Source organism: Momordica charantia (assembly GCF_013281855.1).
Source record: "Momordica charantia cultivar OHB3-1 chromosome 11 unlocalized genomic scaffold, Mcharantia_2.0 BLBB01000011.1, whole genome shotgun sequence".
NCBI lineage: Eukaryota > Viridiplantae > Streptophyta > Magnoliopsida > Cucurbitales > Cucurbitaceae > Momordica > Momordica charantia.
Window position 1 is genome coordinate 18202424 of NW_028275159.1, and position 59755 is coordinate 18262178.

At 34.2% G+C, this 59755-nt stretch overlaps 1 protein-coding gene across 2 annotated transcripts; it reads right to left on the bottom strand.

The window, feature by feature from the left end:
• Positions 1-36652: 36652 nt before the first annotated feature.
• Positions 36653-44984, bottom strand: LOC111019644 (phytanoyl-CoA dioxygenase). 2 transcript variants are annotated; one of them, XM_022296043.2, is made up of 9 exons: positions 44791-44984; positions 44532-44653; positions 44389-44449; positions 43768-43836; positions 40446-40564; positions 40185-40332; positions 39947-40091; positions 39535-39621; positions 36653-36938 (listed from the first exon to the last, which is right to left on the bottom strand). In XM_022296043.2, the coding sequence occupies exons 1-9, from the start codon at positions 44843-44845 to the stop codon at positions 36896-36898; spliced, it is 849 nt and encodes a 282-aa protein (XP_022151735.1). In that variant the 5' UTR covers positions 44846-44984; the 3' UTR covers positions 36653-36895. The 2 variants fall into 2 exon arrangements, with proteins under 2 accessions (XP_022151735.1, XP_087976417.1); XM_088120291.1 differs by lacking the exon at positions 43768-43836.
• Positions 44985-59755: the final 14771 nt, after the last annotated feature.

Consider the following 59755-nt stretch of genomic DNA (forward strand, 5'->3'; position numbering starts at 1 on the left):
AGGCTAGTTTAAAGGTGTTACATTTCAGAATTAATAATCCGATTTTTGATACTAAACAAACTAAAACTATGAAAATAAGATAAACTATTAAAAATTGTTATGAAGCAATTTTATGAAAATTTTAAGAATTTTTTTAATTCTAATTTTCAGACCTCAAATTAACAAAAATAAGGCCTAAACAGTACCTATTTTATCTTAATAATGAATCCTAAAAATGATTTACACAAGGAAGAATAATGCTTACCGTTGGTGTGTTTTCCTCTCTACCATAAAGAATAAAATCAGAAAATTTTCCAGCAACTAAGCTTGAAATGATGATGGAAACCTTAGAAAAATGGATATGAATATGCTTAGTTTTTATAAAAATTATTAGGAAAAATCTATTGCCAAAACTAGACTAAAAAAACCGTTTCTTACCAAAAAGGCGAAACCGATGAACGACCTTGAAGGAACTTGGAAAAACAACTATTTCTTCCTCTAAAGTGTGATTTACAGTACTACGATGGATGATGTGGAGAAATTTTCAGATTTAGTTTGAGTTGTTCTTGGAGGAAAATGAATGAAATAAACATAGGTAACTTGAGGAGAATTGACTTGGAAGATGAAACAAACATGAATCTTGAAAGATGGAACAAACTTCTTCTATTTCCTCATCATGGCGGACAACTTAATGTTGGAAATGAGAAATTTTTGGTATTCCCAACAAACTATGGTTATGAGTTAATGTAAAACTCTCTATATTCCCTCAATTAACTTAATTTGACTAAGATAGAAACGTAGATAGTAAAAGAAAGGTAATCTGGGGTTTTACTCGGTTAATTACCTTATAATAAAACTTTGGATAAAATGTATGAAACTTTATAAATACTCAAATAACTCCACCATTACAATTACCATAATTCACCACATTTATTTAATTACTAAGGTACTATTACAAATTTTGTCACTTAAGTACAATTATACTCTTGCTAAACTTATTAATTCCTTATGCATATTTATTTTTTATTATCATACACAATTAATTAAACATGGATAAGATAAATCACTAAATTTTGTTGTAAGTTTCTTATAACATGTAAATAAAATTAACATGAGCCTAATTAGATAGAGCATAAGAAGCCTACAATTATTAATCAAAGATAGATTAAATTTTATTGATATAAAGTTTATTAGATTTGACTAGCTTTACTAAGTCACGAAAATACAATCAAAGAACTCTAATCAAATACTGTAAATCAATCAACACAAGTAATTAAGCTAAAATAAAGAAGATAAAGAAGAAGATAACACCAATGATTATAGTGGTTCGATCTTAATTGATCTGCATCCACTTTGAGGCCCCATTTTCACTATCTTCTCGAACAAATTGATGATACAAAGCAATTGGCTCAACCCAAATCGTTTTAGACGACCCAAATTATATCACAGACTTATCAGCTAAAGGATTTGATAAAAACACTATGAGAATTTTTGAACTCCACCTTGCTCTCACTCCCTAAAATTACCAATTTCAAAAAGCAACCTCACCTTTTATTCCCTCAGAATTTAGCGGTAAAATTACTGATATGGATAACCAATTTTGATGAGAATAACAAACTTTTACGGTTGGCATAAACCCACTCAGGGGTAATATTGTAAATATCTGTACAAGGTAATAGAGCTGGAGAGTAATTATCTAAATCATCATCCATGTGAGCAGCAGTGAACTCGGTTGAGGAAGGTCAACAAAAAAATTTGACTGCAAACATTAGCTGAACTGCCACTAAAGTCATCACTACCAAACCAAAGTAAAATTCTATTAACATGTTCAAATTATTTGGTATATAATAGAAAAGGTTCGAAAGTTGAGAAATGTTGAAACTCTCATCGACATACGATTAGATAAGGGGCGGATGCACATTGGGCCCAGAGGGGACTCGAGCCCCCCTCAACCTCAGAAAGTATTTGTTTAATACATATGTTGTGTCATATTTGTTGAAAAAATGTCTAATACCTCCATGATTCGAGTACGCTCAAATTTGCACAATTTTTTTTATTTCTTAGTATTGTATTTTTTTTTAGTTCTTATAATTATTTTTATAAATAACGATTATTTTTGTATTGTATTATTTTTCTTTAATTTTATAATTATTTTTATAAATAACGTCCAAGGTTTGAGTCTCCCTACTCTCAAATTTGCACAATTTTTTTTATTTCTTAGTATTGTTTTTTTTCCCTTTAATTCTTATAATTATTTATTATAAATAACGGTTATTTTTATATTGTTTCATTTTTCTTTAATTTTTTTAAATAACCTCTAGGGTTCAAGTCTCCCTACCATCAAGTTTGTACAACTTTTTTTTATATTTTTTAGTATCGTATTATTTTTCTTTAATTCTTATAATTATTTTTATAAATAACTATTATTTTTGTATTGTATTATTTTTCTTTAATTTTTATAAATAATAATTATTTAATTATGAGAAAAATCTGCAGTAATATTATAAATAAAATAATATATGTTATAAACTTAGTATTCTTTTTCTTTAATTTTTACTATTTTTTCTTAAACCACCATTTTTAATTATAGAAAAAATCTGCACTAACACTGATATTATACTTATAAACTTTTTAGTTCTTTAAAAAATTGATATGTTTTTAGTGTTACATGCTGGGTGGAAATGAATAAAAAATATTTTTAATCTCAATAAACTATTTTTAATAATTTATTGGTTAAAAATTCTATAATTCTTATAAAAAGAGAAAATTTGATTTATTATTTCAAATTCATTCTTTTTCTTCTCTATTTACCTAGAAAATGTCTTATTGAACAAATTAATTAGATAAATAATAAGTTTAGTTCACAAACATACATTTGTGTTTAATAACTTCCTGAAGTTAAAAAAAATATTAAATGAATCACATAACTTTCAGTTTTGCCTCTAATATATCCTTAAACTTTCGATTTAATGTTTAATAAATCCTTAACCTGTTAGACTATTTTAAAAGCTCAAGAATTTATTGGTTTAACCGATCTTACCTTAGACACAAAAACTTATTAGACGTAAAATTGAAAGTTTAATTTATTAGAATTTTTAAAAACTTCAATCTATTAAATATAGTATTAAAGCTTTAAGGAAAATAAATTGAAAATGAACCAATTTAGTATCAAAATATATAAACTAAATACATACCACTGTGTTTGAATTATTTTTATGCAATCTCCCAAACATAAAGTTCTAGATCCATAATTTATAATTGTATTGTTCGAGACCAAGTTTGCTAAGCATGTTTACTTAATTTTATATTAAGCCTCTGAATGAAAATTCTGGATATCCATCACTGATTATATAGCTATATAAGTTATAATTATATTAAGCATTATGAAAATATTGGTTTTACTTAATAGCGTTTTTCCAAAGAGCTCCAAGTAGGAAGAGAATATGGATCCAGTAAATTACACGGTTGCTTTAGTACTTGGGGTATTTAGTTTTGCAACTTAGAAGCAAAAGTTGCAGTTTTTGTAGCTACAAAAGAATATATAATTTCAATATTAAAAAAAAATCCTAAGATTATGACACGTTATTTAATGAACTAACAATACTCAAGTGAATTAGAATACGACAGAAACACAACAACAAACAAACGAAGATATAAAGATCATATGTACGACATGTCAGGCTAGATTGTTCTAAATCATACGTACAAGCAAATAAATTACATGTCAGGCTAGGTTGTTCTAGCGGGATGAATAGTTTAGGGTTGGCGCTCGTTTTCTAAAATACGTTTATGATAGATCCTATCGATGTAATCTTTGGCCTTTCTGTCAATACCGGGCTCAGCAACCCAACGGTGAGCTTTATCCTCGTCGCTCGGCCACACCTTACTCATGCTCGACGTCCCGTCCCAAATGCTGCTATGGTTGTAATGGCCTCCTTCTCTCCCCCTTTTGGATTTGAAAAAGTTGAAGATTGAGAAAGAGTGAGACTTCTTTTGCTTGTTGTTGCCTCCCATGGCGCAGAGAGAGGTGTTTGATAGTGAATTGAAATGTGAAGGTTGATTTGAAGAGAAGAAATGTGTGGATGCTGTGTTTTTATAGTAGAAGATAGGAAAAAGGGGAATTTGTTAAAACAAGAATGGAGAATGAAGAATCTAGAATGGAAGCTAAGTGAAAGAAGTTGTGGAAGAAACATAAATGTGGGCTATGGGTTAATTATTCAAACTTTGGGGGAACACCACTTTTTATTTCCTCCATTGCTTTTGGTCGGTCTCTATTTTGACTAAAAGAATCTTTTGCTATGATTCAAACTTTGGGGAATATAAATTCCATGTTACTATTCCTCTATTCTATTCTAGGAAGTTGTGGAACCATTTCTATTATTACATAAATTTGCCAACTTGAATATTGTAAATTGGTATTACAAGAATTTTAGATTTTGGTGCATGATATTACAACTTTAACGAAATTCGTCGTTAAACGATAGAATTTTGTCGCCTAAATCTTTTGCTTAAATCATATATCTTGACGAAAAAATCATGTACCTCTGCAATAATGGTGTATGATATTGTATATTTTAAACCTAAACTTTTACGGTTTTACTTTTGGTTTCACCCATATTGTGAATTAAATTATCTAATTGTCGTCACCTATATACCTAAATCTAGAGTCAATGTAGGACTTTGTTTGCATTCGATTGTATTAAAAAAAATAAAAACATAAGTTTATTAGTCTGTAAATGAAATCTCAACGAGTATATTATTAAATTTTGCCCATCCCCTATCAGAATTTCGTATTCTAAATAAAATAATGCATTTGGTTGTTTTTTTTATTCTAACAACACAATTAAACTTAAATTTATAAATATAAATATAATAATTACTATTAAAATATATGTTAACTTTTATGCTTTTATCGAGCTAGTTCATGTAAACCATTATTCTTAATTCGTCATGATCAGTTTATTAATTATATAATTATGTAGTTAATTATTAACATATTGAATACGTTGATTCTAAATTTTATTTTACAAACTAAATATTTAGAACCAATAAACTTGCAGAAGAATACAGATTCTTGAAGAAAAATACTAAACGTACCTTTGAAGAATATGGCACCATGGACAATCAATTACAGCACTGCTTAGTTAATAAATTTTTGGCACAATTATCAGAAATGGTGCTTACTTTTTTTTTTTTTGTTTCCTAATACTGTTACTACATTTTATTTTAATTTTTAATCTTCTTTTTTTTTTAAGTACAACAATTTTTAATCTTCTTAATGTCTTTATTTTTTAACTTATTTTAATATCATGATCTTTTTTATGTCTATTTTTCTTGTTGGAGAGTAGTTTTTGCATCGAACCATTCATTGACTATCGACATCATTGTTATGAATGAAATTAAGTCAAGGACCAACAAGCCGAGCGAGAGACTAATAAGTAGGCTAAGCCCAAAAACTAAGTCGAGTCTAAGAACTAGCCCAAAGTCGAGCCCGAGAACTACGCCGAGACCAAGAACAAGTATGAGATCTAGAACTACGCCGAGAACAAACTTGAGGCGAAGAACTAAGACGAGTTGGAGACCAAGTTGATGTGAAAAAATATAGATCAATCGATTCTGCTGTAAGTTCTTCCAATAGAAAGTATTTGATTTTCCGCTTCCACATGCTAAAAGCAAATAAGTAACAATATCAAAAGAATAGGCGATAAGGATAGACAAGCTTTTAACACCATAGGGCATTGGCTCACCACAATCTTGGGGCTATGTTCAGTCTTCTGCAAAAACAAGTTATACTATATATAGTTGTGAATATTACCATGTAGATCTCATTCAAGATATCATTATACAATGTCTATCTTGCTTCTAAATATCCTAATTAATAATGACTACTTAGGATTACACAATTGAAAACACCCTCACTAAACCCACGGGATACAGACACCTTTTTCACACACTGCTCACAACCACTCAAGTCTCTTTTAATTTATTTGAATTCTGTACAAATAAAACCTTAATAAAAGTGTTCTATTTATAGGAAGCCAAATATCCTAATCATTAGAGGATAACAATATTGTAATCCTTATAAGATAAAAGAAATATCCTATTCCTTGTAGGAATTCGTAGTAGTGTTGAAAACCGATTTTCTCGTAGGACACACGTAATTTGTTTTGAGCTACATTATCCCAACAATCTCCTGCTTGGAAACAAAACATCGATATTGCCTCCCACTGTAACAGCAGTATAATGTTGGAAAACTCCAAGGCTTCTTATGCAACAACTTCTGATCTTGAAAAATTTTCAAGGCTTATTCTATAAGTTTAAAAACTTGTAAAATAAAATATCAAAAATCACTGCTCCCATTTGTCTTTGCCCTGAGGTCAGGTAATCTACGTGATCTTGTCTCCCAGACGCAAAAGACATAGCTACGTGCTCCCACTCAAACTAAGTGGCGATATCTGAAAGCTTCTTTCTTTATTCTCGAATACTGATTCTTGAAGAAATAACTTCCCGCTGATGGCTTGACAACTCTATTCAAGCCCACTGCTAGAATTGAAACTCCACTATTTACTTATGCACCTACTAGGTTCCTCTTCTCTGATGCAACTATTCATTGACGCGACTTCATCAATTGACCCATCCGGCCATCTGACGATAAGGGATAATCCCTGACAATCTAAAGAACTGGTTTTTGTTCTTTGACTTCCCAATTGTTTTTCCTGAATTGATAGCAGATCCTTTTGATCTGTTCCAGTTATCTTTGTTGCTGGCTTAGTACTCCAACATCTTTGGACACCATCAACAACTTGCATCTGTCGTTTCAATGATTCTATAGCAACACTCAATTGTGAGGTGTAGACTATAGATCTTCTATGGCAAACTGCCACCAACTTGGATCCTTTGATGAGGATCGTTTAGTTTCTACCAAACTCACTTTAATAACCACCATCGTCCAAACTTACATGTATAGATAAGGTTTATTTTTATACTGGGTACATACCTAACATCTCGCAGTAATAACTTAGTCCTACTATTGGTTTTAAATTGTATATTTTCAATCCCTTTAGTCTTGGAAACCTTTGCATTCCACATCCTCACATGGCCGCGATTGGCTCTTCTGAAATACATGAATCATCTTCTAATTTAAAGATATATGTACTAAAATTGCATTGTCTATTACCCACTCCGATGACCAGTTTCCTATTTTTTGTGTTGCTCTTAACACAAACAAATGCATCATCCACAACTGCATTACAATAAGAATACCCGTGATCCGGGGCATGAAGCAGTTGAAGTTGATGATTTGTTTTCCAATTTTGCGTACTATGCGTCTTTCAGTCGAGGAGTTCATAGCGAAGCTCAGCTGGAGAGATTCGATGCTAACTTTAAAAGTATGTAGGGCTCTCCGCTTCAGTCTGACCACCTTCTTGATTTACTATATTTGGGTCTTTGGAGTACTTTGGGATTATATTCCGCGCCGAGGATTTGTGCTTGTGGGCTAGGGTGAATATTGCAGGCAATTGCAGTAGGAGTAGCTACTTGTTTCTAACATTACCGACCTTTAAATATCGGGTTTTCATCAATTTCACATAAAAAAAAAAGCTCTTTTTATCATCAGAAACAACCTGATTGATTTTCGAGACCTCGTGCATTGGTCTTTTTAAAAAAATGGATGTTTTCTTCCGGTCTCTGGTCTCCGGTCTTTCCATCCGTCTACGGCTATTTTATTGTTCATCCTGCCTTCGCCTCAGTCGTATACCTTTTAAGATCCTCTTTTAATATATTCTACAGTTTTTCTATGTGACTTTTGTTGTGGTAGTGAAAACATTTAGCATCTCTCTTTCAATCCCTCCTGCTATGCTTCTATTGCTTGTCATCAGACGCAACTTTCTCTTTACCTTTTTTGATAGCCAATGCTGACTCTTGTCTGAAAGTAAATTTTTTTCCAATCTCCTTCCTACGAATTTCTTCAACAATTGCCGCATCACAAATTTTTTAAAATTTTAAAGATTTGCCTCCTAACGAATTGCACACTGTTGTTTTCATTGTTTTCGAACTTTCAAGTAAAGACGTTAGCAACAAAATAGCATTTACTTCATCATTAAAAGTAATCTTAACTTATGCAAATTAATTGATTAAATTTATGACCTCATTTATGTGAGAATTGACATAAGTACTCTCTTCCATGCGAATATTAAAAAATCTCCTTACCAGATATACCTTATTATTAGCTGCAAGTTTTTCGTACATATTCTCTAGTGCTTTAATCAGATCTATTTGCCCTAGTTTCTTTTGCTACGAGACTTGCCACATTCATCGACAAACACAATATGACAATGTCAACTATCTATTCATTCGTCTCTACCCAATCATCATCTTTCATCCCTGTTGGTCGTTCCTTTAAACCTTTATTCAACTTCTTGGAAGTCTAGTAATCCTTAGTCTGCATCTTCCAATATCCGAAATTTGTCTATTGAACTTCATGATTCCTTCAAAACCTAACTTTTTTGCCGATCCCATGACCCTCTAAACCAAATACTCTAATACCAATGATGCGGAAAAAATATAGATCAATCAATCCTCATGTAAGTTTTTCAAACAGAAATGATTTTATTTTCCCCTTCCACATGCTAAAAGCAGATCGGTAAAACAAAGGAATAAGAGATAGGGATAAAAAAGCTTAACACTACAGAGATTATATTAGTTCACCCCAATCGTGGAACTACGTCCAATGTTCTGCAAAAGCAGGTTCTACTATAATTCGGAATATTACAATGGAAATCTCACTCAAGATATCACTATAAAATGACTATCTTGCTTCTAAGTACCCTAACAATGACCACCTAGGATTACACAATTTAAAACACTCTTACTAAACTCACGGGATACAGACTCTTTTTCATACATTGCCCACAACCACTCAAGTCTCGTTTATTTGGACTCTGTACAAATAAAACCTTAACAAAGGGAGATAAAACTACATAACTTTAAATAAATATTTAAAAAGTAGAAATAAAAAAATATATATTACAAATACATAATAAAGTTAGATGATAATAGTTCATCTAATATGTAGATTAAAGGTGATTGCTAACCAATTTGTAGTATCTTATTTCGTAAATGCTATGGTTTCAGTTAATCAATCTTGTGTAGTTTATCAATTTATATTAATGAATAACTATCATAAATAATAAAAATATATTTGACTATTATTATAGTTCATGAATGAGTTATTTAAAAAAATGTTATATTTATTATTATTTTTTCGAGAATGAATTTATTTTATGTTTTACTTTTATAAAAATAAAAACCAAAATAAAATAGCTCAAAGTTATTTATTTACTAATTTATTAATTAATTTATTATTATTTAAGTATTTATCTCTATATATGGACTTCAAAATACAAGTTTTATTTTCCTTTTCCAAAAAAAAAAAGATAAAGAAAAGAAAAAGAAAACAAATACAAGGTTTTTATTAATCATTATTTTATGATTGTATTATCAAATATTTCTTTTACTTTATAAAATTTTTTCTAGAGTTCCAAGTATTATAATCATGCATTTAATAACGTCTGTAGATAATCTCGATGTTAAAAAGTCGAGCTACATCGAGCTTCATCATTTGTACAAACACTTATGTATTTTCAATATAGAAATAATTATATTTTTGGGGACTAAGACCTAAGTTTAGTTTCAATTTAGTTTATAGGTTTCAAAATCCTACATTTTTTTCCACAAAGGTTTCAATAACACTCATTTGTTGTCCTTCAGAAATTAGAACCAATCAACATTTAGAAAAGATTACAAGCAGTCTTGTATATGTTATAGTAATGAATCAAAAGAAAGTATTATTGAAATTTAAGAGGTAAAAATATAGACATTTGAAACCTAACACGAAATGGAAACTAAACTCAAAATTTTATGGATAACAAGGTTAATTTTTCCCTTCAATATATTACAATTGCTTTAGTTGGGAATTTAAGTTTGACGTCTAAATCACAAGTTGCAGCTTTTGTAGCTACAAAAGTAAATATGAAACTTTAACATAAAAAAGAAAAAAAAAATCCTACAGTTATTAATACTTTATTTAAATGAACTAATAATTGCATAAGGAATTAGGATACAGTGGTGGCAGAAACACAACAACAAACAAATATATACAGACAAATTATTTACTAGGATGAATTGTTACGGTTTGTCGCTCAGTTTCTAAAGTACGGTTTCGATAGATTCTATCGATATAATCTTTGGCCTTTCTATCGATACCAGGCTCAGCAACCCAGTGGTGAGCCTTATCTTCATCGCTCGGCCACACCTTATTCGAACTCGACGCCTCACCCCAGGTGCCACCGTGGTTGTAAAGATCTCCGCCTTTTCTAGCCTTTTTGGATTTGAAGAAGCTGAAGATTGAGAAAGAAGAGTGAGCCTTTTTTTGCCTTTGATTTGCTCCCATTGGTATTTGATGAGAAGTAGTTAGATGAGAGAAATTAATTGAAATATTGTGAGTGTTGGTTTGAAGAAGGAGATTTTGATGCTTCTTTTTATAGTAGAAGAAAAGAGAATATGTTGAAATGACAAGTTTTTAGAGTGAAGAATCTAGATCCAAACTTTGGGGAAACACCACTTTTTGTTTCCTCCATTGCTTTGTGCCATTTTGACTAAAAGAATCATTCCCTTAGCCTTGAATATTTCCAACTTAATATTATTCCCTTCTAAGAGTTGTTGGTAATTAACTAAACTCTCATGTAAATTATTATTATATTGTCATATTTTTAATCTAATAACATATTTAATTTGATAAATATAAAAATAATACTGATTTGTATTAGAACATAAGTCTTAAAATTTCATTGGAGTAATCATATATTTTATTTATATTATCATGATCTAATTTATAGGGATTATAAATTTTATTTTACAAATTAAAATAATTTGTAGGTAGCAAATGCGCAAAACACTACTCATAAAGTTGGGAGAAGAGTTTAAATTATCTCTTCTAACTTAACTAGTTAGCAACATGTGCGATACACCTAAACATTTTTAGTTCTATTTTAAAGTATATAATATATATATAATATCATTACAAATTATAGCGAAAACATCATTTTATAGGAATAACGACATTGGATGAAATCATAGTTTATACGAATTGTATTAGTAGTTGATCATTGTGATGACAATGAAACCATCGTTGATAGCAACAATTATGTTCAATGTGAAAATTTTGATAACATCAAATGAAATTTGGGAGAAGGAAATAAGAAAAAGATAGAAACTTTCATGGTGATTGGTAAAAATATTTTGAGACTGCAAAAAGATTTAACCCTAAAAATTTATAGAGAAATAAGAGTAATAAAATATGTGTATATATATATATATATATATATCTCAAATCATGGTAAAAAAGGTTTGAAGCTTAAATCATGGTAAAACAGGATTGAAAAAGGGTCTCTAAAGTGGAAAATAAAAGATTCGCAGACTTGAAATTTCAAAACTTTTTATATTCAAAAATTAAATATAATTAAAGGTTATAATTATTCCATTAATTTGAATTAATATAAAACTTTTCATATTACATTTAATCTAAATTAATAAATTTTGCTAATTAATTATGACAAACATATTTTTCTTAATTTCAAACTTTATAGAGAAATAAAATTGTCCAAATATATTTTACAAAAAGATAGTAGATACTTTAATCTATTTTCGATAGTTATAAATTTATAATTATTTTTTAAAAATAAATTAACAAAATATTTTTAAATTCAAACTTCCACATTTTTTGTCATTTAAATTATTTTTATTAACTCATTTCAATTTATGAATGCATCTAATTATTCATTTTAAAATATTTTATATTTTTATTTTTCTAAACATAACTATTTAACCATTAAAACACTATAACTTTCGAAGCTCCATTATTAATTATATAATTAAAGATAAAGTTATTAATTTATAATTAATTTTTTGGAATAAATTGACAACGATTTTATTCAAACTTTTCCTATTATTTCCCTCTTTTTTTCCTAGTTCATTTTAACCTAAATAGAGTATTAAAAAGATATATAAAAAAAAAAGACAAGAAAAATTTGTAGGGTGGTATGAAGAGAGAGGGGAGAGAGAATGAGTGTAATTCTAGGGAATTTGGGTTGGGAGAAGTGAGTGGAATTTAAGAGAGGGATGAAGTGACAAATTTTCCATTAAAATAATAAAAAAAATATTAAAATTAAACGGTAAAATAGAGAGATAAAGTTTATCCCTATATCCCTTTTTATATATAATATAGATTAGTGCACCAATTTAAATTTTAGATGGCAGCTGGAAAGTTTAAACAATGCCGGATACTTCAAACGTGTTCAAGTTTTTTTTTTTTTTTTTGTGAAAATTTTTGAAAATTGGACTTTCATTGACATGTAACAGCCATCACAAAAAACATTGATGCAATGGCAGTTTGGAAGCGTTTTATTGCTTGGATAAAAGAAAAATAGGCACGCCCCAAATGTGTTACGAAACGACATTGTTTCTTATTTGAGAGAAACGATGTCGTTTTGAGTCTAGGATTTAGCAGTCGTAAGCCTACCATCGAAATAAGTTGTTTGCAGCTTAGTAACCTCTCTCAAGGGGTTTACAAAACATAGTAGTTTTAATTAATCGAAAACGATGTCGTTCTGTTCGAACAATCAGCTAAAGCAATGCTATTTTACATCCTCAATCACTTCTTCCCCTTCAATCCCCTTCAAGTTCATCCTCATGTGCAGACTTAAAAAAATAATAATAATAATTCTCGTCAGGCTTTATTTTTTTTCTCTTGAGATCCCATTTTATTTATGAGCATTTGAAAATATGCTACATAGAATATATAAATTTTGATTTGCTCAAATTATTGATATAATTCATATTATGTATATCAATGATTGATATACGTAATACGAAGTATATCACCGATATATGATATATGAACACGAGAGGTATGATAGATTTTTTTCATTTTCTTTTTTTATTTGGGACAAGCCTCTATTTTTTGCTACATTTAAAAGTCAGAAAAGCGGTTGCCATATTTATAATTAACTATTAACTTTTTCTAAATATATTTGAAAGTAGCCTTTTATCTTTAACTAGACTCCAATAGACATTTATCTATAGCAAATGCTCTTAATTAATCTATGTAGTTTGTTTCATTTTTTCCTAATACTTAATGTTTAAAAGCTTAAGGCTTCGTCAACCTGAGTTCAGACATCTATCTCTCGAAAAAAAATCTTGAATTCGAATCTCAACTTCTATATGCGGCTTCCTAACTGTTACAGTCAAAATTAAGACCAACTCGAACCCTATATTACAGACATTTTTAATTATTTATTGGTTTCAATTTGGCCCAACCTAGTTGCTTGGGTTTCAAATGAAAAATTTTAACCATATTGAAAATTGTTAATGAAATTTTTTATAAGGGATTAAAAGATTGGAAGTAAAAAACTTTTGCCAAAATATAAACCACCTTTCTCGTTTTCAGAACTTACTTTCAGAATATTATACTGATAAAAAATAATCATTTTCATCACTATTTTTTAAAATTTTAATTCAAATTCTACATGTTTAAGCAACAAAGTGAGTGGTCTCGGTCGATCAGGTCGAGGTGAATGAGCGATTTGGGATGAACCGTAGTGAGCAAACAGATCTCTTGGCAAGGAGGAACCTGCACAGGGATGCAAACATCTCAGCACAGGTTTGGAATAGAATGAGATATTTGACTGTAGATTGAGGCCTTCTATATTTATAGGTTAGGTGTCCTACAGTGCATTCGACAATGCCTTAGGTTTGATAAGCTATTCTTGTCGAAGATGGTCGTGCTGGTCATGCTGAGTTTAACATCTCAACACCCAAAATTTGGCTAAGTGTAGTTGGTCGTTCCTTATATGGAACAAATGTCTGAGACCGACTAGATCATCGGTTACCTGCCGTCTCTACTCGACCGTCTCGAACAACTATGAGATTATACAGTCTTTGTTCTCCACCAAACGTGATGGGAAATTAATGGCCCTAAATAATTTCTCCTTCCACAGGAATATCCAAACACACATCACAATATACAAATAAGGAAGAAACTGTAAAGCATAATAATACGACACAGCAAAATTATACTAGTTCACCAACTAAGGACTACGTCCAGTCTTCCACTCAGATGTGGGTAATTTACTAATATTGTCAAGAATTGGATTACAATAAACTCTCCCCAAAAATATCCCCAAAGGTCCCAACAAAAGTCCCCTAGCTTCTAAGTATTCTAAACTCAATACTTAAGTACAAGAATGAAAAAAACTCACAAAATAATCGAGAAAAAATTACCCCAAAAAACACCGATCTCGATCTGCCCTTTTTATGTTGCCAACACTCGATTCGCCGCCGTGAAATTGCTGCAAAAATCACCCAATATTTCTGCTGCACGAAAAAGGAACCCACGACTGCTATATCTTTTTTTTTCTCACGGCCACATCACATATATATGTCAAAAAACTAGGGCAACATTAAATTGGGCTTTTGGCCCATTAATTTGTTTTCACTCCCTTTTTTTTATCCAATTCTCAGCAATCTCCAACTTAGAGACAAAATAACAATTGGTCTCCCACTCCAACAACAGTGCCCTATCATCTTGGCAAACCCGTCAAGGCTCAGTTTTACCTACTCTGACAACGAAATGATCCACATTGATCGGTCCTCCCTAAGCTCTATCTAATTCTGCCTCAAGACTGGGCAGCTCTACCTATTCTTGTCCCCCAGACTTAGAGACATAGCCATGTCTCTCACTTGATCTACGTGGTTCCCACTACTTCTTTCTTGATCGAATCCATTGACCTCTTAAAGAAGATTCTCTCTCTACATTAGGCTTGACACTCCCACCCAAGCATGTCGCCATAGTAGAAACAGAACCCGTACTCTTCGATGCACTAATTCACCTATGCGACTTCACCAGTTCGCATGAACATCTGACAATTGAGGTATGAACTCAATGGCCTATCAAATTCCTATTTCCATTTTATGTACTTCCAAACTGTTTAACTTGAGCTGATGGAAGATTCTTCTGATCTTTTATGGCTATCAATACTGCTCGTCCTCTGAGGTCTCGCCTTGAACTATCTACAGCTACTTTGTGCATTCTCTGTCTCAGTGAACCCTTGGCAACCCTGAACTCTAATACATAAACAAAAGATCTCTTATGGTGTGCCGCCACTACCCTGAATTTCCTCTTAAGCTTTCAGCAACCCCTAACAAACTCACTGTTGTAGTCATTATCGTCTAGCTTCCATACGGATAACAAATTCAATCTAAAGCTAGAAATATACTTGATGTCTCCCAACACCAACTCGGCCCCTTCACCTGTCATCAAACATACATCTCCAATTCCTCTCACCTTGGAGACACTCTCATTCCCCATCCTCACCGAGCCATAATCACCTGTAAAAAAAGATGAGAACCAACGTCTGTCTGAAGTAACATGCACTGATGGTGCAGTGTGCACTACTCACTCTGATGAATGGTCAACAAATGTGTTCCTCTCAAAGCAAGCTAGAAACTCTTCAATTCGTTCTTCTTCTGTTAAAACATTTGTAGTGTTGTTCCCCTTCTCAAACTCTTATTTGAACTTCCTACAAAAACGTTTAATGTGTCTCTTCTTGTGGTAGTAATGACATTCCACTTCCCAGCTGGAACTCACATTAGCCCTGTTATTTCTCTACTGCTGCTTCTATGTGTAATTCATCTTGGTCTTCCCATTGTTCTAAACTATCATAGCTAATTTAACCCCATTATCTGCCGTTGAAGTAGATGCAGACATTTTCCCCAATTTCCTACGGGTTCCCTCAAATAATGCAACATCACAAATAGCTACAAATTTCATACTATTATCCCCAACGAATTCGACATTGCGGTCTGCATCGTCTCCCAACTGTCAGGCAAAGATGTCAGCAGCCTCATAGCCTTCACCTCCTCATCGATCTTGATACCCATCCTTTCCAGTTTATTCAATATGTCGGTGAGCTCATTAATGTGGGAATTCACCGAGGTTCCCTCTTCCATGTGCATATTGAAATACTTCGTCCAGAGAAGTATTTTTTTGTTGGCAGAAGGATTCTCATACCTGTCTTGCAAGGCCTTCATCAATTCTTTTGATGTCGTCTCTTTCACCACGACGCTAGATACACTCATCGAAAAAGACATCGTGATGTTTGCAACGGCCTGCTCATCCATCTCATTCCATTTTTTATCAGTCATCCCTACTGGTCTCTCCTCCAAAGTCTTGTATTGCACGCAATAATATCCTTTACTTGCATCTTCCAAAAACTTAAATTTTCTCTAGTGAACTTCAGAACCCCTTCATAGTAATGGTGTGCATGTTATTTGTCTCTCATCTGCAACCTATACTCTAATACCCCTTGATGGAAAATTAATGGTCCTGAATAATTTTTTCTTCCACGAGAATATCCAAACACACACCACAATATGCAAATAAGGAAGAAACTATAAAATACAATTATATAACACAACAAAATTATACTAATTCACCAACTAAGGGCTACGTCTAGTCTTCAACTCATATGTGGGTAATTCACTAATATTGTCAAGAATTGGATTACAATAAACTCTTCCCAAAAATATCCCTTAGAGGTCCCAATAAAAGTCTCCTAGCTTCTAAGTATTCTACACTCAATACTTAGGTACAAAAATGAAAAACACTCACAGAATAATCGAGAACAAATTATTACCCAAAAAATATCGATCTCGATCTGCCCTTTCTATATTGCCAACAATCGAGCCGCCGCCGCGAAATTGCTGCAAAAATCACCCAAAATTCTGTTGCACAAAAAAGAAATCCACAGCTCCTATATCTTTTTTTTTCCTCACGACCATAACACATTTGGGCTTTTGGCCCATTAATTTGTTTTCACTCCCCCTTTTCTCTTTTTTATTTATTTTCTATCTTATTCCCAACATGACGGTGCCAGTTTGCACTTCCAACACTACACATAACGGAAATCTTTTAATATGAAGTAATGGTTACATTTCACGAAATATATTGAGTGTAGTATCGCATTAAAATTATGTTATTGAAAATAAAATTAATGGACCAAAATAGTGATTTTTTAATATTATAGGGACCAAATAAACATTTTTAAAGTATATATACTAAAATATAAACAAAAACTCAAAGTATAAACCTAAACTAATATTTTAACGGTTCGATGGTAAGAGATAGAAAGTAGGGTGAGGGAACTAGGAGGATAAAGTTGGAATTATTCAAAGTATTAGGAAATGATTCTTTTAATTAACAATGGGCCAAAGCACTGAAGGAAACAAAAAGTGACTAAATAATTACATATATATTTGGGGCAATGGTAGAAATAGCCAAATTTAATAACACGTTTTAAAAAATGGTCAAACCTATGAGATATTGGCTAAATCGTTTTTTTTTAATACTGAAAAAATGTTAAGACAAATATACCCTTGTAACCAATCATGTATATATACATAATTTTAGGGATTTAAGATTTTCACGAATAGCAAAAACAATCGACTTTAATAATAGGCATTCAACTGTATGTAATAAAAAGTAAATGAAATTAAAAAAATTATCATAAATCTAATTTAAAATTGCTAATTAAAATTTAAAAGTAGATTTAAAAAAAATTGATAAGACTGTAATGAGGTATATTTTGAAATTTACTACTCTAAACTAGAAGATTTAAAAAATAAATGAAATTAAAATAATTATCTTAAATCTAATTTAAAATTGCTAATTAGAATTTGAGAGTAGATTTTAAAAATATGATAAGACTATGTTGAGCTATATTTTGAAATTTATCCCTTTAAGATAGAAGATTTATAAATAAGAGGTAAACATAAATAAGGAAAATTATCGTTTTTTCAAATAATAAAAAAAAAACAAAAGGGTTTTGAACAGTACCTACCTCCAACAATCCAACCCTCAGAACCTCCACCGCCGCCCAACCCGGCTTCCATCTTCATTTGCACCTCCGCTGCCCAACAATCCAACCTTTACCGCCGCCAAACCCTTAGCCGCCCTCCATCCACGCCGGAAGCCGCCGAACGCTGCCTCCCCTCAACGTCGAACGCCAAATGCCGACCCTTACTACTTCACGCAGCCGTGCCCCCTCCTGTCACCACGTCGTCCGCCCCTCGTTCCTTCACGTTGAACGTAATCGCCGCCGCATCACCCATCTCGCCGCTGCATCGCCCACCCCACCGCCGCTTTGCCCAACCTGCAGTCGCCGCACTGCCGCCCCTCGTTCCTTCACGCCAAACGCAGTCGCCCAAAATCCAACGTTCAATTGATCCGTCCAAACCAGATTCGACCCTCCCGCCACAAACTAAAATCAGTGATTGTTGCCCATTACTTCGACTGTTTGAGGGAGGTAAAATCTTTGTTCTGATTTTTCTATAAAGCTTAATTTAAAAAGATATTTTTTGTCTTCCTAAATTTCAGGTGTATTTTTAAAAATATATAAATGTGGGACTTACCACATGAGTGTTGTTAATAACAAAATTTCAGGAGTATTGTTTATCTATAACAAACATATTATATTTAAGTAAATTAAAAACTAAATAAAATCTATAGATATTTAAAGTTAGAGGAGGAATAACTCGATTAAAAGGCTGCTGGAATAACAAGGTGTTAAAGAGAAACGTGCACAATCAACTTAGATAGTGAAGAAAGAGGTATGGATGCAACAATTTATATATGGCTTGTTTGTTTTTTAAAAAATCATCCCATAGATGTTTTATCTTTATATGTATAGATTGAATCATCAAAGATCCAGGGAGAGACTCCAATATTGAAGGAGACCAGCAAAAAGAGGGGTGATGGAGACTTAATGGAGGTAAAACAAAACAGACTAAACTTGACCCTAAAACGAATTTGGGTTGTAAGGAATCTACCAAGAAGGTAAGAACTCAATATATGTTTGTGTTGAATAGTAATATTTAAAAATTATATTTACTAAGCTAATTCTACTTTTATGTTTCAGGGAAAAGGAAAGTGTCTCAAGATAGTTGAAGAAGAGCTATGTAATTATTGGGATATACATGTACTAGCAGTAGTCAATAGATCTATTGACTTTCGTATTTTGTTCATGAATTGATATATACATCTGTTGACTTTCATGTTTTGTTAATTGTTGAATTATTAGTACATACATATATAGACGTTTTAATTATTGGGATATACACGTACTAGTTTTATATTTATGATATTTTAGTTGTACAACAGTGAATAGATGTATTCAGCTATTACTTTTTTAGGTTGTTTCTTGAAATTGATATATACATCTATTAACTTTCATGTTTTTGTTAATTGTTGAATTATTAGTATATACATATATAGACGTTTTAATTTTGATGATTGAGCTGCATGGTGATATATATGTGAATTGTATTCTAATTTTTGTTTTCATCAACTGGTATATACATTTACTGACCTTATGATTTTGATAATTCTTCTAATATAAGGATGATACAAAATCTGATGAAGATAATCGTGAGATGGGAATCGTGGAACACTGGTAATCGTTTAAATTAACTGAATTTCCTAATAAAAGAATTAAAATAATTAGGATAAAATCCCTTGAAGATAGGAACAAAATTTGAATTGAACAAAGTTTGTTGAGTTGTTACAATACTTGTAAATTCTAAAAAGCATAGGGAGGGTATTGTGGGGAAAAAGCTCTAAAATGTAAAATTCAAAATATATCATTTAGCCATTTTTGCAAAATTATAAACAAATAGACATTTTCTTAAGTGGGTGGTCAAATTTAGCCACTTACTTAAATTTCCCTTTATATTTCACTCTCAATATTCTTTGGGGCAACTGCATAAATAGCCAAAATAAATAAAGAGTTTTAAAAAAATGGCCAAACATATTAAATATTGTGTAAATGGCTAAATGACGTTTTTTTAGAATCCTAAATATTGTTTTGGAAAAATATACCTTTATAACTATATGTGCTTAATTGTAGACATTTTATTTGATACAACAACTTGCAAAAACAAGGCATCCTAGTTATAGGAATCAGTTTTAAATAATCAAATTTAAACAACTAAAATCTAATTTAAAAATTGAAAGTAGATAAAAAAAAATTTATTCAAAATTTGACTAACGTTTAAAATTTATAAATTTTTAAGTTAAAATCTACAATCTAAAATCTAAAATTTCTAGGTGGGACGGGTAAATATATTTAATGGGTCCGTACATAGTAGTATGCACTTCCATTTCTGGGGTCAATGTCAGTATCTATAGCAGTCTGCACTTCCATTTATAGGGTCAATGTCAGCATCTACAGTGATCAGGTGGTGTCGCACTTCATCTACAGTGGTCTGTACTAGTGTTGCATTTTTATCCTGGGATAAATGTAGGTATCTATAAAGGCAATACCTATAATGTCTTCCACAACTAACTTGTGCCTATGTTTTGTGAGCACAATCGTGACCTATAATAAAGAACTTGGGAAAAAAGGAGAAAAGTAATTTCAAGGGCTAAATTGCAAACTTCAACCAGAATAGGAAGGGGAGAGAGAGAAGTAAATAAAAAGAAAATTGAATAAGGCCTAGAGAAAAGCAAACACAAAGAAAATTGAATAAAATTAACCTCAATCCATGCCCAAGCCAAGGGTAGTAGATACCATTGAGCTTTTGCAATCATGATAAAGCCTAATGTATAGGAAACTACAGATACTAAAACAGATTTCTAGTATGAGTGATTTGTTTTGATCTCAACTACCATCATATAAAAATGCGATTAGTATATAATTCACTATTGTCGAGAAGAGAGCTTGGAAAGATGAGACTTAATTCATCGTTGTAGCGAAGAGCTTGTAGGATACAATTGGTCGTTCAATTGGTTGTTACAGAGGGTTAAGATATGAGAAATCACCTTAAGACTAAAATTTAAAAGATGGAGATATAAAATCAAATCAATTAAATCCCTTAATTATCGAAAACAAATCTATGTTAGGTGGTTTCGAATGAGTAGGAACAACATTTGAATTGAAAAGCAAGTTTATTGGGTGGTTAAATACTTGTAAATTCCAAAAACCATAGGAAGAACATTGTGGGGGAAAAAACTAAAAAATGTAAAATTCCAAATATATCATTTAGCCATATTTGCAAAATTATAAAAAAGAATATACATTTTATTAAGTGGTGTCATAATTTAGTCACTTACTTAAATTCCCCATATTCTTTCTCAGTGTAGGCCTTTTTCTTCTACTATAGAAATAGGATTCCCACTTAAAAGGCCTTTTTCTTCTACTATAGAAATAGGATTCCCAATTAAAACCAATGCTCACAATTTCAATTCATAGAAGCCTCACCCATCTTCCTCAATCTGCACCTTTTTCAAATTCAAAAAGGGTAGGAAATGAGAGATAATTACGATCATGGCTCGCCGCTTGGGACTAGGTGTCGAATGTGGGCAAAATGTGATCGTTCAATGAGGACAAAGCTCATCATTGTATAGAGCAACTGGGAGGTCACCCAATGGAAGATTGCTCCAAGTCAAGAACATTTAAGTTTGGAGTTTTTATGATTAAGCCACCGAAAAGGAAGGTGCACCTTGTTAGTATATGTGGTGACTATCAATTCTTTTAAGATTTTCAGTCAAAGATTGCTCTACCAAAATTCACAAATTTTAACAATCTTATGTTTGTTTGAAATTGTACGAAATATGTATCAAAGTTGTGTTATAATTCATTGAACGCACGTGAGAATTAGAAAAGTACCAATAATCAATAACCATCATAGTCCAACTAAATAGAAAAGGCCATTTTAATTTCTTTTTTTCACTACAATATGTAGGGGTGGGGGATCGAACTCACAACCAAGATATATGTCAATTATAGTTGAGCTATGCTTACTTTGGAAAAAACTCATTTTAATTATTGAACAAAAAAAGTAACAAAGTCCTGGAGAAAATAAATAAATGAATGAAAAAATGCAACTAATTCCTAAATAAAAAATATAATTTCAACTTTTATATATAGAAACCCCTTTTGGGTTCACTAATCTTGGTTGGGATGCTCATTTGAGTTTTTGAACTCTCCAAATCAATATTGATGAGATTTCACCTCATAACCAATTGACAATGAGAGAAGTAGCCCACTTATATTATGAACCCTTGTTAGGTCCCTCAAATTCTTTATATGTCTCTTCAAGATAATGCCTATTTTGGGTTCACACCATTCTTTTGAATCTCATTTTTAGATGGGATGCTCGTTTGTACTTTTGGACTCTGATATCATAACAATATTCAAAGGGTTCCATCTCAAAATCAATCGACAATCGAAATATTTGTGAATATTTATTATAAACCTTTGTTAGGTTCCTTATCTTCTGTAATCCCAAATGTGGGATGAATGACACAGTTGTTGATAGTTACCTTGGTTGCATATGTCTTTGTAGGTAATGATTATTTCCTAAAAGGAAGAGCCATGAGTTTGAAAATTTCAATAACAAAGTTAGAGATGTATAAAATGTGAAAAAAGCATGTAGCTAAGTCGGGTAGAATTTCTAATAATATAGGCAGACACATATAATTATTTAATGCATTTTGGCTATTTTAATTAAATAAAGAAAAGTGATCTAATTTTGTGTAATCTTTTTTGTACAATGGAGTAATTATAAAATGTCTATGGATAGATCTATATTAGATACCATAAAATAATTTCTAATTTGATGAGAGACTAAATTGAAAATATTAAAACATTGAAACCGACTAGTCGTTTTTTGTCGGTTACAAATAGGTTAAGGTCTCCAAGTTGCTTCGCGATCGTTTTCTCTCCATCCCTTCAGACATAACATCTTTTTCTTCTTATGATAGTACATAAGAAATTTGAGGAAAAAAAAAACAAATTATGATCTATCTAGACTTGGAATTGGAAGATCAAATCTCATAAATCTATTTTAAATTATGGATTAAAGTACGCTTCGAATTCTTTGAGTTAAATTCTCTTGAATCGACATGAAATATCGATACGTGGCTTTAAATTTTGGGTTTTTATTTTTCCAAACAAAATAAGCTATGGACAATTACCATTAAGGTTGAATTGTATATTGTGTACATGTTTTTTTAGTTTTTTCTAGCCTTACTATTGCCAATTTTGCAACATCTTGAAGTGAATTTAGCATTGCCTCAAAATTTAGAAAACAAAATTACAATGTTGAAATTTATTTTCTAAAAAAATCTAAACAGATAGCCGCACCAAAACAACAAAAACGACTAGTCTAATCAACAAAATCAACCCTAGCCAAATCGACAAACTTCTATCCAAATCAAACTGACGAGACTATTTTATAACTATAATAATAGTCAAAGATAATTTTAATTAATATGATAGTGTTGGGTTTGTAAGGAGTGCAAACAAAGTCCCACATTGGTTAGAGAAAATGGTTATCCATAGTATATAAGGAAAGACAATTATCCCATTCGTATGAGGCATTTTGGGTGGAACCAAAAGCAAAGCGTTGAGGGCTATGCCCAAAGTGAACAATATCATACCATTATGGAGATACTCAGGGTATTAGGGATATCGTTGTTCTTAACAAGTGGTATCAAAGCCATGGAAACCTAGCTGTGCGAGGGAGGAATCCTCGGGGGCTGAACAAGAGTGATTGGACTAAACCTAATAGTCACTACAGGCGAGCAAAGACATGCTCTATGGGGGTAGATTGTGTACCCGTCACAAGTAGTAAAAACTGAACGAGTATTCCGAGTATCGATCCTCAGGGACAAATGAAGTCTTTTTATAGGAAATATTAATGATCGGTGACTTTGTAATTGAATTTGGGGTGGCAAATAATAAGGATAATGTTGGTTTTGATATTTAAAAACTCAATGCAATAAACCCAGCCCAGTTACTTCAAATTAGCTAAAAATAAACAAACTTTTTCCAACTAGGCGCCAGGCGCCTCTCATAAATTTTCTTCGGTTTTACTTCGTCATCTTCTTATGTCTAAGTGATTTTGAAGGTATAAGTCCATTCTTAATATGTCTATTAGAAAAAAGAACTTAATTTAGTAAAAACCAACCGTAACCTTAGGTCGAGGTCCTATGTCTAGGCTACCCGAGCGAAATCTTTATGTCTAAAGTATTCCTCTCTAAAGTTAAATTAGTAAAGTTGTGAAAACGTATCAACCTTTTCAGTATTGATGCTTGGTTAAAACATTAATTGGCCAAATCAAGTTTCAACTTATGGAAACAACTTTAAGTGATAAAAGAGGAGAAAAAACGCCTTTTGCCTTGTTGGATTTTAAAAACTTTAACTAACTATTCATAACCGGGCTTGGGAAAAATAAATTTAGCTCATGACGATAAAGGAAAAACAAAATTTAATGTTGATGGAAGTAGATGACATAATTAAAAGATAAGTACAATTAAAACAAGCTGGAAATTGTGGAGTTGTAACCCGAATGACCCTAACACGTTCTCTTTCAAGATTGGGGAGCAGTACTCGGTCGATTCCTCAAGGTTGAGTGATTACAACTTCGTAATGAGAACGAAAGAGAGATGAGTAACAAAGAACTTGCTGGAATTTTAATTAAACAAGAGTAAAACTTACAATTCAAGACTAACAAGCTAGAAATAAAGGGTGAACTAGAAATAAACAAGGTTTAAAACAATAACAACTCAAAAACTAAAAGAGAAAACGTAAATAAGCTGAGAAGGAACGTCTAAAGCTAAAATGATCACTCCGGGATGATGAATGAAGAGAATGAGTTGCTGAATTTATAAGGACTTCAAGGTGGTTAGGAGGTTGAGAGCTTTATGGAGAGCCATCCATTTCAAACACCTTTTGGTTGGGTAGTTGTTGAATTAACAACCTTTAATGCATGGAAGACACGTGGCAGAGCTTGGGAGGGCTTCAAATCACACCAAAACCTGCGTTTTACATTAAGGGCAATCTCGAGATTGGGGAAGGCGTCAGGCGCCTAGCTCGAAATTTTTCTACACAAAAGTGTAATTTCCGTTAGAAATCAACTCTAAATGATGTAAAAACATCCTATGTGCATGGATAACCTAAGATAACTTAAAATGAAAGGTTTTGGATACTATAATAAGCTTAAAATACGGTTTCCGAGTTTAAAATATTAGAAAACAGCACACATTTAGCTTCTTTTTACCCTTATGAACAAGGGAAATCAGAAATAGTGGGGTATCTTTGTTCGAGGGGAGGCGATTGAGAGCGGCCCTAGGTGTTCCCATACGTTGTTCCGTGTAGCGAGTGCTTTATTTGGACGTGCTAGATAGAAGCGAGCTCCCGTTCCCAACCAGGAGTAGATAGGTTGCATGATTATTTGAGGCAATATACAAGTGACACTTTGTTCAATAGGAGGATTGTTGGGTTTTTAAGAAGTGCAAACAAAGTCACACATTGGTTAGGGAAAGGGGTGATCCATGATATATAAGGAAGAACGATTATCTCCATTCGTATTAGGCCTTTTGAGTGGAACCAAAATCAAAGCCGTGAGGGCTATGCCTAAAGCTGACAATATCATACTATTGTGGAGATACTCGGGGTACGAGGGGTACCGTTGTCCTTAACAAGAATTCCTTTTGAACTAAATGTACAATGTAGATGTCCTGTGGCCAACAACAACCAACTCGGATCCTCCAGTGAGTTTCCACAGGTTTCCACCAAACTCACTTCCATAACCATTATAGTCCAGCTTCCCTAGAGATATTAAATTCAATCTGATGTTGGGTACGTACCTACATCTCGTAGAACCAACTCAGTCCCACTGTCAGTCTTCAGACTAATATCTCCAATTCCTCTGGCTTTGGAGAGCCTACCATTTCCCATCATCACCATGCCATAGTTGCCTGCAGTGAAAGATATGAGCAATCTCCTATCTGAAGAGATGTGTACTAAAGCTGCACTGTCTACTACTCATTTTGATGATTGGTCCACCAGCGTTGTGTTACTCTCAACACAAACAAGAGCATCATGTACAACTACATTTGCATTTGCATCCAGCTTTTTTAGATCATCCTTCAATTTTCCACAGTGCCTCTTGTAGTGGCCCTTCTTGTGGCAGTAATAACATTCGATTTCACCATTCCCATTTCTCCTACTATTTATATGTTGTCTATCATCATATTAAACCTTTTCTTTACCTTTTTGAACTGCCAATGCTGAGCCAGATGCAGAACTAAAAGTGGATTCTTTTCCACTCTCTTTCCTGCGAATCTCCCCAGCAATTGCAACATCACAAATTTCTGTACATTTTAAACTCTTATCTCCTAACGAATTAGACACATCTGTCTTCATCATTTCCCAACTTTCAGGTAAAGAAGTCAACAATAAAATAGCATTCACCTCATCACTAAAAGTAATCTTCAGAGAAGCTAACTGATTGATGAAATTAGTGACCTCATTTATATGGAAATTCACAGAAGAATTCTCATCCATACGAATGTTAAAATATCTTCTAACAAGATATACCTTATTATTGGTAGAGGGTTTTTCATACCTGTTCATCAGTGCATTCATGGGACCTATCGCTACTGTCTCATTTGCCACGAGACTTGCCACGTTCATTGATAGACACAACCTGATAATATCAACTGCTTGTTCATCCATATCTTCCCAATCTTCAAGCTTCATTCCAGCTGGTCGTTTCTTCAACGCTTTGTGCACCTTTTAGCAGGTCAAGTAATCCTTAATCAGCATTTTCTAATACCCAAAGTTGGCTCCATCGAACCTCATAATTCCTTCGAAACTTGACTACTTACCAAATCCCATGACTCTGAACCAAAAGCTTTGATACCAATTGTTGGGAAAAAATATATATGTAGTAATAATAAAATATCTCTAGTTCTCAAGCAAGAGCAATTCAACAGGATCTAACTAAAATTTTTCCTCTTCCACAGTTATGAGCAAGTCACAGTTCTATCAATGCAATAAAAGAAATACGAGATAGGGATAGAAAACAAAAACTAGAAAATATATTGGTTCACCCCAAGCTCGAAGCTACGTCCAGTCTTCCTGCAATATGCAGGTTTCACTAGAATGGGAAGATTACAATGGGCCTCACTTCTTCTAAAACACTCTCTATATGCTATAAAAATTGCCACCTAGCTTCTAAGCACTACAACAATAGCTACTTAGAAATACAGAATGAAAACCTCACAAGAATTGTAAGAACAGACTGCCAATGATGCTCTACAGTCAAAGATCTCACTTTCTCCTCTATCTCTATGCCGAAGGAAAAACAATGGCCGCCATTGCTTCTATTTCTCACGGTGAAGAACTAAAAAAGAAAGCTACATATATGGAATGGTGGTGACCAAACTTGTGAGAAGAAAAATGTTAGTGTATTAGGTTTGGGCCATTTTTAATTTTCAACCCAACAAGTTAAATCTCTCTTTTTTTATCATTTGTCTCCATTCCCAACAGATAGTTATGATGGGAAAAAAATCCTCTACTTCTACCATAGTAAAAAGCAAGAACTTAGAAATTTAAAGAAAGTAGCAAAATAAAGAAACACAAGAATTATCTTCGTCATCTATCTTCACTTCAATTGTCTCCAGCTCCATGATTATACTATTGAGATTACTCAGATGATCTGAAATTTTCGTACCTTCCTCCATTCGCAGCGTGTGAAGTTGCTCCTTCAGGTATAGCTGATTTTAGATGCCCTTTGCTTGATACAACGCTTCGAGCTTCTCCCAAAGTTATTTGACTGTCAAAATTCCATGCACATTCGTAAGAATGTTAAGAGCTAAACATGTTTGTATCGCACTTGCAGCCCTCAAATCCATTTCCTCCCAATATTCATCACTCACGCTGGACTTCTTATAACCTCTGCTGGAACCACTATTGGACTCCATTGGACCACCATCACCGCTTTGCTTTTCATAAGCACCTTCACTCGATCTTCCTTTCAATGCCTTGTGTAACCTAGATTGTATCAGCACATCCTTGACTTGCACTTACCACAAGCTGAAGTTGATCCTTCTATCAAATTTCTCTACATCAATCTTCACTAGACTCATAAATAATGACATATCTGCTCCACACTCCTAGCAAATATGCAAATAGTGAACAAATCACACTATTCACATAATCGTATCTTTGTGTGGAAGTTCAGATAATGTTGTAACCACAAAGCATACTAAAAAATTCTAGAAACTACAAACTTAAAGCTCTGATACCACTTGATGAGAAAAAATCTCATATTTCTACCGCAGAAAAAAAATAGAAAATAAAGATAATTTAAAGAAAACAATAAAATAAAGAAACACAAGAATTAATGTGAAAAAACTCCAAATCGAAGGAAAAACCACGGCCCACAAGGGAAAATCTACTATGTGAAAAATTATTACAATCACACATATTTCTCTCTTCGACCCCAATTACACAAAACTCTCTTCCAAAACAAATACCGCTCAGTTAACTAGAACTGGTATACCAGGCTTCGAGTATTTCAATTAGGATGACTAAAACCCAATCATATGAGCTCCTTTTATAGTAGTTGGAACATACATTCTCCTTGTACTTTTCCAATGTGGGACAACTTCTAGCACTTGGAGACCATCCTTGTACTCTTCCAATGTGGGACAACTTCTATTCCAATATTTTATCAAAACTAACAAGTTATTAATTAATATAGATCGATAATATACTCAAGATTGATTAACTAAAACCATAACATATTTTGTATGACATTGAAGTTGGATGTGGTTGAAACCCTAGCAGTAAGAGAAAGCCTATAAATTGCTCTAGATGGAGGATTCCATTAAGTGAAGGCGGAGTTGGATTCTATGATAAAGTAGCGCCTGCTCAGTCAAAATGAAATGGAAGATTTAAGGTGTATTTGGGAGTGATGGTAGAAGGAGTAATTTTGAAAAAAATAGATTTAAGAATAATTGATTTTCTAAAATCACCACCCAAGTGATACCTTAAAAACCAATTTTAAGTGATTTTATGTTTTCCTAAAATCAATTTTGTAATTTGCCAAATATGATCAATGGAAATGGAAGTGATTTTCGCAATGATAAAAGTGCAAAATCACTCCCAAACACACCCTTAAAAGTCACAGAGTTAGGGATGATATACCCTTTACAAGGCTAAACTTTGTTCTAGTTGATCATCGCGTATTGTGAGACGTTTTTTTTTACAACATGTGGGGGTGGGGGATCGAACTCACACTGATGTGATTATATTGGACCCAAAGTTCCAAGACTCAACCTACATCAACATAGAGGAAGAGTAAGAGGAGAGACCTTAAAAAAGGAAAAGACTTCATTGGACCCAACAACAAATTTTGATCATTTTGAAGGCTAATGAAGAACCTACGAGGGTCAAGAGGAAGAGAGGATGAGAGGAAAAGCCTAGAGTGGCCACACCTCAAGTGCAAGACCATCAATAGGCAACCTACACGCACACCTAGCCAGGTGCACGCCAACGCGCGCGCACGCCCCTACCGCGAAAACCTCTCAGTGTGCCCCCCAATCTCACAACGCACGCCCCATGTGCGCCCTATCTGCCCATGCACACCTTGCCTACTGCCCACACTAGCATGCTCACGCCTGCCCCAGCGCCCATGCGTGCCCTGCCTGCCGCCCACGCCTTGCTAACCTCGCAAGCGAGTCCAGCCACCCACGTCGCATGCCCTCTGCCTTGTCCGCGCACGTCTCACCTCGCCAATGCCTAGCGCTCTCCCCCGCCGCCGCTTCTCCTGTGCAGACCGCCAGCTCCCCAGCGCCCGCTCCCCTAACGCCAGCTTCCGAGAGTGCACGCTACAGCCCCCATGGGCACCCCGACCACTTGATGTCGTCACCCCTCTGGCACCTCCCTTTAGCGCCAACAAGAGTTGCTTGCCACCTACCCTTCGAGCAATTTAGGGATCTATTTCCTAATTTGTTCCAAGAGCATTTGAGGAAACAAGTTGATTTTGTTTTATTTATTTTAGTTTTTTTATCAATTTTAAAATCACTTTTAGGCAAGTTCTTTACATTTTAGGAATTTATAATTTCTTTTTAATTTTGTTATTTTCCATTAAAGGTCATGGGCCTTAGCCTATAAATAGGGTTGCACCTGTCTTGTATTTCACACCTTAGAACCTTTGAATTGAATAAAAAATTGAGAGTTTTCTCACCCCTTGCTGTGTCCACCCCCCCCCCCCCCCAAAAAAAATATTGTTTTGGTTTGTGTGCTTGAACTTAGGAATTCGTATTTTTACCCTCGGAGCATGCTTGGTTGGTTGGTCACCAAACTCGTGGAGTGTTTCCGACTTTAAGCATAGTGAGTATTTTGTCTACTCAAGGTAGTCAACTGCAAAGGTAATCCGTCTAACTCTTAGCCTTTCAGATTGAAACCATCTATACGATTGGATTCAAGTGGCTTGTGCTCGAGTAGTCCAATATGCTTGAGTTATCGCATATCATTTGGTATTAGAGCCTAGGCTCTAGACCGGGATATATGCTATTTTTCTGTCTTTAAATTTCTTGTCTTTGTCTTTACTTTCCCTTATTCGAAAATCTCACAAAAAATATCATCCATTGTTCTTGTCTTCCATGTGCCTTTTGATCTATCATTCTTGCAAAAAAAATTTTGATTTCAAAAATTGCTTTAAGGTATATAAAACTTGTTTGTTTGTGTTCAGCACCTCAAAAACTTTCCAACAAACCAAGTTTCACTTTAATCCGAGCCCTATAACCAAAGTTGTCAATTTTTCTTCGAACCCTAGATTTTGAGAGAAACCTGCAGAGATCACAAACCCAGAGCCGACTTCAAAAATCCATAACTTTTGCTTCAACATTCAAATTGAGTGAAAATGGAGTCATTCGAAATATCTCTCAGTTAGCTTTCCAGAGAGCTAAGAATCGATAATTTTCGATCTGTGGTTTGAGAATTATCGAGTTTTTTCGTGAACACTATGTTTTGGAAAATCCTGCGGCCGCCGAGAGAACACAGTCACAACTTCGACGATTTATATATCACTAACCTTTTTGTGTTTTATAGTCAAATCAGATGTCAAATTGGAGCTCTTTGAAAGAGATTTCCAGTGACATAAAAATTGCAACTATCCGAGGTCTGCAGCGAAAGTTATCAGTGTTATAAGAGAATGTGTTCAGGCAGAAAACTTTCCATATTTGAAGCTCGACAATTTTGGAGAAAATCTTTGGGCCATCAAATCTTGTTCAAATCGATTTCTTTTTTTTCAAGTAATCCTAATATTGTTTATTCTTTATTCTAAAAATATTTTTGGATTATTTTGACCACTTTGGACAGCCCAAAAGAAGGAGAACAACTGCCTAGTCCACTAGGCCACCCGATAGAGCCTTTTTCTGTGCAGCCTCAGATTCTTTGAGAGAGCAGCCCCTCCAAACGATTTCCAAACCTTTTGGCAGCCCACATATGTTCAGTACACTCGTTGTACCTCAGTTTATCACTGATTTGAACCCAATCCAAGCCATACACAGCACGCACCTCTCACCCAAAGTCACCCCTCTTGCTGCAAAGGTTACTGTTTTGTTGGTAAGAAAACTTTTTGTGTGTGTTTGCACTACGAGTAGGATTTTGTACATCTTTAAATGTTATTTTTGTTTTCATTGATTGTTATTGTGCAGCTTTTTTTGTTTAGCTTTGTTCAAGTTGTATATTGTTGTCAAGTCCCTAGTACCGAGAGCATTAGGCTCAAGGTTTGCATCTTATCTTTCCTTGTTTATATCTTCGTTTCAATTCCTTGAGTTATATCATTTGGTAATTGTTTGTTATCATTTGATTATTGTCTTTGGTATCATCTATACCATTGACCCCTAGTAAAAAAAAAAGTATTTTTTTTGCATAGGTTGCTTGTAGGCTTGTACTTGCTTATTCAAAGGTCGATTTGCCACGAGCAATCAAGTTAGCATCTCCAAGAGGGTACTACCCACACCAACATCCACCCTACCAAAAGGATAGAAGCGGAGAGGACAAGTAAGGGAGTGAGTGAGAATTTTCTTTATTATTACTAACATTTACTTGTGTAGTGATGGTAACACAAGGAAAGCCTCGCGATTCTCAAGAAGAAAGAGACAAGGCTAACGTGAGCGATGAAAGACTTAAAGAAGCTCAAATCCAAGCCTTTGCAAGGTTCACACAACAACTTGAAGATCTTACCGAATCCTTACAAATGATGAACACACGTGTTGAAGGATTGGAAAGACCACAAAGAGTACTACACCGAAGAAGACCAATGAGTCCAAGAGAGGCATCCGACGATTCCCAAGAAGAAGAGGTAGGAACTTTAAATGAATATTTTGCTAACGAACACCCTTTTGATGTAGGTCCTCCAAGAAGAGCATACATAGGCCAAGGAAGAGGAAGATTCCAACCTAACCGAGAGAGGCCAAGAAATGAGAACTACCTTGGGAGCATCAAGTTAAAAATATGAACCTTCCATGGAAAGTCTACACCTGAGAAGTTTGAATCATGGGAGAAAGAAATTGAGTTAGTGTTTGCATGTCATAACTATGATGATGGCAAGAAGGTAATTCTCGCAATCACTCATTTTAAAGATTATGCACTAACTTTGTTGGATAAAGTGATGTCTCATAGAAGGAGGAACAGGGAAGGACCCGTAGATTCTTGGATCGAATTCAAAGAACTCATGTAGAGGAGATTTGTGTCACCACACTACCATAGAGCAAATTCAAGGAAAGTTAATAAGCTCTATCAAGGCACTAAAGGAGTTGAAGACTACTACAAAGAGATAGACATGTTGATGAGCCATTTGCAACTAGAAGAAGATAAGGAGACCACCATGACCCGATTCTTAGATGGTCTTAACCCAGACATAGCCGACAAAATTGATTTGCAACACTATGAAGACATGGAGGAACTTCTACACCTCGCCGTCAAAATAGAGAAGTAAAACCAAAGAAGGGCTAAAAGGTATGTCAAATCTACCCCTAAGACCACTAGTAACAAAGTGGAGAGCAAATCCCTATAGTCAAAACCGAAAGCTAGTTATGAAAAGGGAGAGTTATCCAAGTCCAAAATCCAACCCCAAATTCTCAAGACTAGAACTAGTGAGATTAAATGTTTTAAGTGTCATGGAGTAGGCCACATAAGCCGAAATTGCCCTAATCAAAGAGACATGATACTTAAGGAATGAGAGCTAGTCACGGATGATGATGAAGATAAAGTAGAGGTTGGGGAGTGAAAAGAGGAAAGTAGTCAAGAAGAGGGAGTAGAGGAAGATATACCCTTAGTGACTAGGAGGAACCTCAATGTTTCATTGAGTGTGTTACTTTTTTTTTTTTCTCCGAGCAAGTATTGAGTGTGTTACTTGAACGATGGTTGGTGGCATGATGTTGGTAACATAATTAACAGTGGATTTAATTTGTCTCATATTATTAAATTTGGTTATATTGAGGGTAGTAGGATCGAGCACAACGAATTATTTGGATTATATTTTTAGGTGCGATGAGTTTGAGATGACTTTTAAAAGAGTAGAAAGTATGACAATCAGAGTATAGCTCAACGAGTTAAGGTACATGTATCAAACTGTAAGGTCGAGAATTCGAATCTCCATCTCATATGTTGTACTAAAAAAATAAAATAAACTAGTAGAAAGTATTTTTTGGCCATTAAAGGTTGTTAATGGGACAACATTTTTTTTTTCAAAATGTTCATAATGTTTAAATAGATAATGAGAAGGGATTTTCGAAATTTTAGGAAGAGTTGATACTTTTAAGAGGAATATTTAAGGTTAAAAAATATATTTGGTCATGTACTTTCATTAAAGTAACGATTTAATCTTTATACTCTAAAATGATGTGATTCAACTATCGGAGATCTTGTTTAACCCGTTCTTATAATTTGATTGTACTTCTTTTGCAATTTAATAATCTAAATCCCACCACAAATCCCCAAATTCTAAACTTGTCCTAAACCTATAACCCATTTTAAATCTCATCAGGACTCCAAAATTTTAATCCCACCGAATCTCTTTTATTTTTCTTCTTTCTTTTTTAAAGTCCTGAACCGAACGAACATGAACCAATTTGACCTTGAACCAACCTATTATTGGAAGTCGCATCATAATTCTGTTAAATTTAACCAATTACTTGGAATCAATTAATTGTCTTGATTTCAGGATTTTATTTTAATTATGATTTTAGCCTTGCATTTATATTGATTATAATTATTTGTTTTTTTTTAAATATAAAAGATTTAATTTCATAAATTATTATCATAATCCTTTAATTATTGTGGCCCCATACAAATTTTCAACACTAATCCTTAATTCACTCATTCAAAATCTTAATTTACTCCTTCAAAAAGATTGATTCTCTTGATTTATCAATATTATTGATTACAAAGATATCAAAATTATTCTCCCCTTTTTGTAATGGCCCAACATCTTCTCACTGGTGAGCTTTGTATCCCATAACATTGAGTGTAAAATCACTCTTAGCAACTCACTCTCCAACTATAATCCTCGGATATATCCAGATATAAACTAAATTCCATATAAACTTCCTAAACACTCTCCAACTACAACCCTCGGATATATCCGGACATAAACTAAATTTCATATAAACTTTCCTAGAATCACTGTCCGAAATTCACTCATCAACTACAACCCTCGAATATATTCGGATATAAACTAAATTCATATAAACTTTCCTAAAATCACTGTTAGCAATTCACTCTCAGCCAACTACAACCCTCGAATATATTCGGATATAAACTAAATTCCATATAAACCTTCCTAAAATCACTGTTAGAAATTCACTCTCGAACTACAACCCTCAAATATATTCGGATATAAACTAAATTCCGTATAAACTTCCTTATATCCCCATATATACATTAGTTCATACGAAATCAGAAATTGAAAACAACCGTTGGAGACTACTTGGGTACCAAAAAAAAACAGGGTTTTTAACATTGTACAAATTTGAAATAGAAAACTATTAGGATATATTTGAATGCAAACCTTTTGATCGGATAAACAGAGATGAACTGCTCCGACAATGGAGGGGAACCAGAGACGAAGGAACGATGACTGGAGATGAAGGACCGGATGGAAACAGCAAATTTTTTAATAAGAATAACAGAGACGAAGACGGGATAAAAAGGAGGCACCCAGATGGTGGCTGAGGCAAAAGAACGCAGAGACGATCGGCCGGAGATGGAAAATAGAGATGGTCAGCCAAAGACGAAAAACAGAGGAAGCAGAAGAGTCGGAGCAGGGGTTTCAAAATTTTCGAAAATGATGATTTTGAGGATTTTTTTGGTTTTTGTATTTTTTTTTTTAATTTTGAAAAGTTTAAGCAAATTTTGATGGATTTAAATCCCATTGATTTTAAAAATTATTTAATATTACTAGTTGTTTTATCACAAAAGTGTAAATTGTATACATTTTAATAATTATGATTTCTAAATAATTCATCAATGTACTGATCCACTAATTATTGTACAAAAACTAAATCATTACTATTGTACAAAAACTAAATCATTACTTTTAAAGGTGAGAAGGACCAAATATGTTTTTTATTAAACGATATTTAATTAGTATTTGCTTGAAAATAATTCTTCATTTTAAGTCACTTGAAATTCATTGAGTTTTTTTCTATGCTATGTGGGAGAACCAAAAGTGCTTTTTAAATCTCTCGGAGTTCTCTTTTTACTGTTAAGAAAATGCTTTTTCGTCCACTATGATAATGTAAAATTGATTATACTTGGATTACACTAATTTCTCGTGGTGCTGAATTACATGATTTTTCCAACTTATAGCTATGTTATATTTTTGCCAATATTTTAACGTGAAAGCTGACAAAATGATTATTTTGATTAAAATAAAATATTTAAACAATAAAGGTATAATAATTTTTTTATTATTATACATTTCACTACCAAGTATAACTTCTATTTTTACAACTCCCAACCATGTCATATTTTCATCTTTATTTTAATAAAAAAAAAATTAGTTAGATTGTTATCAAAAAATTTTAAAGATTAATTATTAAAATGAAACTTTTGAAAAAATAATTGAACCTACCTCAAAGGTTGAAGAGCACTTCGTGAAATTTAATATCTTATTGAAGAAGAAAAAGAATTAGTATAGTTCCAAAATATCAACCAATACTTAGAAAGTTTTACTCAAAAAAAAAAACAAAATTAAAAAGTTAGAAGAATATACCACTTAGAAGCCCATAAATAAACCACACAACCTGATCAAAATAGTCACTTTTTAAAATTTATGGATTAAAATAGACATTTTAAAAATCTAGAGGCGAGACAAAACTTCAAGTTTAGAAAACAAAATGAAACTAACTTAAAATCTCCTTTCATACAACTTTTTTTTTTTTTTTTTGTAAAAATAAGATACAATTGGGCAAGACCTCGGACAAAGACCATAGCGTGTCAAATGACATGTCAAAAGAAAACTTAAAGTTATCTTTGATAATCATTTCTTTTGTAGTTATATATTATTAAAATTTATGTCTATTTTCCCTAAAATTCTTTTGTATATACCATTCTTTCTAGCATATTTAAATTCTTAGCTACTTTATGAAAACAAAAACAAAATTTCAAAATCCCAAGAAAGCAAATAAACACACAAGTGGTGTTTATAAACTAAAATTTAAAAAAACAGACAAAATAGTTATCCAACGGGCTAAAAAAGTAAAAAGTAAATAAACTACCTGCAGTTTACAACTAAATCAAGCATATTAAAGACAGGAAAAAGATAAATAATACACAACCTAATCCTTAGCAATAATGAGGAAATTCTTAAAAGCCACAAAAGATTACACATTTTATGAAACTTCAGCACAATGTTTTACATCGAGAAAAGCATGTTTGTTTTTGGATATGAACTATTGAGTACCTGTTTTTGTGATGAAGATGTGTGGATTTTATCAAGGTTCATACAAAGGCTCTGGCTGAACCTTTCTTCTAATCCTGTATCAAAATTTGAAGGATGGAGGTCAGATAATGCCATTTCTGAGGCGAATACAAAGGCAAACCATTGATACAACACGGGACTGGGACTTGAGAGAGTTCGAGCAACACATCGTAACTTATGCTAACCTCAGCATAATGTCAAAAGAGACTTTCGCCATTAGCGCCCTTTAATGGAAAGGAAAGGAGCCAAACAAGGAAACTACGGATTAAAATTTCCAAATACCTTTCCATAACCATCATGGTGTGACCTAGTGGTCAATAAGGGCCAATGTAAATAGTAAATAGCAACGGGCTAAGGAATGAGTTCAAACCATGGTGACCGCCTATCTAGGATTTAATATCCTAAGAGTTACCTTGGCAACCAAATATAGTAGGGCCAGGCAGTTGTCCCGTGAGATTAGTCGAGATGCATGCAAGCTGACTCGGATACTCACGGATGTCCAAAAAAAAATTACCTTTCCATTACTAAGACACCACTTAGCCTTCCAAAGAATAAAGGGACTACGGGACTATAGACCTTTCTCAAGTAATAGCGATTAGCGAACTAGGTCCAACCACAACCATTCCTACGAGGGATACAATACACAGCCCTATGATTGACTCCTTTGTTACTCGAAGAGATATCTCTGTTTCTTAAATTACAATTCTAGTCCTTCCACTTCGCCACTTTAAGCATTTTTTTGTTTTGATGCCATTTTTTTTTATTAACATATCAAATTCAGTCCTCAACAGTTCATTAATATCCACTCAAATAGTTACAAAGGCTATAGTAGCATCATGTTACTATATCAACTTCTATATGCATGCAACCATATGATATTTCAAAAGCCATATCATCTCCCATGTGATGCCACATGATGTCATGTGATATTTTTGTTACTATTTAACTGCATGATTAACACAAGGGACTAAATTGATATGGACACAAAACTACTAGCACTACGATTGAACGAATGAAAAATAAAAAGACTTAAACATTAAAAATGCTATGTACAGACACTAGAACTGTAACTTGTAACTCTTTTTGTTTGAATTCACCAAAAGGGTAAAACCAAAGACCATGGCATGTATACGAAACCATCAAGCCCTCGAACCAACTAGTGTCGTGGGCAAACACATTTTACAGAACTCAAAACCCCACAAACATTAATCTCTTAGACAAAGCAAAATAAACATCGCACTCCCTTATGCATCATTCTCAAGCTTATTCTTAATCCACCAAGATGAAGTTAAAAATAGCCTTCTATTTAGCAAAATACCTAATCAATGCTGAATCTCCTCAAAGCCAATAACTAGAGAGATACATTAGCCTTGAGAGTGTACTAGACTAGATTCGATCTGAAGAATAATTTGGGCGAACTTTCTTTATCCAGTATGCGACTCTTTTATCTCCTTCCATTGAGCCAACTATAATGCTAGCTTTAGTTCTAAAAGGATTATCAATGACAGATAAATGAAGGTGTCTGAAGAATTACCAACGTGATTGGAAAGTTGTGATTGTTTAGTTCCTAGGGGAGGGCTTTCTCTACCCTCTGCCTTTAGGTTGTTCTTGTTTTGTGTTGGAATATAAGTTGTTTGTTTCTTATAAAAAAAAAAAAAAAAAAAAAAGTGTCCAAAGAACACTTAAAAAGATTACTCTGTCTGAATTGGAAAAAGGAGTTGAGGATCTTTACTTGTCTAGTGCCCATTCTTAAAAATCTTCTTTGACGTTTGAGTCTTTATATATGTTGCATTAACCTTAGTCCTATGAGGGAATTGGGAGAATTTGACTGCTTGAGAAGGCAGAACTTTTTGCATGGCATGTAACCAAGGGAGAATTTGTTCCTGTGATCCCATTTGGAGAATATTTATTATGTTCACACGCCTCAATATCCTATGCGGAAAAGGCCCTAGGGATGAACATCTCCTTATTCCTCGCTTCTCTCATTCTCCTGTAAAATTGTGTGCAACACTTTCTAGTCCTTTAGCATTTTTCATACAGAAAACTTGTTTCTTTTTTATTTTGGGTGGTGGGGTTTAAGAATGTACTAGCATATATTGGGTCATTAGGCTGTGTGTCATATGAGTAGGAATGAATTTATTAGCACCTTGAATTGAAGGCATGGAGGGTGGGGCCTTTCAACGCGTCTGCTTTAAGCCTCAATTACTTTCAATCTTTTAATATTCCTTTCCTTATTATAAATAACAGGAGGATTAACTAGTAAGTGGGGGCAATATGTATCAATATTAGCTAACTGTTGGCTTTGTGAGGCAGATAACTTTCATGGTTGTATTTTTTTGGTTGCACCTTGCGATCACAATACCTTACAATGGAAGTCTCGTTTCTATGGTCTTTTTTTTGTTTTTTTTTAAGAAATGAAGTACTTGTATTGCTAAACAAGAAAATTAGTGAATAGCTAGTTTAAAGTTTCAACTCAATAAAAAATAACACAACTGCTCAAAAAGCTAAGAGTTTCAAGAATTGCAGAAGTATTAATATCAAAATTCAAAACTAGCTCAGCTTCCAGCAACGAGGGGGGAAAAAATCGTCAATGGAAAATAAACTCATTTCTTAAGAAAATCGGTAAATAGTTCAAATTTATCATGTACTCACCAGTTATCTTGAGCCCAAACACAACCATCTGTATCAACCACATGCAAGCTATAGGCATGTCTTGATTTTGGAGACTGGTTCTCAAAGCTATAGTCCAAACACAAGAAAGAAATTTGACATCTATCAGCTTGATGATAAAATTATCATAATCTATGTAAAATAAGAACTACAGCTCCTCAGCTTCCTTTGAAATTAAACACAAAATCTAAGACATTGTTTAGAACTCAAAAAATCTGCATCTCTTTTTTACAGGAATCTGTCTCTACAGTTAACTGGGAAAGAAAAGTTGTATCCAGGTGAGATGGTGCCACTTTTAAAAATGAAAAATTGATAATGGTACAAATTTAAAGATTAACTCAAACCGTCAACATTTACAAACTAGTGATATAGTTTTTACATTCCTTCCACATACCTTTGATGAATAAGGTCTCCATGAATGACAACTAAAGAACCAGCTTTCACTTCAATAGGCACGAAATCTTTCTGTTCGTAAGCAGGAGAAGGCCGATCAAAGTACATGCCCTTTTCACCCCTAAGAAACCTTCTAACAAGTCCATCTAGAAACAAAAACATTTAACCAAAAATAAAATTACATCAGACATCAGGGAAAAACATTCTGCTATTTATGAAAGTGGCTTGCCAGGGAATACTTTTATGTGATCCAGGAATAGCCCAAAGACAGCCATTTGTTGTGTTTGCATCTTCAAGTGCCAGCCATAGTCCTGTGCACGTGGTTGGTTCCGTGTAAAGAAATGAGTTATCCTGGTGAGGCACTACTTCACCTCCAATACCTGGTTGCTGTCCGCGAGTATATGTTATTGTATGCACGTTAAACTTCACGTAAATGTTCAAATTTGTATAAAATTCACTAGCATTGATAAATTATATTATACTGTGATGAATGGGAGAACCTTAAATATGTACATAGACTGGATGACTATTGGCCTCTTGTACCCCAAGGACAACAATAAACCAGAAACCTTCTCAGAGTAGGAGAAGCTTTTGAAAACTGGGTCAATCTCATGTAATGCTGCAAAAAAGAAGGGTTAAATTAGAAAAATAGGAAAGTCATAAAGACCTAGAGAAACTAGTAGAAGTTACAATCTATAAGATGACCAACTTTGTCTTTCTTTTCTCCTCTCATTTAATTTTCTTTTAAAGTAGGAAGCATCTAAAATTCTAAACTCATTGTGATGAGTAAAAGAACAAGAAAAAAGTGCACTGGTAAGACAAAAAGGAAACACACTACAAATAAGAGCCAACGAGAAACAAAAAACAAAAACACCAAAAACAAAGGCAAAATTATAGTAAAAGGAGAACTTTTAGGACTAATGATAGCTACAAAAGTCTTTGGCCATAGACACCTATAACGACGCATTAAAGTGAACCAGACTCCACCCAATAATCCTCTCAGCTTAAAAATTTTCCTATTTCTTTCAAGTCAATTGTTCAACAAATAGCCAGGAAAGAAAGAGAACAGCCCCCCAAAATGAGATAAATATATAGAGATAGAGAGGAGAAAGATGAGTTAGCTGGGACCAATGTTTTATAAGGCCAAAAATGGTTTTGAGACTTTTCGTTGACAAGACAAGGCATAAGACTCAATTTAATCCTTTTTTTTTTTTTTTTTTAAATAAGAATCCTCACTTTCATTGAGAAAAATGAGAAGGGCATAAAAAAAAAGAGCCCCCAAAGAGGACACCCATTAAAGAAAAGGAATCCAATCCAAAAGAATAACATGTAACTGATAATTACAAAAGGCTTTAGAGACGAAACCCACAAGGAAGTCTTAAACCTAACAAGGTCTCAAACAGAATCCAACGTCTTCTCCGCCCCCCCCCCCCCCCCCCCGCCCCCCCCCTAAAAATTCTATTGTTCCTCTCCAGCCAAATACCCCACAAAGTAGACAAAAAACCCGTCTGCCACAAGAACCGCCCCCTATCACGAAAAGGAGGGGAAAGCAACACCTCCAAAAACGCCCTAAGATCTCTAGGAAGGGCTAGCTCTACCCCAAAACAGTCAAAAAAAACGAAGCCAGATCTTCTGAGCATACTGGCAAGACCATAACAAATGCTCAATGTCTTCAGAGGCCCCTCTGCAAAGAACACACCACTTGGGGCCCAAACACAAGGACGAAGTCCTTTGAATACAATTCAAGGTATTGACTTTTCCAAGTAAGACATGCCATCCAAAGAACTTTATCTTCTTCAGAATTTTTATCTTCCAAAGAGAGGTAAACAAAGGGGTCGACGGGGAAGAATCCGAGGAGCTTAAAACATGAAAAAAGGAGCTGCAAGAGAAACCCCGAGAAGGGCTAGGGCACCACACACGCACATCCTCTCTCTCGGGACGGAAAGAAACCTCCGACAACAAGCCAAGCAAAGCGGAAACCTCAAGAGACTCACGAGCAGTCACAGAACGACGAAGCCCCAAAGAGACAGAGGACGCAACCCCCTCCCCCCAAGGATCCATGATAGCGACCACCGAATGCAACCTCTTATCAGAAAGATGGTAGAGACTGGGGAACAAAAGACTAAAAGGTTTATCTCCCCCCCCCCCCCAAAGTATCCTCCCAAAAATAGGTATTATGACCCTCGCCCAAAGAAGAACGAAGGAACTAAGAGAAGGAGGGAAGACACAAAGCAATAGCCTTCCAGGAATTGTTATTGTTCATCTTAGCACCACTTGCTGAGACCCACTCAAAAGGACGCGGTGCGGTCCATACTTGCTCACTATAATCCTTCACCACGAGGCGCTAGGTTCATGGAAGAAACGCCACAACCATTTAGCCAAGAACGCCTCATTTCTAAGCCTCAGCTTTCCGATGCCCAAACCCCCCTATCCAAAGGCTTCACCATAGAATGCCAACTAACAAGATGAGAACCACCTCATTCCTCCACCCTTTCCCAGAGAAAATCCCTCATGATCTTTTCTATGCTCTCACAAACAGCCACAGGGATCCTGAAAAGGGACAAAAAAATAGGTCGGAATGCCCCTAAGAACAGACTGAATCAATTGAGTCTCCCCCTTTAGAAAAGAAGGCTTTCTTCCACGGGGAAAGACGTTTCTGACACTTTTCAAGCACCGACGACCAAAAACTAGCAGTCTTAGGATTATGGCCAAGGGGAGACCAAGATAAGAGGACAGCAAACCACTCACTTCGCACCCCACCTGAGATGCCCAAGCGCTAAGCTTACCAGGATCACAGTTAACCCCCAAGATGGAGCTCTTACCTCTATTAATCTTAAGGCCTGAAATGGATTTGAAGAAGCTCAGAAGACCGTTCAGATTCGAAAGCGAGCTATCCTTCCCAAAACAAAAGAAAATAGTGTCGTCTGCAAACTGAAGATGAGAAAGATAGACCTTCTCCCTTCCCACTTCAAAGTCTTCTAAAGCACCTTTCTCCACCCCGACAGTGACTAACTTACTAAGTACATCCACCACTAGAATAAATAAGAATGGGGATAGAGGATCTCCTTGTCTAAGACCTCTAGATGCAAAAATTTTGCCCCTAGGCCTCCCATTAACGAGGATAGAGAAATTAACAACTCCGACAACTCCAAATCCAGGCCCTCCACTTGAAACCAAACCCTTTCTTCCATAGAACTTTATCAAGGAAATCCCAATCAACATGGTCATACGCCTTTTCAAAGTCGATCTTAAACACCACGCCCTCCTTCTTCCGCTCAATTTAAACTTTTTTTTCCTAAAGAAAAACTTTTATCTATTATTTTTCTCTTTCTTAAATAAATAGTATAATAAAATCAAATTTTCTCTTTAATTTGTGTTCAATATATTTTTTTCCAAGTCTTGGTGGTAAAAGTAGTAAGGCCTACATTACTATAACTCAAATATAACAGCGTCAATTTCATAAGTGATTGTTCATATTTTTTAAAAATAGAAGGTGAATTAATATTAGTCTTTTGGTTCATTCACAAAGCATAAAGGCTTGGATCCTAAATGCATACTAATGAAGCATATGCCTCCTATGACTCAAAGAAGGCATAAGACTTAAAGGCTGAACATTTCAGCCACTCCCCAAGCATAAGCTTCAACGGCCTTCTAGGACAAAACCTACCCAAAAACACACCTGAAGACTCAAGGGTCCATTAACGAGTATCTCTAAACCCAAGAAAGCCAAGATTAAGTTGAAATCAATGCAAAAGGAATAGAAAAGACACATCAAAAGTTTCACTATCACACACCAATCTCCTAGAACAGAAGGGTACAAACCGTGACCAACTTTATTAATCGAGAGTTCCTTCGCTTGTTTTAAGTTTCCATCCTCTCGAAATGCTTTTTCTGCAAAAGAGAGGAAAAAAAGCAATTTTCGTGAACACTGCTAATGATAACTTCTCAAGAGCGACAAGAAGAGCACAACCTATAGGACAATTCCAATGATGAAATTGCAGAATCTGGAACATAAAAATGTGATCCAACAGATGGACAATACTCTAACTAAAATAACATCGCGATATACAGTAATTTTGACTTCCCCTGGACCCAAAATTCTCTTAAAGAAGAAAAGGTTAGCTGGGACCAAATTTGCAGTACAATTATTAGTATATAACTGTAAGTTCCAACATTATATTACACTCGTGTATACCAAATCTTATTCACATTTCTTTTCACTAAAATCTTAACTATCTTGAAATCTCACTGAGGGAGATCCATCCATCATAATTAATGGCCAAACTACACCGCTAAATAAATCCAGGGATTTCATGTCTAACGCATGTTTCTTTCAACAAGTCTCACACAGGCTTGCACATGAATGGATATTCAGGTTGTCAATTGGCTACATACAACTTCACTGATAAATAAACAGTAGACAAAAGGTAAAAGTGTAGATACCCTCGAAAAAGAAGGAAACGTTCTCGGCGCTTTCGAAGAAGTAATCGTCGGTCAACTGCCGCTGTAGAGAAAATATATTTCAATATGAACTGAGCATAAAGTTAACAATTGAAAGTAGGTTCCAGGAGACATTAATCAAAAACCTGATTTACAGTAGAGAAAACAGAGGAAGTGGAGCAGTCAAAGCCATCAAGCAACTGTTCCATTCTCTTCCTCATGGCATCAACTTCATCAGAACTCGCGAATGATTCAATCACAAGATAACCTGGAAACAGAACGAGAAGAATTACGGTGATCAATTTATGGAAATGGAAGAAAATGGAAAATCGTGACGTGTTCCAAGTTGCAACTGCGATTTTTAATTTGAAAAGCAGTAGTCGGGGATTGAGCGGAGCAACCTACCCTGAGAGTCGAAGAACTGAAGCTGATCCGAATTGAGATTACCAAGAATTCCCATGCCGATCTCACTCCAACGATTTCTAATGTGTCTTATCAAAATCTGAACACTTTTTGGGACGCTTGTATGAGCGCCCACTTCCGAGTCAAATGAACAAGTCCATTGAAACGCCGACCTCCACCGAAATATTCGTATTTTTTCTTTCTTCCTTTCTAGGATATATATATATATATTAGAGAATTCCTTTTTAGGATATTTAATACTAACTAGTTCACAACACATTCATTTTTTTTTAGTACTAAGGCGGGGATTGAATTCACAACTTCTTGGTTGGAGATATATGTCAATTACAACTGAGTTAGGCTTGTTTTGGCCGCAACATGTTGGTTCACAACACATTCCTAATCAAGCACTCTGCTATGTACATTGGTTCTAATTGACCACTCAGACTAAATTTTTTATTTTTGTTTTTATACTTCGGAGTCGAATTTTTGTTTCCCCAAGGCTCGAACCTGAGCACTCGACTAAACTAATTGGAAACGTACTTTCAATTTGGTCCTCAAATTTAATATGCAGGAATTTAATCATGCATTCTAAAATGCGTAACAATTTAATTTTTAATGTGAAAATTCTGGTCAAGTTGTTGATCTTTAGTTTATAACGAGTTAGTGTTTCTAATTCGAAAACATACCTAATCTCAATCAATTTATTCATATATATGTTTTTCACACTCATTACATCTTTAACAAGTTTTCTACAAAGGTTAAATTATTAAACTGAATGACCAAATTGATATCGTTACAAAATTTGAACTATATGAACTAAATCGATACGTATTAATTAAAGTTGAGAGACAAGGTGGTTGCAAATTTCAGTTATATATTAAAGTTCATGAACTAAATAATTACTTCAATTTCACATCTGTGTAGAATAGTGTAGTTGCAAGTTCCAATGAAATATAGTAATTTGCAAACCTATATTTAGTTAAAGAGAATAAGAGTCGGAACATCACTGGGCTTATTAGCGGAGCACAAAAATCTAGCACGGGCGCTGGTCGGCCGATCTCCAAGCCCGACTGGCCAAAATGTGGTCATCCAGAACCTGGTCGGTCGAGCCCTAGTTAGGCCCTAGACCTGGTCATGCCTTCGATTGGTTGGGCCATGAACCTGTGATGTTGTTCGTCTGTCGGGTCTAGCTTCTTCTTCCCATGACAATAGCTCCATTCTCAAAATAGAAGATGATAAGCTTACACAAAATCCTAGATTTCTATATTGAGAGTACTTGTTGTTTGGTTTCAGAAGACTATGTTATTCATGGAACAATCATTTTCATGGAATAGCCCCCATATTTTATATCCTTTGTCGTAATTAGGTTTTAAATCAAATCTCTTAGGCTCCACTAATTGGCTAGATCTATCCATTAGTTTCTGTCTTGGGTTTTTACTAGCTGGGCTCGTTCACTCTTCGACCATTTGGGCTCATTCATCATTGGTCTTCTATACTTTTGGTTTCATTGACTGGCTTAGCTTGTTTGCCTGCTTTCAGTTTTAATTGGTTGTGCCCGTTCGCTTGTCTTTTTCAGCACTTTTGGATTTTGACTATTTGGTACGAATGCACATTCATACCCGAAAAACCGACTCGATCGACCAAACTGACCTTAGGTCAGTTTGAGGCACGATTCGGTCGGTGTTGCAAAACTGACCAGTCGGTCGATCGGAGAGCTATAAGGGAGATACCCAATCGAAACCGACCGACTATTACTAATAGTTAAAATAAAAAATAAAAAAAATACATGTTCTGCCACTGCCGACATGGACTGCCATACGCCACCCTCATTAATGCAGCATTAATTGTGTGGTTGGTTTTAAAACCAGCCATTCTTTTTCAAAACAACCAAAGTTTATTATTTTTTTTATGTTCCTTCTCCTGCACTCTTCTTTCTCATTTAAGTTATTGTCAATCTCTCTCCTCTTTTTCTTTCTTCATCCGTAAATCTCTTCTTTCTCATTTTTCTTCTCAAATCTCATGTCTTTCTTCTCAGCCCCTCCTTTGTGTGTGCTAGCTTTTCCTTCTCCTCTTTTTCTTTCTCTATGAACAAAATCAATGTCAAGGCGAGCAATCGATAAACTAATGTATATACCTTATCTCTATTTGTCATTACCATATTACTGCAAGATCACTGATGCTTCTTAGATCACCAAACTCAATATTTGGGCGCACATCAATAATATAATTTTGAAGTTGATCATCAAGCACAAAGAGTTCAATAATTGAGAAATCTCCTGGATAAAATTGAGCAAGACAATTAAGTTTTGGTCCATCAAAAGCAGCAAATGAATCACTCGGATTCAAACATGTCACACAGAGAAGCAACTTAGTGCTTGTTTTAGTAAAACGGTTACTCAACTCTTGAAGCTACATATCAATGCATGTATAAAAAACTTCAACACGATAATGATGCATACTTGTAATTGGTTGAGATTTTCGTCCTCGTCATCCTCTAATAAAAAACATATCATCCATCTTAAGAATTTAAATATCATATTTATCACAAAAAGTAGAAACTTGATCCAGCAATGAATCCCAACCAAACTCTCTCAATGTTTGCAATCTTTCTTTACAAATTATGACTAAATTTTTGGTATTTACAACGTCTTGATCTTTTAATTTCTTTGTAATGCTTGAGACAAATCATCTATGATTCCCAAGATGATTTTTATAAAATGCTTATAAAAAACAAAGTCGAATGATTGTATTGAACTTATTAGAATCCCTGTTTCATATTCCTATTCCGAGTTAGATCTACCTTGTACAATTGTCTCAAGTACATCTACTGAAGAAAACATTGTAATAATAATCAATAAAGCACCGTAATGTGATCACCATTGTGTATCTACTGGTCGTTTAATCACTGTCTCTTGATTTAATCATCGGCCAATTGATAGTTCATCATTATCCAAAGCTTAAAAAAATTGTCATACTCTGTTTTTCTCGTAGAATATCATGACAATTTGCTGAGACCCCAATAAAATTCACTACATTTGTAACGATAAAAAAAACCCAGCAATATCCACATGATTTTTTTGCAGGAGCTAGAAGAGATAATTGAAGTTGATGAGAAAAACAATAAATATACAAAAACACATTCATTTTCTTTCAAAATAAGTGCTTTATTTCAATCCATTAAACTCATCTTGCATATTACTTGCTCCATCGTATTCTTGCTGTCACAAACTAGCAATGCTTAACTCATATTGAGAAAAAAAAATCCATCAATAGCTTCCTTAAGTGATAGAGAATTTATATTAGCAACATGTATAATTCCAACAAATCGTTCAATCACATGATCTTTGTTCACATATCGCAATACAATTGACATTTGCTCATTTAAAAATATATCTTTGGATTCATCCATCAAAATGGAAAATATCTTATCACTCATATCTCTTATAATTGTATTCACAATTTCTACTACAATAGAATTCACAATATCTTTTTGAATTTTGGGTGCAATCAATTTCAAGTTGTCTTGAACATTTTTTCAAAGTCGCAACTTCAATATCATTGTTGTGGTCACGTGGCCATCACAAAATTTCAAGAAAATGACCCTGATTTTGTGAATCATTTGTCTCATCATGCCCATGAAATGGAATCCCTTGTCGTAATAAAAATCGAATATAATCAATTGATGCACCTTATTGAGTTCAATATTCAACTCGTACTTTGTCTAACATCCTATTAAAAAACGCCTCAATATGTTGCTTTTGTTTCAAAAAAGCCCCACATTTAACCCAAGCTTCATTATGTGCACTATTAGGACCACCAACATGAGTTTGCAATTTCTCTTTATTATTCCAATTAGAATATCTTTCACAAATAAAATGAACACTTTCTGATCGTTCACGAACTTCTAGTTTGGATGAGTAACAACATAAACTGAATGCATAATCCTTTGAAATACTATATTCTAACCAAGGATATTAATTGAACCAAGCTGGATTAAATCGTCTTGATTTAGGTCTAAATTTCTTGAATGGAAAAATATGATTTCATGGCTAACAAAGACCCTTTTGTAAATAAGCTCTATGAACTTGGTCTTGATATTACAATTGTAACAAAAAATATTAGGTCTTAGACCAGGATCTGCGAGTAATTCTCCAAATCAACTTTTGCACAAGACTTATCAGAATCAGTATTACTCTTCTTTTTTGTAGATGACAACTCAATTGTTGTTTTCTTTTATAATATCTATCCATATTGATTTCAAATTAAATCTATAAAAATATTAATAGAAAAATATTCAAGAACTAAAACATAAATTTAACAATCATAAGAAATAGAACTAAAAGTCTAAAAGAAATTGGAAGCTTACCTGTCAATTGTATATTCTTACTTTCTAACAAAAAACTCGTCATTTGAATGTAACTCTAAAATTGATAAAGAAAAAAAAATCAACAATGTAAATAAAAAAGTAAAAAAATTAGTTTTATTTATCAAATAAAAAATAATTAGTTTCATTATGTGCCAGAGATTCAATATTGTTGAGACTTGAGAGTGAGAAATTATGTATGCTAATAGCTAAATATTGTTCAGAGTGAAAAAGTGATGTATTTTTAACGGCTAAATTTAGTTTTACTTCTTTAAGTTTAGTTGTAGGTTATGTTTTGATGAGAATCGAATGCAAGCCCCAAAGATAATTTCATTAACCTCCGCGTTGCCTTAGCCATCAGACGACATACAATTTTCTACACTTTCTATGTAAATATATTATATTTATTTTTGTTTTTTAAATATTATATAGAAAACACATTATATTTAATATAATTTCAAGGAGGCACATACCCTCCAACCCCTATGTGGATCCGTCCTTGGTCTTATATACTCCTCGTTCACTAACTAGCTTAGCTTGTTTGCCTACTTTCAACTAGGCTCGTTCACTTGCCTTTTTTTAGCACATTTGGGTTTGAGATAATATCTTAGGTGGGCTGTTTTAGAAACTTATTTACATAAATGTCTAAATTTTTCTAATTTTACAATTTTAGATTTCTGCCAGTAGGATTTTATTTTAATTTCGAATTTACCCCTAATTATTGCATTTACATTCTTTTATAGTTATTTGCTTTTTCTGAAATATAAAAGATTTAATTTCATAAATGATTCCTTTAATTATTGTGGGCCCCATATTAATTTTCAATTCAAATCCCTTAATTCACTCGTTCAACACCTTAATTTACTCATTAAAAAAGATTGATTTTCTTTATTTACCAATATTATTAATTAAAAAGATTATCATCATCCTCATTTCTGCTACTGCTTGGTTGGTACGATTCTTCTTTATACCTATTATTTGAGTTTTAGTTTTTTATTTGATTGCTTGAATATTTCAAGTACAATTCATTCATTCCTTCATTCATACCCATATTGCTTGAATATTTGCACTGTCATTCGCATTGTTTTATTGTGTTATTTAAGTGCAAGGTTTGTTTTAATGAAATCAATTTTATGAGGTTTAGATGCTGATTAATTTGGCAAGGTCTTATTTCTATTGTGTTTGATGTCATCTATGGCTCCCGCTGGTTTTCAAATGTCTAATTATTATTTTTTTTTGTGTTATTTATCCTTTAACATAAGATAATTTACGGAAAGCACGTATTGATTGACGTCAATATTCAAAGGAGAAGAAAAATACAGTTTATCTATACATCGAAGGAAATATGGGTATGAATGAATGTTATTTTCTTTTTTTTTTTAATTATAGTTTAGCTATTTTTACACATGGGTATAAATTATGTTCATGTTGTTTCGTTACTATAACATATATTCTACTTGTACTTTTGAAATCTACTATTAACATTATGTATAAACACCTTTTAAGTAAGATATAATTTACACCCACGTAAGTAAATGTACTTTTATCATTATATCCATCAAATTCTATAAGATATGGTAGTAAGTATAACATATTGAATATACAATATATTCGGTATAACATAGACTAAACTTTTCGAGATATAAAATCACCAGCAGTATATATCCACCAGTATAATACTGTAGGCAATATATATCCACCAGATTTTTAGTTTTAAATCACCATCAGTATATATTCGGATATATAAAACTTGAGTTATAATATATATCCTAATCTAATCACTATACTATATATCCTCACATACACAGTATTTCAAACAAACGAAATCAGAAATTGAAATTTATCAGATGGAGTGCAAACCATTCAAATTGGAGATGAACTACTCTGGCGACTGAGAAAAATGGAGGATGTCGGCAGGAGATGAATGCAGGCATAAACTACCGGAGAATAGGAACCGACGGAATGAAATGCTCTTGTGAAAAGGTGGCTGGAGATGAAATAATCTGCGACAAAGAAAAGCACAAAGCCGCCGGAGAGGAAGGAAGACAGCGACGACGGTCGAAGAAGAGGAATAGAGGTTCAGATGAGGGAAACTCGACGATCGGAGGAAGGAAAGAAAGATGAGGAAGAAGAACGGAGGTTTCGAAAATTTGGGGGTTTAGGGATTTTTCAATTTTGGAAAGTGTAAATTTTAAGGGATTTAATGGATTCAACACGTTTTAAGGGATTTCCTCCCAATTTACGAATTATATATTTTAATAATTGTTTAACATTTAATGTATCTTATGGATATATTAGTAATTTGTGTTATGGGTACCATCTGATTAGGGGTTGTTTCATGACAAAAGTGTAAATTCTATACTTTTCTATCCTTTTACGTAATTATGATTCCTAAATAGACCATCTATGTAGTAATCCCTTTGGGTTTGACAATTTGGGCTCATTTACCATTGATCTTCTATACCCCTGGGCTATTTTCAGTTTTATATCCTTTCGAGTTTCTTGATTAGCTTTATCGTTGATTAATCTTGTGGAGTTGTCGAACCGTTTCCTCTTACTTAGCCCCCACTCAAGGAGTGTATTTAAAAAAAAGATAATTAAAAATATAATTGCTCAAGTATTGTAGAATGGATTACTCAATTATCAAATGTTGAAATCTAAACCTAATGAAACAACAAATTGCAAAAGGGACCTAGCTATTGCTATGAAAAAGAAAAATTTAAATTTTGCTAAAAGTGAAATGATGTGTATATGAAAAAAGACAATAAAATACTTAACTATTGGTAATAAATCTTAAGATGCTCAACATTTCATGGATGGGGTAGCAATTTGTCGTATTGGTTTTTTAAGGCATACTTGGTCAGACTACTCTGGCAACCTTACATGGGCCTTCCCATGTAGTAGGTCTTAGTACTCCAAAGATCATGTCTTTAGTGTTTGACATGACTTTTCTCAGCACAAGATCACCCTCTTTAAAGTTGTGCTCTTTAATCTTCATATTATAATATAGAGCGATTCAATTTTTATATTCCACTGTTCACAATGGAGCTGTCTGTCGACGTTCTTCCAATAAGTCGAGGTTGAACTACATGGATTCCTCATTTTCTTGTAGATTGAATTGTTTAACTCTCGGAGAACGAATTTTGATTTCAACTGGGACCACCGCTTTAGAACCAAATGATCAAGAAAAATGAGATTTTCCATACGAGATGCTAGATGTTGTCCTATAAGCCCATAGTACATCGGGAAGTTCTTCAACCCACAACCATTTAAATCATTCTAGCCGGTTTTCAAAATTCTTTTAATGATTTGGTTGACCGCTTCAACTTTTCTGTTAGCTTGTGGGTGCGGCGGTGAAGAACAGATGTGCTTGATGCCGTGTTCCGGAAAGAAGTTCCAAAACGCGACATTGTCAAATTGCTCTCATTGTCACTAATAATCGTATATGGCACTCTAAAGCAACAAACTATATTCCTCCAGGTGAAGTATGTTATCTTCTTTTCAGTGATTGTAGTTGAGGCCTCAGCCTCGACCCATTTAGTAAAGTAGTCTATGATTAACACTACAAATTTCATTTGGTCTTTTTCTTGCGCAAGAGGGCCGGTGAGGTCTACTCCCCATATAGAGAAAGGCCAAGGACTCATCACATTTGTAAATGGCTCAGGCGGCTGCCTGGGTATTGCTGCAAATCGCTTACATATATCTCATTTCTTAGTAAACTACATGGTGTCTTTCAACATGGTTAGCCAATAGCACACTTGGCAAATAATTTTGCGACTTAAGGACCGTGCTTGGCCAGTAGCACCTTTGGCAAATAATTGCCACACACTTCTTCGTGTATTTCTTTCATGACATAGTTAGCCTTATCTGGGGTGAGGCACTTTAGCACAGGTAGGGAATAACTTCTTATGTGTAAGTTTTCATCACTAACTATGTATCGGGTCGCTTGTTGTTGGAGTTGTTGTTGAACGATTTATTACTCTTATGCAAGTGTACACAACCGTTGTAGCAAGTAATAAAAGATCGAACCCACAAGGATTGACAACTAAACACTTCAATGAATACTTAAAGAAAGCAAAACAAATTTAACAAATATGTGGTTGAATAAGAAAATCAATGGAAACTAAACAAAATAGTGCGTAAAGGGTTACTAAGTAGAAACGAGCAAAGAAGCACACAATATCATATAAAAAAACGATCAAAAAGACTACTGATGTCTAAGGGGTAAAGGGGAAGAGTTTATGTGGCTGACTTTGGACTGGCATAAACAATGCTACAACATTAACAATGTTAACATACAGGCCAAACAAATATGGAATCTTCCTAGATTTCCCAGATTTTCTGCTATGTCAAGATTCAACTCAAAACAACAGCATATTAGTATTGGGAGGACAATGAAAAAATGAAAAATGTATATTCATAAAGGAAAAATAAGTAATAATTTTTATTATTACTTATATATTTTAAAGTTTTAATAGAAATTTTATTTATGTTTTAATTAATTATTTAAACATTACTGAGTTGATTATTTAACGTTTTGATTAATGAATTCATTACGTTTTATGACGTTTAAATTAATTAATTCAGTTATAACGTTTTTATTTACTTTCGTTTTAAACTAAATCGATTGTGGTTGTTGAGGGGGGGAATGGAAAACTTTTGTGAAAATTCTGAGCACGTTCTTCGATTCCATTCGGCTCTGGTGAGTACACCACTGAGTTCGAAGTTGTGTTAACCTTAGGGAGCAACTGGCGTACATACAATTTAGCACCGTGGTCATGTCGAAATTGCTTTCAAGACAGTGGTTCAACCACGACAAAACAATCGTTTTCATCTAATCTCCTCTTCTAGTTCCAACAATTTGAAAGCAACTTCAGGAGCATTAGATGAAAATAAATTTGAACAGATTTACCAAAAATCACGTGGGTTACTCGTGACTGCCCATCTGGGTTGTTGGGTGGCTCATGGTCGGGTTGTACAGATCTGTTCAGCATCGGAGTTCAGATCTAGTTTTTGTTTGTGGTGCAGCGCCATTGTTTGTGCAGATCTGCTTAGATATGGTTTGGGGAAAGTGCGCTGCTCGAGTCATGCTGTGGGTCGGTTCGCGAATCAGACATTCACGATCGTTGCTTGTTCACAGTCGTTTCTGCTCGTATGGGTCTACTTGCATCAAGTGTTTGTGGGTAGAGTGTGTTGATTTGCAAGTCTGGTTTGGGTGTAGATCAACGCCGAGGCAGGATCCCAGATCTGATTCAGGGTATTACAGGATGCTGCAAATTGAGGCCGAATCTGTTATAACCAAATGTAACTCACCACCGTGGTCGTGTCTCGTAGATCTGTACGTGGATCGCCGTCCATTGTGGTTGAGTCTAGTCGTCGGGAAGCACCGTAGATCTGGTCACCGGAACGTCAATGGGTCACGCCGGCGTGGTGCTGGAGCGTCACAGATCCGGTTTGGGTCACAAATCGGATCTGTTCGATGAAGTTTCTTATGCCACATGTGGGTCGGCATCGTTCCGAAAGATCTCTTCCGCCATGGTCTGACTGCCACCGTGACGCTTCATCCGTGGTGGTCGAAGATGAGTAGGCAGAGTTGGCTGAGATTGAAAAAAGTAGAAGAAAAGAAAAAAAAAAGAAGGAGAATATGGGTTGGTGTGCGGTTGGAAGAAAAAAAAAGGAAGAAGATGAATAATGTTCTCTCTTTTGTCCTGTTCAAAGGAGAGATAACACTCATATTAAAAAAAAGAAAAAGAAAAAAGAAAAAAATGAATGGGCAGTCGATTCAATTTGGCTCCAGCGAATGCACGCCTGAGTTCAAAGTTGTGTTAACCTTGGAGAGCGACCGATGTATATACGATTTAGCACCATGGTCGTGGCCGAAATTGCTTTCAAAGCAATGTTTCAACCACGACACAATAATCGTTTTCATCTAACCTCCTCTTCTAGCCTTACTAGGTGATCCTTATTCCTAAGCACTCACACTCTAAGCTCAAGTAGATCTAGCACGAGTTGAAGCCGTACTCTCTACTACAATTTTCCAAAAGCTAATAAAGAGATATCCCAGTATGTGATCAAGCACATTAAAAATCAAACATTGAAAACAACTTCAACTCAGTATGTATATCAGCATTGAAGAACTAGAAAAGGTTTACAGTCCAAAAACAGTTCACAACATCCTCCCCTTATAATAAGGACTTAGCTATGGCAAGTCATACAAGAAAAACGAAAGAGAAGAAACTACTAGCTTAATACTCAATAAATACGAGAAGGACAAGGGAGAGCTGATGAAATGTACTTAGATTCCTCCTACTTCAGAAGCTTCTTTGACTCTCCTCTTCTTCTTCTTGTCTTCTTCAAAACCTTTTTGGGAGCTTTCTTAGAGTGAGAGATGATTTGATGGGGAATGGAATGTTTGGAGGCAGCCCTCAATGTTTGTATTTATACCCTCCTCGATTTTAGGGCAACCAAATAGATAAGGTAGGCCCCAGCTCAACATTTTAGGTGCTCCTCCGTATTATTGTGGTAATTTCCTGGGTAAATATCTGTCACTGTCAACTTCCTATTTTCTGCCCCTTTTTTATTCCAATGCTACAACATCAACAATGCTGCATCAACACATTCAAAATTAGTCAATTCTTCATAAATCTTAGCATTAAATATCAAAGCAAGGATGTTTGTAAACTTTGATGGGATGTGAATCTCGAGTGGAAGCGGTAGAACGTGTTCTTGAATTTTCTTTGAAATTTGTAAAACATAGAAAACCAAAAATATAGGGGAAGAATGAGTTTTTACATTTGAAGACCTTTTCACGTAGAACCAAATGGACAACACCAAAAGTTCTTCCTTATTATTACTCCAGTGAGAATCGAACTTCTGGAAACCAAGGGGAATGAAAAACCAAAGAGAATTCTTAGACAGCTTTTCAATTCTTTTTTTCAGGAAGCAGAAGAAGCCAGTTTAACGATAAGTGACGTAGGGTAACTCCCCACATCACCACTTCCCACTCCCCTGCAATTTTGCAGGGAGTTTTTAATTAATAATAAATAATATAAATTAATTAATTAATTAAATTATTAATCTAATTAATAATTAATTAATATATATTAATCTAATTAATAATTAATTAATTAAATACATAATTAACAATTAATCATTTAATTAAATATCACTTATTTAATTAAAACCATATATTTGAATAATGTTCAAATGCATCTCTCTTGTATAACCTCTATATTTAATGTACATTATGTACATTAATTTTAACCTATAGTTTTAATATAAATCCAATTCATTAATTATTATTTGAATCTTATTCAAATATTCCTCTCATAATATATATTATTAAGTTCGAATCTTTATCCAAAATTAATATATATATATATATATATATATATATAAAATATGTATCAATACATTATATACATTTCCTATTTATAATTTTAACATTTCAAATTATTTCATAATTCTTGACCCTCGTTTTACCCGTTGTGAGCTATCAAGGGACCTAATGGACCTACAGATCAGAAGTTCCAACGATACGAAATTAATTTATTAAACACACTAACTATATTAATTAAAATTCATGGTCACTCCACTAAAGACCCACAACTGCACTATTCTCACTGTAGAATATTTCTATGTCCACGGATATCGACCATTAATGGTAAGTCAATCCTTCACGAGTGTTCGTAATCACATCAGGGTCAAATTACCGTTCTACCCCTATGTTACATCTTGTACCTTAAGTACCGCTGATCCTCTCATGAACAACCCGGTTATGGTTCGACCAATAACCAGAAGTCCCTCTTGGGCTAGTGAGAAGGTGGGGCCCCTTGTTCAAGTCTAGGTGTCTGCACTAAAGGGAACACTCATCTACTCTCCTAAAGACGGGGAGGAGTGAATTCCATCTTGTGAAGTTATGTTCCCAACTCTCCACTTGATCTCGTCTCTAAAATGGTAGGAATGTTGAGTCGGCGACTCGAGCCACTCTCACCCATATAAATCAAAGGACGAGCCCTAATAGACATGAGTTCATAACTCACTAAGGATTGAGATCAAGTTACTTGGTCATCCTATTGAAATATTAATCATTAGTTAATGGTGTTACAGCTAAAGATTAATTATTTCGCGGTCCAGTCTTATACAAACTCATTGTGTAACATACCCTCACTCGCATGTCTCCACACGAACGACCTGGATCAAGTCATTTATAACTATTACAAAGTGGGTCGTATCCATAGTGTTACCAGGATAAGGTACCTAACCTTATCCATGTAATATAGACCATTTAGGTTATTACTGAAACATTATCCACATGTATATAGAATATATATTGTATATTTATTATATATACTGTATATCAAATATATACACTATATATCAAATATATACCATATATCAGTTATATACTGTTTCAGTTACATTAAATAACCTTGGATCTTAGTTTTATTGGAATACGAGTAATGTAAAGAAATAATAAATTAACTCTTTATTGAATAAATAATTTGTTCATAAATTATAAATACACGAGCTAAGGGCACAAACCCCAACAAACTTTAAGCATATTTGCATAAAATCAGTGTAGAGTAGGTGTTGGTGAGGCAATCCTTCGCTAATTTATGTGAAATTCTAGCATAAATAACTCTCTTATGGAGAGTTATCAGTTGCCGAGCTTCCATCTTTTTTGGGTAGAATCTCGTCCTTGAGGTATTTGACCAACAGATCCATCCAATTCTGCTTGGGCTGTTTTGGTTCGTCGACCTCCATCACATCCTCTACTTGTATGCTTCGGTAGGAAAAAATCTCAACTAGAACAGTCCTCCTTAAGCCTGGTTCGTACGCTGCAGCAAGTCGAGCCAAGGAATCTGTGATAACATTTTGAGAATGAGGGACTTTTTTTATCTCATACTTTTAAAACATGATGAGTTGATCTCTTACTTTGGCCAGGTAGCCTACAATTGGTGGCTCTTTAGCCTTAAATTCTTCTTTCACTTGATTCACAATCAACTATGAATCACTGAGAATAAGGAGATTGATGACACCAATATACTTACCATTCTCAATCCTGATAGTAAAGCTTCATATTCGGCCTCGTTGTTGGAAGCATGAAAACTAAATCGGAGTGCGTACTTGAATTGCTCCCCATCGGGTGAGACGGGTAAGAGACTTGCTCCACAGCCTCTGTGTCCAGGATGGCTCCTCTTCGTGATATGTAATGAGTTGAGGCTTGATGTTATAGATTTTATGTTCTAGACCTTTTGGCATTAAAGTCACTTTCGCTATAAAATCTGCCAAAGCTTGACCTTTCGTTGCTATTCTCGATCTATAGTAGATGTCGTACTCACCGAGTTCCACTGCCCATTTCATTAGTTGACCTGATGTTTCAGGTTTTTGCAGGATCTACTGCAAAGGGAAGTTATTTAAAGCATTTACCTTATGTGCTTGGAAGTAGGGGTATAGCTTTCAGGCCGAGGTGATTGATGCTAGTGCCAATTTCTCAACTTGTGGGTATCTGGTCTCTGCATGTACCATTGCCTTGCTCGTGTTATTAATGAGAGATTGATGGTCGTTCTCTTCCTTCACCAATGTTGAACTCATGGCAGTTTCAAACACAGCAAGGTAGAGGTAGAGTTTGTCACCAAGGACAGGCTTTGAAAGAAGTGATGTTGAACTTGGGTAATTTTTTAGTTCTTTGAATGTGAGTTCCCACTCTTTTGTCCATTCGAATTTTCCCTCATTTCTCAAGGTTTTTTATAACACTGGTTTTCAAGTGTCAAATATGGTGTTAATGCATACTTGGAGCATAATTAGTTCATCTGGGTTCAGAACATGCACATACTAGAGCTTATATTGTTCATATTCAAGTAGGACACTTCACTATAGCATAAATACGATTTTGATCAGTTTTGGAGGCAAAAACTAAGCAAAATCTTACTTTTTGTTGACAGTAGAAAAATAGAAGTGTGCACTACTTCGACAGCAAAATTTTGACTAAGTACAAATAGCTCAACGCTATTTCGAAGGAAGCCTCGAAACGATGTGTTTGTCATTAAGGACATCAAGAACATTTTGCCTGAGAGGGGACTTCGTCAATTAGTTGCAGACTCGACCGTTTTAGGTGATTTTTTGGTCAACTATTTCCATGTCAAGCTAATTTATTAAATCAATCACTCTGTAGAATGCTTTAGAAAAAGTTAATTAAAAACCAACCTGAGCTAAAAACTGTGAGTAACACCAGCAGCTATTTGTTGATTTCCAAGATTCATGTGTTTTAAGTGATGCCTTTCGTTGGCCATTAAGCATCCACCTAATACTAAAAAGATTAGGTTACTTTTATAATCCGAGAATCAATATAGGATGTGACTTAGCATAAGCACATAAAAGGCCCGAGACAGAGGATTCATTCCCGATAAACGAAGAGCTGAGACTTAATCTTTAAATTAAATCAGCTATAGATACATGAAAGTATTTTCCTTAAGCTTTGAAGTAGATGATAACATTCTGTGATAGTGGTTGAACTTAGTTCAGATAGAGTGTGCAGGTAGCGCCCATAGTAGTTTGGTAGCTCTCGTTGTTTCCATTCAATTCTAAGGTAGGTAGCAG

Excerpts from the sequence above, each read along its gene's own strand:
- LOC111019644 (XM_022296043.2), bottom strand. The coding sequence starts at position 44,845 with ATGGGAATTCTTGGTAATCTCAATTCGGATCAGCTTCAGTTCTTCGAC. Across the intron at positions 40,092-40,184 it reads TATTCCTGGATCACATAAAA|ATGGACTTGTTAGAAGGTTT; the intron begins GTATTCCCTGGC and ends TTTTGTTTCTAG. Across the intron at positions 39,622-39,946 it reads GGAGACCTTATTCATCAAAG|CTTTGAGAACCAGTCTCCAA; the intron begins GTATGTGGAAGG and ends TTTGGACTATAG.